We start from the raw sequence: 72,089 nt of genomic DNA on the forward strand, positions 1-72,089 counted from the left end.
AGAATCTCTTCCAGAATAACTAAGGAAAACGTGGATCGAACATCTATGACTTTGCCTGTCTTAGAAAACAAAGTATTCTGAGCATGAAAAATTATCCTGCTGTTTTTCCTTGTTGTTGTTAATCCTCACCTGGGGATAATTTTTCCACTTATTTTTAGAGACAGTGGAGGGTGGGGGGAGTTGGGTGAGAAAGAGAGAGAGAGAGAGAGAGAGAGAGAGACAGAGAGAGACATTGAGAGAGAGAAACACTGATGTGAAAAAGACAGGTCAATTGGATGCCTTCTGCACGCACCCAGATCAGGGCTAGGGCTTGAGCCTGCAACTAAGGTATGTGCTCTTGACCAGGAATCGAACCCACGACCCTTTGGTCCATAGGCTGATGCTCTCACCACTGAGGGGTTGGCAAAAGTAGGTTTACAGTTGTAATACAACTAAATAAAACAATAATTATAAGTAATAATACAAGAATAAACACTGTTTCACATGCTCACAACTGTAAACCTACATTTGCCCACCCCATATGATATATTTGAGATGAAGTGTTCTGCCTGGATGGCAAAAACTTGGAAAATGCTCTCCTGAATTAGTGCTTGTTATCTGTCAGCATCTGCTTTATTACAGGGGCTGAGTTTATGTGTGTCGGGCGGGGGATCAGGAGACTAAAAATGGCATCATATCTTGGCAAGGGTAATAGTCTGGTGCTTGATTCAAAAGCAAGTTTTTCCAAAGCTGTGTTCAACCTCTTCGTAAGATCTTGACACTGGGATGATGAGCACAACTGCTTTCCAGCCATTTCTTTCTCAGCTTTATTTGCTGGTGTCTCAGCTGCATGAAGTCTGTGGGTGGGATTTAAAGGAGGATTCTCTCTCACCGTTTCAAGAACTGAGGAAAAGAAACCCAAGTCATGGACCGAATGGTGGTGGCCACTGGTAGTGGAAGAAGGCAAAGAGAGCTGCTATGGTTTTCACTAAATGTTTGAGATAGAGAGAGAGAGAGATGTGGATCCAGTTGATGGAAGCAGTGGACCTGGGGATAAGCAAAGGAAGATGTATGTGTCTCTTTCCTTCACAGCATTTGGCCTTTTCTCAACAAGCAATTTTCATCCTTTTTTTACGGGAGATGTTGGGAGTTTTCTAGACCACACCCAGGCTCTGTGATCCCCTTGTTGATAGGAAAATTCATTAAGAAACCATGTGTTTGAAAGTCTTAAATGGGCTTTACAGTTTTATTAATGGCCCTTGCGTGACTAAAACTGCAAAAAGTACATGTAGGTATAAAGACATATTTATACCCATATATTTAAACATATGCTATACATACCCATTCATTAATATATTCATACACCACTATGCTTTAAAAACTCACTGTTTAAATAAAAAAAAAATGGCGGAAACCATAGCCCTTCCCAGTGGAAAGAAAGTAGACTGTACCTGTTGAAGAAAAAGTGGAAAAGGACCCAAGGAGTTCTCCATCATTGAGCAAGGAATTGGAGCCCATCTTCTCTTGGCACGCCTGAGAACTTTTTCTTTGGGGTGACTTTGCTTTAGTGCCTCATTTAGGAAAAAAAATAAAAATAAAGTCAGCGGCCATTTTATCCTCAAGCACTAGAACATCGATGCGTCTTTCTGCCCTCATGGGGATTAGCTGGGAGGTGTATGAACGGGTTGTGCTTGAAAATAAAGCTAAACACCAACACTGCAAAATGATAATGAAGGAACAACACAGCGATCCTCTTGCGAAAATAACTTGATGGGCATATGGAAGGAAGAGAGATGAAATTGTAAGCCGAGAAGCAAAACTGAAAAAAAAGTTGACTCTCATCACACTGCCATGCAAAAACATGGAAGGAGAGATACGCAAAGAGAATGAGTAGACCGTGCGTCCTTCTGAGTTGAGTGTAAGCATCTTCCACTCACCAACAACTGGGAGGAGTCGGGGAACCCACAGAGAGATCTGTCAGAACGAGGAGACAAACGTGAACCCTCCAACTGCTGCAGTGAGTAACGGCCAACGGCTGAACAGAAGGCACTGTGACCTTGGGTGCCACAACGTCCTAAGCATAGGTCGGGTCAAACCACAACCTAAGACAGCCATCTACTTTCTAACACTAAAAATCATGCTGTCTAAGGGACCGCAAGGCCTCCAGATACAGTTTCAAAACTTGTTTTTAAAAATTGATTCTACAGTAAAGATAAAAAGTGCTCCTTCGTGTCCAATCTCAAGCTCCTATGCTGTAGTTCATCTCAAGTTCTTTGATGTCCCAAATTACTACCTCTCATTAACCCATGTTGCACAATCCTTGTCCATTTGAATACTGATTCATTGCATCATGGTTTCCATCCTTCTTCAAGCTAAATTATCCCGTAACTTTTCTGACTGCACTTTTTCCTGGTAATGTTAGTTACCCTGAAGGAAATCCTTCATCTACTTCATTTTGTAGTTTGGTACCTTTGTTTGATGCTCTAAAAGGACATGCATTTCCTTTTCCTCGTGGTTCTCAGAGTTGGAAAGTGAGATGGTAAAATGTCTCTTCTTGGAGGAAAAAAGAACAGCGCTTGTTGTATAGACTGAACCATCTTCTAAAACTTGGAAATCAGCATCACTTGAATGAATTAGATTTGCGGACTTCAAACACTCCCTCAGGTTCACTGCAAAAAAGTATGCACAGCAACCATTTGTAAGGTCAAACATACCAATATATGGTTTTAGCAGTAATGTATGCCTGGGGGGAGGGAGAGGGCAAAAACTTAAAATTAGCTACACTGAAACTTGTAAATTTTTTGTTTTTTAAAAAAATATAAAACTCTGGTTAATTAAGTTGTGCTAAACACAGATTAGCACATGCATCACTTCTAACACATACACTATCCCCTTTTAAAAAGAGACATTTGTCTTGATATAAAAGCATCTAAACCCCATTGTTTGAATATTTAAACTAATACCCAAAAGTTTTTCTTTATTACAGGAAATTAGTACATTTGAAGTAAGTAGAATCTAGACCAGCCGTGGGCAAACTATGGCCCGCGAGCCGCATCCGGCCCGTTTGAAATGAATAAAACTAAAAAAAAAAAAGACCGCACCCTTTTATGTAATGATGTTTACTTTGAATTTATATTAGTTCACACAAACACTCCATCCATGCTTTTGTTCCGGCCCTCCGGTCCAGTTTAAGAACCCATTGTGGCCCTCGAGTCAAAAAGTTTGCCCACCCTGGGCTAGACAGTTAAAATTGGCAGTTATTGAATTAAGATATTATTGAACTCTTTATGTCTATTATTAAATAGTCATCATATTCTGTGTTCTCATTGGTCTGATATTTTTCTTATACAGTTGAGTTATGTAAAAAATTAATTACTGCAAAAACAGTATGTGAAAATCAATGTCAATAAGATGCCAAAATGTTTTAGGACAAAAATCCAAAAAACAATACCATTAAATTTAGGAAATAGTTTCAATACAATTTCTCAATTTCACAGAAACATGTTAAAACATATACCATATCCTTCAATTAATTCAAATATTAATAATTTTACTTACTCAAAGTAAACATTTTATCTATTTCATATAATCACGTTTTTAAATAAAAAAACAATATTCCTTTCATTGGAATGATACCATAAGCATTATAAATGATAATGTGCTATATTAGTTCTAACTCTTAGTTCCAATGCAGTTATTCCTCTGAAAGTTACACTCATTTTACAAGATTGTACAAATTAGGTTTTTACCTATTTTGGCAGTTTCTTACCTCTACCAACAAATTTCTCAGCATCCAGTTTGGAGGGAACATGTAGTGTCACTGTTTTGCAGGCATCACAGGCACATGTTAAAATCTAAAAATCAATTCAACATTATGAATTAAAAATACTTCTAATGTATACATATATATGTATGTGTGTATTTATATAAGTTATAAATTTGTACAATTATAAATCAGTTTATATAATTAACAAAATAAGATAATAATTATACTGGAGTAAAAAATCAGAAAAACTTTATCATGGGTAAGAAGAAAACAATAGACTGAGAGTCCTGGCTCGCTCCTTCACAGAGAATGTAAACTCAGAGAATCCCTCCCTCCTTGGGCTTTGTCTCCTATTCTATAAAATAAAGTCAGTAATAATTTCCCAAACTCAGTAGGTATATTGAGAAACCAAAGACAAAATATGCCAGAAAGCACCAAAACTATTAGGAAGGCAGCACAGGTGTGTAAATAGGAAAGAGAAACAAAAACAAATTTAATGATCCAGCAAAACGTTTCAATTAATTGCCAACTGCGTAAATGAGCTGTGGGGCCAAATCAATAGCAGCCTGAGTAAGACCCTGGTGCTTCTAGAGAGTAGCACTGACTCACTGCCCTGGGGTGATTCGGACCGTTTCCATGTAAAACACCCCACAGGAGAGAGCACTTAACTTTGAAATATAAACTTATTTTGAAGGCCCATCTTCTCATAAATGAGAGTTAAGGTCATTTTAGAAAATATTTTACTTAAATTTTTTTTATGAGTTAGTGATTTATGGTGAACCAGCCAATTCCAATACAATATATATCTGAACACACTGCAACTTAATGCCATTTTCTCTGAAATTTTACAATGGGTGCTTCTGAAAAATGCACAATTTTTCTTCTATAGTTTGACCAAATGCAAGATAAGTAAAAGTAACATTTACATCATTACTTACAAAGTCTATAAACATAAATTAAAGCCAGCAAAATTTGAATAAAATATTTTACTTCTGCCCAGCAGGCGTGTCTCAGTGGTTGAGCAATGACCTATGAACCAGGAGGTTACAGCTCAATTTCCGGACAGGGCACATGCCTGGGTGGAGGGCTCCATCCCCAGTAAGGGGCATGCAGGAGGCAGCCAATTAATGACTCTCTCTTATCCTCGATGTTTCTATCTCTCACTCCCTCTCCCTTCCTCTCTGAAATCAATAAAAATATATTTTTAAAAAATTAATTTTACTTCCAACACACATTGAAGAATCTTTATCTAATTTTAATTACATGTGAAGAATCAGGTAACACAGAATTATATTTCACTTGGAAACTAGGACAGACACAATGAAGAGAGTGTGGGAGCTGGAAATTAAAATATGGGAGGAACTGTCCAGGCTGCATAGTCCAGCGAGAACAGGAGTGGAGTCAGATGACTGAGGTGATTGCAAGCAAGCATCCACTTACTCATTCAACCAACATTCAGGGGCTGCTTACGAGCTGCTAGGCAGTGGTCAAAGGCTACAGCAATGAACAAAGCAAAGTCCTTGACCTCATGGAGATAACATCATAACGAGACTAAAAAAGTTAACACACAAATGCACAAAGGTCACATGACGCCAAGAGATACATGTTACAAGAAAAACAAGACACGGAGAGTGACAGAGGGAAGACCAGAAGCTTGAATGAAATGAGGAAGCGAACCAACCAGTTCACCAATGGAAGAGTCTTCTGGGGGACAAACCAGAACGAATGTCCTGGAAGGGAGCTTGTGTTTTATGGGAACAAAACGGAGGCCCTCGTAGCAGAGCACAGTGAGGGAAGAATGACAGGAGGTGATATTAAAGAGACAGTCAGGGGCATATCACACAGGGTCTACAAGGCCCCACGAAGGAGTGCAGACTTTACTCTGAGTGCAGAGAGGAGCAGCATCAGGTTCAGGAGCTGCAGAGGCATATTCTGGCAAGCATTTACATAAAATCATTCTTCATTTGCATGGACTCATTCCGGTGACTATGTGACAATAGGCTATAGAGAAGCAAAGATGGAAGCAAGGAGACCAGTTTGGAAGCTATAGTATAGCGGTTCTCAACCTGTGGGTCGTGACCCCTTTGGGGGTCGAACAACCCTTTCACAGGGGTTGCCTAAGACCATCGGAAAACACATATATAATTACATATTGTTTTTGTGATTAATCACTATGCTTTATGTTCAATTTGTAACAACGAAAATACATCCTGTATATCAGATATTTACATTATGATTCATAACAGTAGCAAAATTACAGTTATGAAGGAGCAACGAAAATAATTTTCTGGTTGGGGGTCACCACAACATGAGGAACTGTATTAAAGGGTCGCGGCATTAGGAAGGTTGAGAACCACTGCTATAGTAGGAATCTAAGAGAGGAAGGATGGTGGCCTGGACTGTGTAAAAACCGGGGAGAAGGAAAGAATGAAGACAATACTTTGGATACGTGTCCTATACATCCATTCATTCATGCATTCAACAAATGTTCATGACTGTCTCCTATGTGTCAGACACCGAGAAGTAAACACGATCCTCACAAAACACTCGGCTCAAGGGTGAAGCACATTTGCAATTTCAGCAAAGGAGGGTGAGTGCTGTAACAGGGAGCACAGGGTGCCATGGGATATGGGAGAGCAGGGAAACTAGGTCCCTGTAAGAGTCAGATGATGTCACCTGAAGAGCAGCTGCACTGCTCTCCATGTCAAGAAGGAGCAGAGTTTATATGTTCCAAGCAGAGGAATGGCATATGTAGAGGCTCAGAGACGACACAGACCTGAACATGAAAATCTGAAAGAGCTGATGCATATAGCACGAGAGGAACAGGAGTTTAAAATGTATTCAGACAAGTAGGTGTGGGCAGATTCTGAATAGCATTAACAAGGCACATGGATCTTATTTCCTACAGAGAATCAGACAAAGACTGGTTTTAAGCAGGTAAATTACATGAGAACCTTTCCATTTGAATAAGTAAGTCTGACCTGTGTGAAGAATGGATCTGGAAAACAATTTTCATTTTCAATAAAGGCAGCCAGGACCTTCAGACAAACCCCCATGCCAAAAATGAAAATGATGGGTACGTTGTTTTGTAGCATCCTAAAGCATCTAGCAAGGAATCGCTAGGCAAAAATAGGGCAAAGGAAAGACACAGAATAGTAACTAGAAATGACTTCTGATCTGAAAAGATTTGACTATTTTTTTAACTCCCTGGGAAAGAGTGAAATCAAAACATGGGTCCAACTTCGATCTAAGACAAGTGTCACCCACGTTAACCTGGGACCAAACCTAAAGCCTTCATCGTAGGGGTGAGCTGGAGGTTAATTGGCCCTCGCATGGGTCTGGGATACACATTCCTGTCACTTGTTTGGTCTAGGAACTCATGCCAGGAATTCACACAAAGGCCTGGCATGTGATCAACACTATGATGAAAGACAGTTGACCAAATTCAATAACTGCTCTTTGATTTTTTTTTTAAAGGCCCCAAATAGGAAGCAATAAAATAAAATCCCCAGGAGTAAACTTCTTCAGTATGATTTTTATATTATACTAGAGTCCCAGTGAACGAAAAATTCATGCACGGAGGGGTCCCTAGGTCTGGCTGGCGATCAGGGCCTATCAGGACCATCTCGCCCAGTGCCGATCGGGGCCAGGCTGGCCGGGGCCTGCCGGCTGCCGGAAGTGGCCTGCTGGACAGGGCCTGCTGAGTAGGGGGAGGAACCGTGAGAGTTTTGCTGGCCAGGGGGAGGGGCTGTGGGAGGTTGGCTATGGGAGCGCACTGACCACCAGGGGGTAGCTTCTGCATTGAGCGTCTGCCCCTTGGTGGTCAGTGTGTGTCATAGGGACTGGTTGTCCGGTTGTTCGGTCGTATGGTAGCTTAGGCTTTTATAATATAGAAGATTGTAATCACAACATCAATGGGAAAGCACAAATGGCAGCCACACTAAACTCAGAAGCAAGACAGACTTTCAAAGGCCATTGTTTACAGTTAATGTTACATCTATATATATAAAACCCTAATATGCAAATAGACTGAACAGCGGAACAACTGGACAACCAAACAACCAGTCACTATGCATGCACTGACCACCAGGGGGTGCGTGCAGAACATGGCAGGCGTTGGCAGCAGGCAGCAGAGCGTGGAACATGGCGGGCATCGGTTGCAGCAGGATGGTGGAGCAGGTGAGCAGGGGAACTAGACCGAGGTGGGGTGCCAGTTGCTGTCATCAGGGCGAGCATCTGGTGGTTACTGAATATTCTTTGCTCCCGTGCACCGTGGTCCTGCTGGGTGCTCACACTTGCTGCTGGCACCAGCTTGCACCCACTGCTGGCACTTGGTGGCGGTCCCAATCGCTCAGTGCCATCAGTGGGTGCGAGTGGCAGCTGCCGGCCCCAATCACCCCTGAGGGCTTCTCCACCTCCCTCTGCTCCTAAGGGTCAATCAGGGCAGCAGCCACCACTCACACCCACTGATGGCGCTGGCCCCGCTTGCACCCACTGCTGGTGCCAGCCACAATCGCTTAGCGCTGTCAGTGGGTGTGAGCTGGGCCAGCACCCTCAGCACATGGGAGCGGCGGTGGCAGGAGTGGGGCTGCTGGCAGACAGGGGACTGGGGACCACGGCGGGAGGGGCTGGGGGGGGCGTGGAGGATGGGCCAAGACTCACCCCTGTGCCCACCGCAGCCTCGCAGCCCACAGTTCCTTCCAAGGTGCACGAATTTGTGCACTGAGCCCCTAGTTAAAGTATATCAGGCAAGAGGAAGATAGAAGATGGCATATGAATTGGAAAGGAAGAAGTAAAAAAAAGTCTCTGTTTGCATTTGATACGACTATTTACTTTTACTATTTCCTGCAAAACCCCAGCAAACCAACCAATAAATTACTATAAACAATAAGAGAACTTCAGTAAAGGAGCAGCAATAACAATTAAAATATAGAAGTCATCAGTATTTATACACATAAATAAAACCAGTTAAGTAATATCATGGAAGAGAATAAATCATTTTCAACAGCAATAAAATAGAATCCTAGGTAGTAAATTTAACAAGAAACATGTAAAACCTACTTGAGAAAAATCTGAAAATATTTCTCAAGGGCACAGAAGTGGACTTGCAACAAAGACATATCTTTATTTTGAAAAGGAAAATAAACAACATAAATGTATCAATTTTAACTGTTATAAATTTTATAGTCCTAATAAAAATCCCAACAGTATTTTTACTGGAACTAGACAAGATGATTTTAAAAGGTCATAAGAAAATATCAATAATTAGGAATAGACACGAAAATTATGAAAAAGAAATGAAAAGAAAGGATATTAGCCTCAGCACATATTAAAAGATCCTATAGTCTTAAAAATAAAAATAATGAGATATTCGTATATGAAGAACTGAAAGATATTAGATGCATTCAATTTGGAAAGGGAGAAGTCAGTTCAATTTGCATGTGATGTACCTGTAACAGCCCATAAAGGTAGTAATTTTTGTTCCATTCACCAGCTGTCTATGAGACTTTCAATTTCTTCACCTTCTTGCCTACACAGCAAGCTGTCAAACTTTTGGATGTTTACCAAATAAGAAATGACTCAACATCGCCTTAAATTCATCTTTTCTTATTATGAATGAGGTTGAAATATTTTTATAGGCCATTTTTGTTACTTTATGGGAATTTTTCATGTCCATATTCTTGATTCAGAAGAGCACTTTATATATTAGATTAACCTTTAAAAATGTGATCTGAAAATTTTTGTTCCACTGTCAGTTGCCTTTGACTTTGGTATAGTTTGTTACCATGGACAAGTGTTTGCGTCTGTATGTTTTAATATTATTGATTTTCTCAATTTTAATAAATGGCTTTTGAAATCTGAGCCATAAATTTCTACTCCAAATTTAAGTAGAAATTCATCATGTTTCTTCCTCTCTGTAAAAAAAAATCAATAAAATATATTTTAAAATTAAAAAAAAAAAATTAGAACAGCTAGCAAGACTGTAGGGGCAGCAAGTGCAAGTTTACCATCTGCACGCTGTTTGCCCGAAGGTCAGCTGTTTGGAATTTTATTGGTGTTCTGCATGAGTTATGGATTCAACTTTATCCTTTGCCAAATGACTGCCTAGATTAAGTACTGCGGCCTCATGCCACACACACACAGTGTGGCATACTGCGTGTACATCTATCTCCTCAGCGATGTGATAGGCCCTCTATCCTGAAATAGCTTTCTAGCAAGTCATTTACAGCCTCTATGGAGGGGGAGGAGCTGGTGACACCTACGAGAAGTACAGTCATTTACACTGTTACCTGGCGATCCCATTTCCGGTAATCCATTCCCATATGTTTGATACACTTCCCATATACGAAATAACGTATATAAAGGTCTGTGCATGGTGGCATTATTTGCAATAGCAAAGAGGAGCAGCAGAGGTGATGGAGAGCAGTGAAGGCACCCAGGAGATATTTCCGAATGTGGATTTAAAGGGGCTGAAAGGTGGATCGAAGGAGGGGAACGGTGGGGAGAGAAACACACAGCGTCCAGACTTCCTTGAGGAACAAGGTGCATGGAGTGTCACTGAGATACAGGACACCAGGAGAAAGGCAACATTGTCTGGGAAGATAAATGTCCCGCCACACATCATCCTAGGGTAGAGGGATATAGAGGCCTCTTGTTCAATGGAGATATCCAAACTAGCAAAATAAATTGAGTATACTAGTACGTAGGCACCTGTATGACATTTTAGGGCCCAGACCTAGAAGGGGAGTCCGATTCTGAAGAAGAGAGGAGTGAATTTCAAGAATAAAGGCACGATCTCCCCGGTGGAGAGGTATAAGGGACTTAGCAATAACGACGCCTGATGATTTTAGAGAGAGACGCTTCATGGGTGTTCAGGCAGAAGCCAGAGGTGAAGTGGGGGGAAGTGGAATGGGGAAGGATTCCTTGGTGTATGCGGGCCATCAAATGTCAAGGGCGTCCTCCAAAGTCATGCTTATTTAATATCTTCTACTCAGACAGTCTCTACGCACCTACCCCGCTGGAGGCCCAGGACCACAGCAGCCACTGAGGCCGCCCAGCTCTGCAGAGAGAGGCCCAGGGCCGAGGATCCACTTAGGGCCTCACACCAGGCCTTCCCTCCCACCCAGAGCAGCAGAATGAGGGGGCACCCAGAGCCCCTGCTCTCTCCCCAGCCACCTCGCTCTATCCTGCTGTGAAGCTAAGCAAGACCGCGACGTATTTATTCACTCATCACCACTTTCTTCTAAAAGGATCTGAGATGAATGCAGGCAATGTTACTTACTGCCTGTGACTAACCACCCCTTTTCCTTAAAAAACAGAAAAAAGAAAAAAAAACCAAGGACCCAGGAATTCAGTGAAGGGTTTGGAGTCCATGGGGTTCTAAGGACCTTCCAATAGTAACAACTACAATTTCATTACCGAACAATTTGAGGAATTCGCTTTATTAGAAAGGTAAGAGCAAGAGCGGTAGCGAAGGGGGGCACTGTCCCACTATTTCAGCCCCTGCTCCAGCACCGACCGGGTCCCCCCCCCAGGAGTCTTCCCAGGTCCTTCTGTCTGGCCAGTCCCCGTCCATCGGGTTTGACTGCAGACCCAGCGCGAGTCTCCACGTCAGTTTGCCCCTTTTGAAATGTGACACAGGGGTTGGCAACAGCTGACCTTCGGGCAAATAGTGTGCAGCCCCAGACCAGACGGTAAACTTGCACTTGTTGCCCCTACTGTCTTGCTAGCTGTTCTAATTTTTTTTTAATAAATTTTTTTTTAAAAATTTTAAGTATATTTTATTGATTTTTTTTTTTTACAGAGAGGAAGGGAGAGGGACAGAGAGTCAGAAACATAAATGAGAGAGAAACATGGATTAGCTGCCTCCTGCACACCCCCTCTACTGGGGATGTGCCCACAACCAAGGTACATGCCCTTGGCCGGAATCGAACCTGGGACCCTACAGTCCGCAGGCCGACGCCCTATCCATTGAGCCAAAACGGTCAGGGCTGCTGCTCCCCGTTTTGATAGCTCCAGTTACCGCTTCTCCTTCCAGAAGCCCCGAAGGCCAGGCTGGGTCACCTCCGGCCCCACACCCTCCGGGCCGCTCCCAGCACGGGCTCTGCGCCTTCCGGTGCCCCAGGCGGGTCAGCCCCGGAGCCATCCCAGTCCCAACCGATGGGCCACCCCTTCCGCTCCCAGCCCGGGGGAGGGTCGGGGATGTGCGGGTGGGCGGAGGGCGGAGCGCAGACCAGATGCTTCCCTCCGGGGAGCGGGGACCTGGGTGGTTATTTCCTCAAAATCAAGGTGAAGGTGAGTGCCCAGGGTGGCCAAAAAGGAAAATGGAAACCACGGGGCTCACCGAGGGCTCGCGCATCTGCCACCTGCGGAGGGTAGGAGCCGGGGTCCAGGCCGGCCACACACGAGCGCACACGTGTGCGCGCGCACACACACACACACACACACACACTCACTCCCACAGTCGCCCGCGGGCCCTGCGTTTCTCGGGTCCGCCCGGAGGCCCCCCAGGTGGCCTGGACCCAGGTGGAGGCGCGGGCTCCCCAGGCGCCCGGAGGCCATGCTTTCCGCTGGGCTCAGGCCGCCCGCTGATCTGACCGTATCTGCGCTGCGGAGACGCCTCCGCCACCGGGGATCGGGATCGCGGCGCCGGTCACCAGCCTCCCGTTCCCTCCGCCCGCCCCGGCGAGCCCCCAGCTCCGTTTGCTCGCTGGTCCCGGGCTCGCCAGCGGCGCTGCCCACCGCCCTGCCCCCAGCACCCCGCGCCCGTCTGATCGGCGCAGGACCGGGCCGGGCACTCACCGCGAGGGTCAGCAGCAGCCGGCTCAGGCTCGGGGCTCCGCTCGGGTCGCGCGGGGCCGGGGCGGCCGCCATGGGCGCTCGCTGGGCGGACACGGCCGGGGTCGGGGCAGCAGCCGGTGGGCGCAGGCGGGCCGGGGGCGCAGATGGGGACCCAGAGGGGTCGGGCGCGCGGCGGCGGAGGAGCGGGCGCAGGATCCGCGTCTCTCCGGAGCCTCTGAAGCGCCGGCCTCCGACCGCAGGGGCTTTTCCTGGCCCGGGGTGGGGTGGGGTGGGGTGGGGCTCCAGCCGCGTCCAAAGCCTCGGGCCGGCCCCTCCTCCGCCTTTTCCTAAGCCCGCGTTTCTGGGAGATGCGCCGGTGGGCACTCCCTCGGCCGCCACCCGTTTCCCACCGCGCCGCCACCTATATGCCCATGGCCCCCGCCCGGTGCCGCCTGGGGATTAGCCGGGAGCCCTGCCCAGGGGAGCCCTGCCGGTGCGCCCAGTGCCAGCGCGGCCTCCAGGCGGGCGGGGCGCGGGGCCAAGCTCCGTGCGGCCCAGGCTCGGCCTCGGACCCGACCTGTCCCTGCCCCTGCCCCGGGTCAGCTCCAGACGGCACAGACCACCTCCGGCCAGTGGGTTGACCCCGGAAGACTAGTTTGCAGACTCTTTTGTTTAAGTAAATGTCCAGCAGCCCTCCCTGCCTCCCGCAGGCTTTACATTTGTAACTGTGCCATTTCAGCTGTGTGTGTGTGTGTGTGTGTGTGTGTGAAGAAATCTCATGGCCAATATGACAATGAGACAAGAAAAGGGAGCGTAAGTTAAAGACAACCATATATTATATACAGGGGTGGGCACAGGTCTGTTTACAAATGTGAGTAGTGAAGCACACAGCTCATATTTGCATTATTATCTATTAATGATTGTAATATTGTCCACAGGAACGACTGTAAACCTGCTCTCCCACCCGTCTGTTCGCCCAGGCTCCAAGAAGAGGAGACCCAGGCTGGGTTACTAGGGAAACGCATGGCTTGAGGTCCTAGAGGCTGGTTCCATGAGGAAAACTGGTTTTCACCAAAATCGCCCCTTATCACTATGAAAGCTTCACTAACCACTGGCCTTACCATTTATCGCCTAAATGGGACTCCCGGGCACCTGGTGGAAATGTATCCTTCCTTTCCTACCACCGAAACCAGAGTTGGTGGTGAGAGAAAAACAGAAAGAGAAAAAGAATGGGATCGAATGTGCGTTTTGACTTGAAGTGCCCTTAAACCAGGTGACTTACTGCAGCACTTTCCTGGGAAGCTTAAGGCACAAAAGCAGGGCTCTCAGCTCTTCAGAAAGCAATGACAGGGCAGCCTGACTCACCCTTCTGCACTGCTTTGCAATTACCATCTTAAACCAGGAAACCCGGCCTGGCCCTGCCCGGGAGAAACTTGTCTATTTCATTTCGTTTGTCCTCTCAAGGATGTTTGGCGAAACCTGTTTGAAACGCCAAGCATAACACTCACACCACTTCAGTCCTTGAAACCACGTACCATCCTAATAACACAAAACCAAAATGAGCACCGTACTGAGTACTGAGCACACTGCAACTCCTAAGGAATGTCACACAGTACAGGCCCTGCATCTGTGTGTGTCCCCGTGCTCTATCTTATTAGTGCATAAGCACGTAATGAGCTGTTTGGTTGATTTCATATCCATAACATTTATCACTGAATCTTTGCTAATAGCAGAAGCCTGGGTCATGAGCACCAGACTAGAGTTGACATCCTCTTTCTATAGTTTTTAACCCTCATGTTTCTCCAGCAATGATTTCATCGAAACACATCATCCTACGGGTGACATCATCATCTCTAAACTGCAGCTTTCCCAAAAATAGAGACGCAAACGAGCTTTTTTCCGGTTCTAGAAATTTACTCAGGCTAGCGTCACAGCCTTTGACAACAGGACGGTTCCAAACACTTGCCTCCCCTTGACTTCTGCTGCCTGTAAGGGTGGCTCATGTTTGCCCCATTCCAAAAAAGGGTGGGGGAGCCGTTATTCATCTTAGATATTTACTTTCATCTGTCACACTAGGTAAGTGACTGAGGCTAGTAGAATGGTGATTTTTGTTGTTGCTTCATTATGAAACTTTTCAATGAAATACACACTATTTACTCTATAAATATGTGGCCCAATTTATGTAAGGTGTTTCCATTCGGCTGTACGGTCATTGGATTTCTCCACAATCCAATTTTGAAAAAATAGGTACAAATTTGAAGAAACAATGACGTGTGGGTGGGGGACTTTTCTAGAAGAACGGCTGCTGGCTGGGAAGGTGATCCTGCTGACTTGCAGCGGCTTCCCATTGGGCTCTCGAACACGGTGCATCAGACCCAAAGCCAGGAGCAACATCCTCTATGTCTTGAGCTACTCAGACATCGCTCAGGCCTCAGCATTGCCATTTGTTGAGTAAGGTGACGAAAGTGATACCGGATGCCGCCTGTGGTCCCTTCCGCGCCTAAAATTAAGCTAGTGAGTCTTCTTGTGATTGATTTTTTTGGTCAAATGGACAGGGGTGTTCATTTCTGAAAGAAAGCCAGAACCAGAGTTGCCCTTAAAGAGATGAGCAAATGGCCACCTGAGGCCCGTGGGCCACATCTCCGCAGCCGAGCTTCACAATTTCCTAATTTCGGAAACTAGAAACTAAACATATTAATGGCAATAAAAACTCCCACTTCCTCACTGATGTGTACATAGACAGCTCTCCCTGTGCTCCCGTTACTGGACCTGGGGGGTGGGAGTGGGCGGGGGAAGGAGGATCCTCACAGACACTGGATCTTTAGGGCAAATCTGTCTCAGCGTGGTGGTATATGGCAACGAATGGAGCCCAAAAGCAAGTGAAACAAACCTCAGGGAGGAAAACACGATGAAAGGACATTGTCTGGTTACCTTTAGGTAATAGAAAGGAGACAGGGAAATGTCTGATGACCACAATAAAGTGAGCACGGAGCATTGGCTTCTCAGCGTTGTTGCGAGATTAAATGATGTGATGCATGGAAGACATGCAGAATAAAGCCTGGCATACATTCAGTGCTCCCCAAATTTTGACCCCATCTCTCTACAACCCACTCACGTTCCCCATCACCTCATCCCTATGACAGCTCCCTTGTCTTGATCCTCCAGTACCTCTCTTCAGGTCCTGGCCCAGGGCTGACCTCCAGTGTCAATTCACTGATCACTCCCAAACCCTTCATTCCTCTCCCCCTCAACCCCAGACCTTGTCTGACGTAAATACATGAACTGTAAACTAAGATGAGATGCCACAATTTGAGCTAAAACGTACACCAATATTTTTAAAAGAATCATTTTATAATGGGAGGGGGGAAAAGCCTTGATCGAGCAATAAAGTATTTATTTTTAATGCTGTCTATATTTCTTTGAAGTTCTTTTTGCAAAGTTGGCCTGGATAAAACATAGTATACTAATCAAAATCAATTTCCATTACTTTTCAAAGTATATTTTTGAACCACGTAAGGGATAAAATGTGAAATAAACTATAAATCAATTCTTATTAGAGTATATATTTTTTTACTTAAACCCTCATTAGAAACACGCCAATGAATGGATATTAGAAGGTTGTGCAGAACATGCCCAGAGATGGTTCATGGGGTCACGTCTGCCTTAATAGAGGTCACTATCCCCCAGGAGTGCTATGAATGAATATATCCTTCAAGCTACAAATTTTTTACTTTTGCTTTACTAATTAACTAATTTGACATGTATTTAATGAGCACCTACTGTGTCTCGGGCCTTGTTTTTGACATTGGGTGACACGAAGGGGTGTATTTTCTCAGGCCTTCATGCTACCGAGGCTCCCCCTCCCCTAGGTGCTCTCTACATGCTCTCTACTTTGGGTGACAAGACACGCAGGGCCCTTGCTCAAGGGCAGCGCCTGAGGAAGTATTAAAAGGTTGGGTAGGACAAGTACTCACCACCTGAGATTCACATCTCCTGCCTCCTCTCTGAAAGAACAGAGAAGATTCACCTCAAGTTCAGTGCAAAGTGAAGTTTAAGCGCATTCTGTAAAGGATGAAAACTACCAATGCAAAAATCATGTGTTAAGATCTGCCCATAGATTATGAAATGCCGCCTTCTTAACTGGGCCTTGGGGCAAGACACTCACTTTTTTGTGTGAGACAGCCTGGCCTAGGATATATGGCTTCCCGGCTTCTTCTTCTTATTTTTTAAATATATTTATTGATTTTTTACAGAGAGGAAGGGAGGGGGATAGAGAGTCAAAAACATCCATGAGAGAGAGACATCAATCAGCTGCCTCCTGCACACGCCCTACACAACCAAGATACATGCCCTTGAGGGGAACCAAACCCCGAACCCCTCAGTCCGCAGGTGGATGCTCTATTTACTGAGCCAAACCGGCTAGGTGTTCCCGGCTTCTTTGAAAGCACCCGTCCCCTGCTTTCTCCTCCCCTGGCTGGCTTCTCACGTTGCCACACTTAAACCTGTATTTTCTCAGGCCTCCCCGAGGTGCTCTCTACATGCTCTTTGACCCGCCTGGAATTGTCTTCCTCCAACAAATACCAACTTTCATTTTCTCCCTAGCAGGTCAGATCCTCTCTAATCAGGTCAAATCGTCCTCTTTAAATTGTCGCCTTTTCTTTAGAGTTCTGGTCACAATTATAAGGCTCAATGGGTGTGAGTAGTTACTTGATCAATGCTTGTTTCTCAGCAAGGACTGGCCGTGGTCAGGAATGCAGCGGCCTGTCCTTTAGGGCCCACCCCTGGGTCCCCACACTGTCCATCCTGAATGCTGACACACAGTCGGCACCGCATCAGCATTTGTTGGAGGAGTGAGCCAATGAATACGGGAATGAACAACTTCTGAGAAGGTGGGGGGCAAGTAAGTCTTTGCTTTTCTTTTTCTGTTGTTCAGGTTATTTTTAATGACTAATAAAATGATGTCTCAGGTCAAACATGGCCAGTGCGAGTTCCTCACCTGCTCCCCAGCAGGATGGGCATGTGCTGCTGTGTGTTCAAATGGGTTTACCAAGAATTTCCAGTGCAGATTTTGCACAAAAATGGACACATAAGCTCATGGATTTTAACTTAGAACCCAGAGAGAGACCACTGAATACACGGGAACTTACTGCCTGATAAAACTGGTGGTGGCACACACCCCCGGGGAAGAGACCAGTTAGTGGCGGCAGTGGGACAACCGACTCATCATTAGAGAAGAAGTAAAACTGGTCCCCTACTTAACGCCACAGACACAGTGGTTTCCAGATGGGTTAACCTTTCAGGTGAAGAAAAAGACAAAGTCAATGGAAGACAAGATAGAAGAACATCCATGTGACCTAGAGGTAGACTGAGGTTTCTGAAATAAAACTCAAAAAGCATTTACCATAAAAGGGATAAAAAGATCCATTTAGTTACATTAAAGTCCAGGCTTTCTATCCAACAAAGAAACCATGAATAAAGCTAAGAGATGACAGATTAGAAGAATAGTTTAGTTATGACTAAACTGGGATGGGAATAATATCTGTAATATACAGGAACTCCTACACATCAGTAAGAACATGACAGGAACCTCAAAAAAAAAAAAAAAAAAAAAAAAAAAAAAAAAAAAAGGCTACAGAGTGTGACCAGGCATTCTACATAGAGGAATTTCAAAGCCTACAAACTATATTTTAAGAAATCAGAGAAGTGCATACTAAAATCATAAAATATCCCTTTGTACCTGTTGGACTGACAAAAAGTAGAAAGCTTTATCTCTCTCATCAAAGTCTTTCCCTGATTAAACCTAACTCTCCACCTTCCCAGCTGCCACACATTTAGAATTGAATGTGGTAGAGATAAACTCATGCCCAAGATCAGAAGTTTCACTTAAAAGCCATGATCAACATCTTAAGCAGATCTTAATGCTGCCCTGCAGTCATACTGTTTGCCAAATCCACTCACTTCCCCATTCTCCTTGGCAATGTCTTCATACCTCCTTCTCTCTGCGCAGACCTCCTGTGCATCCTCCTCTGTACTCACTTGCCGTTACTGACTTAGCTTTCTATTTCACAGAGAAAACAGAAATTACCAAGAACTCCTACAAGCTTCCCCACATCTACCCACCTGCACGCATCTGTACCGCATACATGGCCTTTGCTTCCATACTGTGGAAGAACTGCCTCTGTCTGTGGCTAAGGGCATTCATTCCCTCTCCTCCCACCTACTCAAGGACCTTGCTCTCACATTCTGCTCCTTTCCTACGTCATCATTTGATCCATGTCAATCTCCCCCAATCGTATATAAACACAACTAAACTTAAAGAGAAAACACCAGAAATCGCTCCCTCTCTCTGTCCTATTTCTCTCTCCAGCTATGACACCCCATTTCTCTGTTGTCCTTTGCAGAAAAATATTCTGGGGAAAGCTCTTCTGTATGTACTGTCTTCAGTCTCTTTCCTCTTTAGCTCCGGAACACTTTTCAGTCAGGTTCTCTCTCCTACCACTTCATGGAAAGCAGGCTCAGAAAGTTGGCAGACATGTTCATATTGCTGAGTCTGACGGCCATTTTTCACCATCTTGCCTTAACTGCAGAGAGCTGGTGCACCCGCCCTTGAAATACATTCTTCATTGGTTTCTGGTTTTCCTCCTCTGCCTCATTGATGGATTCCTCCCCCTGTCCTTTGTCTCTTGCTAGTGGACTGGCCCAGGACTCAGTAGTTGAGCCTCAACTCTGGTTCCATCTACTCCTCGCTCCCTTGTTGATCTCATCCGGGCTTCAGTCTGCCGATGACCGGCAATTCTAAAGCTCTACCCCAGATCTCTCCCTTGACCTCCAGGCTCCTACCGTCCACCTTATGTGTCCAGCAGGCATGGCAACGTTAGTCTTTCCAGTTCTGAGCTCCTGGTCTTCTCCATTAACAATGCCCACCCCACAGCCCTTTCCCTTTCAATTAATGGCAACTCCATCCTTCCAGTCATTTAGGCCAAAATATCTGTAGACTTCCTTGGCTGTTCTTGAAATCCAATCTGTCAGTGAATCCTATAAGCGTCACCTTTAAAATATACTTGGAATCCACTCCGTTGGCACCATCTTCATCCAGTCCAACCCACGGTCATCTCTCACTGAGTTATTAAAAACAAACAAACAAACTCCACATTGCTCTTTCAACTGCCAACACTGCGCACTTCAGTCAATTTTCAACCCAGAAGCCAGACTGTCTCTAGTAATAAATAAGCTGGAGCATGACATTTCTCTACCCAAACTCCTAAATTATTCCAAAAATATAAGACTTTACAATATGCCCTGCAGATGCCTCTCATCTCATTTAGACCAAACCCAGAGTATTTCCAGGGGTCCCAGAGCCTTACTCACCTGCATCTCGCTGACCCGTTTTATCACCCTCCATCATACACTGGGCCACGGTGCATCAGCCCTTTGCTCTTCCTTGAACTTGCTGAGCTCGCTCCTCAGACCCCTGCTCCCACAGGGAACCCTCTCTCCTCAGGTAGCCGGTGGGCTCCTCACCTCCTGCAGGTCTGACTCCTGTGGCTCCTTCTCAGGGAGGCCCTTCCCCAGCGCCCTGATTAAAATGTCAAACACCTGACTTCCTCTCCAAGGACCTGCACTAAGAGCCTGGGGGGGTTGGGGGAGAGCGGGTGCCGAGGCTCTTCCTGGCCAGGCCTTGGCTTCCTGCACCACCGGGCTGCAGGAGGCCTTCCTGCTGATCAGCGGGGTCTGCCTTTCTTTGTTACTCCTGCCCCACGAAGGTGTTGGGTTCAAGAAATGTCTTGGAGGGACACTCCCAGGCTCCGAGGTTGCCTCTCCAGCCCCGCACGGTTGCTGGAAGGTCCACTGCTGTCTCTCTTTCCAAGAGGAGGCCTCCGAGTGGCCCTCCTGGATTCCGGCCTGTGCCCCGTGTCTTCACATGCTCCCTGGGAACAGTGGGGGTTCTCCCACAGCAGATAAGCGCACCTTCCCCGGTGCCCTCCTCTCTGCAACATCAGCCTCTACTTCTTGTGGATTCTGCAACGTCCTGGTAGCTCGAAAGAGATTTTGTGTTTTATCCAGGTCTTCTCGTTGGTGTTGGTGAGCGCATTGGCAAAGCGCTCCATCCTACCATCTCTCTCTCAGTTTTTACTTATTTTTCTTTCTTAATCTGTCTCTCGGTATTACAATGTAATTCTCATGAGGTTTTACATTGGTCTCTACTTTTAGTGCCTACAGCCATGCCTGTCGCAACGTGGAGCCTCAGTAAATGTTTGCTGAGTATAATCAGAGGCTAATTATTAACAAGTTAGGGGGTTACTTTAAGATTTCCATATGTAAAACTTTGTCTGGAAGCAAAACAGAAATTTACTCCAGGGCCTCTGAGAAGCAGCCTGGTAATAGAGGCTGCTACCCTCAGGACAACTGAACGTGAAGCATGAGAGTGCTATGTAATTTCCAGTTTAAGGAAGCCTGTGAAAGTCATTAATAAACAGTGGTCAATGAATGTGAGGCTCAAGCTGAAAATAAGTCCTGTAATTTAACTAGGGTGAATTTTTTTCACCTAATCCGTTTTGGAGAAGCAAACTCATATATACATGAAAGAAAGAGAGAGAGAGGGAGAGAGGAAGCTATAGATATAGATAGGTATCCTAATGAAAATTAAAATGTGGTTACCAGGGCTGGGGTGGTGCAGGCAGATGGAGAAATGCTAGTCAAAGGGTACAAGCCTTCAGTTATAAGGTGAATAAGCTCTAGGGATCTAATGTGCAGCATGGTGATTATAGTTAACTAGAGGCCCAGTGCATGAAATTCGTGCACTGGTAGGGTCCCTAGAGGTTGCCGGCTGCCAGCCAGGACCTCCCTCCCTTCCCCCAGCTGGCCCCACCCCCTGGGGGACAATTTGCATACTACACTTTTATTATATAGGATAATATGTTGCCCTGACCAGGTGGTTCAGGTGGTTGGAGTGTTGTCCCATAAGCCAGGAGGTTGCCCCTTTGATTCCTGGTCAGGGCATAGACCTAGGTTATGGGTTAGATCCCTGGTCCAGGCACATATGGGAGGCAACTGATATTTCTCTTACCTCTCTCTCTCTTTTCCTCTCTCTCTTCCCCCTCTTCCTTTCTCTTTAAATATCAATGAAAACATACCCTCAGGTGAGGATTAAAACTGCTACTACAACTACTACTACTACTACTACTAATAATAATAATAATATACTGTGTTGTGTACAGCCTCTAATGTGGAAGAGCAGAATTCGCACTCAGCCCATTAGCATGTGAATCACCACTCGTCACACAGAAGAAAGCATTAAACTTCCATTTGTCATGGGCTGCAACCTCTACAATTTCCTGTGTCTGTTCAGCTTACCTTTACTCAATTTGAGTTGGCATAAGAACAGTTTTAGATTGTGATGGAAATTTATTGGATTAATAAGATAATAAATTGTATTTATTTTATTTCTCTAGATATTAATTAACTGAAAAAATTAGAAGACGCCTCAGGCTATTAGAATGCAACCAAAATATGGAATCTCTCAGACTTAAGGGAACACAGTTTATTCACACAATTCTTAGGAGCAGAGGATCAAGTGGTGAAACTAGGACAGTAAATTTTAAAACTGTGTCTTTAGGGAAGATGATTTCATTTAAATTTTTAATGTAATGCTTTGATTAAGTGTTAAATGCCATGTATATATACTAAAACAAACCAAAAGCAAGGTGTAAGGAAGACTACAATGGTGAATAAAACATCATTCTACATTGAAAAACATCACAGTTTGGCTGACAAAACCAGCAAATAAAATTCTTTCAACAGTTGAAGGGATTAAAGTAAATGAGATTCAATGACTTGTTAAAGATCATGCTGTAGGTGAACATAAGCATCCAGGTCTCCTTACTTCCTACAAAGCCAGGCGCCTAACTTCGGAGAGAATACAAGAGAGTATTTTCAAGTGACACAGGAAAGGCATACCTTTTTAATTTCCATGAAATAATCAATCTTTCATTTTGCCTCGACACTGTTTAGAGAACATTCAGATATCTTCAAGACTTATCGTTTTTAAAATCTTAGCCAAAAGAAAAGGAGTTCCCAAGGCAGGTTAAGGGTATTGAATCATGATTTATATAAATCAATTATTTCTCTCCCTGTATCAGATTAAGTTCAATACATTTAACAGAAAACCTAAAATTTCATTGCTTTAGCACACCAAGGCCCAGAGCAGGTTGGGGTCATCAGGGATCCAGGGTCCTTCCAACTTTATGCTCATGATTCTCAACAATTGGCTCCTGGCTTCTAATCCAAGTATCCCAGGTGGCTGCTCGAGTACCAGGCATCACATCCTTGTTGTGGATATCAAGAAATACAATTGGGGGAAGCAAACAAAAAAAAAGACCCCCAAAAATCTGTCGGCTGAATTAGCTCCTTTAAGACACTTTCTCAGAAACTATACACAGCATTGCACTTGCTTCTCACTGACCAGAATTTTGGACATGTTGCACTTAGTTCAAGGGGTGGGGAAATAATGGAAAATAATTCTGCATGAGTAAAATCATAGCTCTGACTCTAAGAAAGAACTAGGTTAGGGGATAGTTGGTAGATAACCCGTGGTCTCTGCCACCGTCCCACAAAATACCAAAGAACACGTGTTTGTCAGTGACAAGTGTCCTCTTCATGTTTAACTTCAATATTAAAACATCAATATCAAATTAATATGTAATATTAATAATCAATACTTTTCATAGTAATTATTTATGTGTTTGTATATTATATTACAATCAAAGCAACTCAAACTTTTTCTTAATTTTCTTCCCAGTCTGAAACAAAAATAATCATGATAGACTATGATTACTTACTATGACAAATTTGGTTCTGACAGGTTCTTAGCCACACCTATGATACTCAATGTCAGCTACACCCAGAAAAATTAAAAGCTAAAAACATACATGGTGACAAACTGGCTCATTATGAAAAGAATACACCACGACACCTATTCGCCAAAATGGCCTCAGGATGCTGTGTGTTGCTTACACTATCAGGGCTTTTATTCAGACAGATTGGTTTGTAAACATAATTTGGTAAATTTGGGGGATAGGCCTGACCAAAAACAATTAATGTCAACATGTAATTTTTTTTCTTAATTATGGATTAGCAGAATAAATTTACTAAGTGACAATGAACATGCCTTTTACTTAAATTTGGTTGCCTTCTGTGTCATTGTATACCCTCCAATGTATGGCATGCTTAGGTACAAAGTTCAGAGTCAATATCCGGCTACATAAGAAAACAGAGTGGGGATTCTGCTTTGTGGGTGTGAGAGGCAAGATGGTCTTAAATTTGGGTCACAAGGGACAAATTTCCTTAGGACACAATGGCCATAGACCTGCGGCCTGAGGCCACCTGTTTCTAACTCTAATTGGCTAATTGTGTTGTTTACCTGTTAGTCTTTGCAGGTTCCTCTCAGGGAATCCTCTCTGTTCCATGTGCAGTCTTGTCCAAATGCAGGTTCTGATTCTCTAGGTCTGAGGTAGGGCCTGAACTCCCTTTCCTCACAAGCTCTCAGGTGCTGTTGACAACACTGAGTGGCCAAGAGCTGGTGGTACAGAGGTGAAAGTGATAGGACCTCACGAACAGTTTCCTGTTTCGTGGATCTGGGGGTGGAACCCAAGAATTAGCATGTCTAACAAGTTCCCAGGTGATGCTGTGGCTACTGATCCAGGAATCACACTTCAAGAACTTCAGTGTGGATCTCAAATAGCTAAGAAATATCTCAAATAGGTAAGTGATCCCTCTTATAGAAGGCCTACTATGGACAAAACATCTTTGTGAATTTGGGTTTTAAGTTTTATGTAAATGAACTATGTAAATGTCATCCACCCTTAATTCCAAAATTTTCTACATATTTTATAGCAGAGGCAAAGCCACAGCAAGGAAATGCTTTCATTCCACTTTGCGTTAGAGAGTTCCTTTTCTTTTTTCTTGAACTATAGCTGGCAGAAAATAATTCTGCATGAATTCTTAGTGTGAAATCAAGGTAAAACCTTGAGTATCTTAAAGGAAACCTTGAAGTTCTTTTGGAAACTAATAATGCCATGTTATTGTATTTAAAGGTCCCTAAACATGGGCAAATAAAAACAGACTGCAAATAGGTAACTGTTGAACAATAACGACTAGATTTTAACAAGTTTAAAATCCTGTACATTCTCAGGCCAAATACAGAGGAAAGCCATATGTCTTCATTTTTTTCCTCTAAAGTTACGAAATAAACAACATTAAACTCTACGGATTGGTTTTGTTTAGGATATTTTATTCCTATCAGTCAAAAAACTTACTGTAAAAAGTAGAGATTTTTAAATAATTTGATCTATATTTACAAATTGTATATTATAAATTACTTTACACGTTTGTTTTTATGTTTCTTATATACTGTACTTAGTCTATGTATTTGAAAATGTTATTATTTTATTGTTGGTAAGAATTTGAGGTCAAGGTGTTTTTTCAATGCAACACTATGCTTTCAAAGCGTTTTTAAAAAAATTATGTTTGCTCAATTTTATTGGGCCCTCCATAATATAGAAGAGTCTATCCATTCTTAGTAATGCTTTCTCCTGCTGTAGTTTCATTTTCTTTCCCCTACATAATTAGAAAGGCAAATGTAATGTCTGGCCAAATGCAAAGTTCCTTTAGATTGATTAGAAAAGCACATAAAAGAGACCAGAGACATGAAGTGATATACATTGTTTGCTTGATTGCCTAACCTAATGATTTTTAACTAGTACAGGACATTTACAACTAACACACCATAAAAAGGGAGTTAGCTTTTCCTTTCTATGATAATAAAAATCCTCAACTCTAAAATATCTATTGTGTACATTTTCCAAATAACATAGCACATTCCATTTTTAAAAAGTAGATATATGCCTAGATATCAAGTGTTATAAAATATTTTAATAAACTCAGGAGGAATTAAGTCAGTATTTAACGAAGCTCATGTATAATGATTATATTAATCTTTATCTATTTTTATGTTTCCATGGACTTTTTTACATGAATCAAGAAAAAGAAAATTTAATTTTACCTAATTATAGATTTATTTACAGAAAAATAATTGATAATGATTCAATTACTGACAATTAATTTATATGAAATAATCCATAAAATACAATGCTTTATTAATAAACTAAATTTGTAAACAGTCCAGTGGAGTTTCAAAATGTTCATCAATCATATAATTAACATTTCCTTTTGAGTGTAAACAGAAAATGACTATGAATTTCCTACATAAATCAAAAACCAGTCACAGTTTCTCTGTGAGATAAATTTCATTGATATTTGAAAACACTTTAAGTAGCCAAAGCTTCTTAGTACAAATTCATTTCCCTCACTTTCTAATAATCCTGGCAAAACTGTCAGTGTCTATTCTTGCTGGCCAAGCAATCTTTCTTTGGCCTTTAACTGTACTTTATGTTCAGATATAAGTTTTCTCTTCCATATTGAAGCAAAGTTAAGAAATAAGAAGACATAAACAAACACATGTAAGTTAGTGTTTGGTTAGCAAATTTTAACCGTTCAGAAAACATTCTGCACCTACATTAAAGAGTATTACTTATCGTGGTATTTGATATATGTCCAAAATGTTAATATTACATTTTAGAATTTCAAAACTGGTAACATTGTCAGAGTAACATGTATGTCAGACTACAGAAATTGTATTTCCCTCCAAAATTATTTTCCTCACAATGACTATAAAATCATAGAATGTGGACAGCTTATAAAATAAAATCTTACTTATTAAAACTACTTTTTTATTCTGCTCTAATATCCAATTTCATGCCAAGAAACACCTTTAATTAGGAACTGCTGAGAGTAAGGAGTCTAATCACAAAAATTTTAAAAAAGTAACCACTTAATTTTTTAATAGTTAACTAGTTCATAGTTTTATGAAAAACCAGTTTTTATTGACTAAGAAATTTCTGTGTGATGTATGCTGTTATTGTTTATAAATATATTGTATAGTTTGGCACAGAAAACTCTTAAAATATTACTTAAATATATGGTTCCTTTCTAAATTAATAAGATGTAGTATCCTATTAAAATATTAGGCATCTAAAATAATTTATTAGCTTAGATGTTCATTCATCTATCGTTCAACACGTGTTTGGTAGGTGTTGCTCTAACAGGTTTCAGTTTTTAGCATACACACACCAGACTCGCTTTATTTCTGATTTTTCACTTTCTTATGGCCATTGCCCATGTAGGCGGAGTATTGCCAGTATGAGTGAGTGGCCACTCCGTCTACAGCATGTGCAGAGGTCTAAGCACTGCAGTCCGAGCTGCAAGCCTAATGCCTGCAGGGCTTGTCCCACAAGTGCCGGCAGAGGGTGGGCCTGTGGCAGAGGAGGGAGTGCGTGTTCTTGCCAAGGTATTTATGTTTTTAAAAAGTAACTATACATCCTGACGAGCAAGCAAAACAGATTTGTGGGTCTAAGTCAACCCCTGGACATCAAGGTTGCAAGTCTTTCATGGAAATCCTCTCGTGTGATCCCTATCAACTCTCTGTGGTTCGAATTGCTGTAAACTTGTCCTGCTCCAAGTCCTTCCCTAATCCCAGAAGCTGTGGGAGCCTGACAGGCATTCACAGGGGCAGAGATCCAAGGACAGGCTCCCAGGGCCCTGAAACTACACGGCGCCAGGAGCGACTGTCCCCAAGGGAAGACTGACCGAAGGACACCCACAAACCCTCCACCACCAGCCACTGGGGCAAGGAGCCATGCTCTGGCACCAAAGACAAAATCCCTAAAAGCATGAGTCTCCCCGAGGTTTGGAAGAAAGTGTTTGTCATCTAAAACAAAAATTCATTTTTATTAGACTCCGCAATACCCAGCTCTCTCTCTTCCACAGGATACAAGTAACAAAAGATGCTGAAAGGGGCGATATGTACAGGCTCGCAGAAGAAAATGGACCCATGAAACTTATTTCTAGAGAACACGAAGCTATGTCAGACTCGGGAATGGAGGGAGCTTGACATGTGTAGTGACTTATCCACACCACTCGGAGTTTGTCTCCGATCCATTAGCAGACGCGGGGTCACGTTTAGGTTCAGTGAACGCCTCCATCTGCAGCCGCAGGTGGCACTCTCTGAACAGGCCCCTCACTTCCTTATACACGTCTTGGCCAGCGTCCTAAATTTGGGTTCCAGATGATCGAGAAACTCCAGCCCTTCCTCCTCCTGCCGGTCACTGCAGCAGCCCACAGAGCCGGCCATCGACCCCTTGCCCTCATAGTTGTAGGAACGGACGTAGTCCTCGGAATGTTTGTGCTCCTCGTCTTGTCCACACAGATACACTTTCTGTAGCAAAAAGAGCACATTTTATTATTTTTTAAAAACACCTAAACATTTTAGCATAAAAAGAATGTCTTTGATTTACCTTTGACTGTTTAATTTTTAATCAGAGTGTGTCCTCTAATGGATTCCTACATATAAAAAATGCACATGATTGGTCTGTATTATAGTCATTCTTAAAATATAGCAAATATATCAATGCTGCCAGTGAAAACATTTAGGACGAACTAAAGCTGCACATAAATCACACAACCGACTGACTAGTTCCCATCTGAACTTCAGATTTGTGTCGTTGAAATGGGCCTCTGTAACTTCACATATTTGGGGAAACCAATGTCGGCTACGATTCTTATTGTTGATACACTATTAAATAGCTATCATAATGTATTCTATTAAACTGGCTAATATTAACCTATGTTGATTAACCTGGACATAAGACAAGAAACTGAAAACCCCAGATAAAACTTTAAGAGTTTATCTGTATGGTGTTGACAGCCAGGATTTTATAACCACGCGAAGGAGTCAACACACGAAGAAATGTTTATCATTTAGGATGTGGGCATTACTCTCTAACAAGTGTTTCACTTGGGGGACTTTCCTTGTAACTTTTAGGGAAGAAGCTATCAGTCTTTGTATACTTCCTAAACGTGTCTACATCTGCCGCTCCTAGGTAAAGTTCTGTAAACCTCATTTTAAAAAGCGAACTTCACAAAATCATTTTTCCCTTAGGGATTGGATTTGACATCCATGTCTCTAATAATTCAACATCTAAAAGATGAGGAATTCAGGGTGTAGGACGAGTAACACTTTGGGGACATCCTGATTGGCAAACAGTGTTAACTTCCATGTAATATGAACCAAAGACACAGGCACTCACTTCGCCAAGCCGGGGCTGGGTAAAGCTGTGCCAGTCGGTGTACGTGTATCTGCCAGCCTCCATCACGCCCTGCCCTGCCCCCTTGACAGAGTCCAAGGTCTGGTGTCCGCCTCCGCCTTTGACCATCTCAAAGCTCTGCTGTGTTTTGACGCCCTGGCCCCCGAGAGTGCCCACAGACATGCTTGTGTCGCAGACGTTGGAGGTCTGTGTGGGGAGCCTAATGTTTGCCTCCTAAAAACAGAGTGAGAGTTAGAACATGAGTGACTCGAATGGAAGCTAACAGCTTGCTTTCATGTCTTTCCCGCCACAGTCAAACCACTTCCTTGCTGAGCCTCTCAGTTCCCCAAACACCAAGCCAAGACAATCACGGTCCCCCTAGCGTAGGGGTTAGGGTTGAGCAGTGGCCCCCCAAAATGTTTATGTTGAAGCCCTAACTCTTTGTGCCTCAGAACAGAATTCTAGCTGAAGGTAGGGCTACTCAGTTGTTATTAGTTAGAGCAGTGGTTCTCAACCTTCTGGCCCTTTAAATACAGTTCCTCATGCTGTGACCCAACCATAAAATTATTTTCGTGGCTACTTCATAACTGTAATGTTGCTACTGTTATGAATTGTAATGTAAATATCTGATATGCAGGATGGTCTTAGGCGACCCCTGTGAAAGGGTCGTTCGGCCGCCAAAGGGGTCGCGGCCCACAGGTTGAGAACCGCTGAGTTAAAGGAAGATGAGGCCATCCTCCATGAGGGCAGGGCCCTCCTCCAAAAGGTGAAACCGGGACATGGGCACGCCCACAAGGAGAATGGCCTTGGGAGGTCGGAGTGATGCTGCAGGAGCCCGAGACAGGGATTCCCAGCTCCTTCAGAGGGAGCATGTCCCTGCCAGCACCCTGGTCTCCAATTGCTCCTCAGAACTGTGAGACCATAAATTCCTAATGTGTAAGTCACTCAGGTGTGGTACTGGTTACGGCAGCCCCAGGGAATGAAGGCAGTAGAACTATGGAGTTTAAATGACTTAATACATGCAGGGCACGTGGAGCTCTGCTTAGCATAGTAAGTGCTCAATAAGCAATAGTTGTCTTATTATTGCTATTATTATGTAATCAACTGTCATCATTGCATCACCATACAAGTAAAAAAAAACCTGAAATATGATTTACCATTACTTCTTCTCCAGGCCCTTCAGTATTTGATACAATTAAGTTTTGCTGGGCTACATCATCTGGAATACATTTCTTTACTGTTCTCTTAGTAACAACACAGAAACATGTAAACAGAGCACCTAAAAAATAAAAATATTTAGGTAAATAATACTATTTTTCAGGGTGACATATTAAATCATTTGAATCATACAATTGTTCAAAATTCTCTTTCCAGAATTTAAGAAAAAAACACTACCAGGGTTTTTATTTCATAAACTGAGATACCCCTGGGTCATAAAATTAAAACAGAATATTAACAAATGCAGGTAGGTTGTGTGTAGTTAAATAGACTGTTAATAAAAAAGGAAAGGAGGGAGGCAGGAGGTGGAAGAGAGGGCGGGAAGTGTGGGCAGGGATTGCCATTGCGTTTGCATCTCTAAAAAACAGTTGGCAGAATGCAAAATCTGGGCATCCTTTGCATGTATTACCCTTCCTCAGTGGCTCACCATATGGCCATTTCCACTCATTCCACTCACTGGCGTCTTCTGCAAATGTATGCTATATCGCTTCACTAATAACACTGATAATTCGCTACTCTTTTCACGAATTTTTTTGTGCACTCACTACCACGTAAACTTGGTTGGCTAAAAGACCAATATTTTGTATGAGAAGGAATCTTAACATTAATTGTATCCAACCTCTCATTTTACTTCTGGGAAGAAGAGCTCAAAGAAGAGGAAATGGTTTACCCGGTGTCTCACAGATAGTATCAGAAGAACTAGGGCTATACCTCTGAAAAGTATTCTCATCTGCTTTTATTGACACATTTTTTTCTTCCATGACTCAGGACGCTAAGTTATCGAGTACAGGCAAGATTATACAAAGGGTACATTTAGCAAAGACTATACATGTCATCGATATAAAGAATTGCATGGGTTTTTTAAATAGTAGAAAAAATTCAGCTAACACATTCTAGGTGAGTGTACTCACATAACAACAGTGCGGAACCCAACACCATGGCAAGAATCGCCCATTTCCCGAGGATGACATTCGGGAGCTTGACATCTCTGTCCCGTACTTGACTGCTCATTCTACAGTCGGACGGCGTTGTACAGTCACATACTCTGACTGACAATACGTGCTTGGCAGCAAGACCATGTCTATCTTTTATGGTGATGGGCACATTATAGTAGTTATAATCCATATGTTGTTTTGCACGAAGAATGGCAGTTTTACCTTCGGGGGAAGAAGACAGAGAATATCTGTTAATATGACCACAATAGTCTCCTGACTGGGAATTCTTACGGTGGGGAAGAGGACTAGGGGGCACAGAATTTAGCTTAGGAGAAAAATTCTAGTGATCCCTTTTTCTTTCTTAAAAATGATTTGAATTCTTGAAAAAAAGGAAAACTGATGTTATTTATGCTTATATTAGACTAATCTATACTTAACATGTTATCCAACTATTATATTAAGATAAATGTATGTTTTCTTAAAATATATCCAAAACAAGAGCCTAAACTTTATATATCACTTATTGCTTTAAAGAAAGCAAGGTATTATTCTTTGGGGGATCAATAAAAAATTTCCTAAAATGAATATTTATTTATTATCATGATGTTAGGTAAAAGTTAAGACCATCTGCCATCTTAAGTTTCTGTTAATGACAAGATTTAGCATCATTACACACCATCCTTTGATCCCAAGGTCCAATGTTTGCTGGCAGAATTATCCAGAAGGAACTGAAAAGGTGGGCCATTCTCAGGCCCGTCCGCATCCATCGGGGAGAGAACAGCAAAGTCCTGAGCGTGCTGGCAAATGGTCACGTCCTTGTCCACCTGTGGTGGGTGGTCATTGTTATCTTCCAGAAGAACCACTAACGTTCCAGTGCAAGATCTGCCACCTGAGGAGATTCAAAACAAGGCATGCCTCCACTTAAAAACGGTTTCCCGCCATCTCTGGGACACACACGTGGCTGCTTTCTGCTAACTGTCTCAACTTGGGGAATGGCAGCCACGTTCCCCTCTCATTTCTCACTGGCTTGTCACCGACTCACAAACTGCGAGCATCGTTCATCCTCAGAGCTCAGTCACATTCCCCGTGACAGCCCGGTGAAATGCCTCGTGTGTCTTGGCTAACGTGTAACTTACTACGAACACACTGAACAGAATGCACTTAAAATGTTTATACTTCTTCTTGAGCACACCCAGGTTATCCATGAGGCTGGGACATAGATTTCTACATCTTAGATTTGGCATGTCATTTTTTGTGTTAGCACTTATAGACAAAATTACTATCTTATATCTCTGTTCTCCATGTTTTCCAACTCTCCAAAGAGTACCTCATTCACCAGGCTTCTGTATTTGTGTGAAATCTACCTTTATCTTTTAATCTGGGCAGCTCTTAACTGATTTACACTTCTTATGATATTCATACTTTCTTTTATACCATGGAACCTGCTATGAGAATATAATCATCTTTTAATTGATATCATGTGAATTTTTTAAAAAAACTTCACCCAAGGACATGCTTAGAGAGAGGAAGGGGTGGGGAGGGAGAGAGAGAAACATTGATGTGAGGAGAAGAGAAAGACACATCCACCAGGTGCCTTCTGTATGTGCCCCACCCCAGGGATCAAACCCAAAACCTAGCTATGTGCCCTGACGGGGAATCACAGAGTCACCCATGCACTCAACATGCTGAGCCACTCCAGCCGGGCAATATCATGTGAGAGTTTGACCTTGACTTATGAATTCTAGTTTCCATCATAACTTGTCTAGACAATCAACGTTTGTGGAATGAATTAGTAGATATAAATTCTTGTTTGACAGCATAGTTGTGGCTTTGAACCAGTCAGATTTCACTTTGACTTATACAGGAGCAGCAGTTCACCCAAGATTAGGGAATAATGGCAACATTAATTCTGTCTCTCAATTAGTGGTTTCCCCATTCTTTGGTAGTTGTTTGTTTGTTTGTTTGTTTGTTCTGTTTTCCTATGTTGAAAGAACTACATTAAAGGCAGGTGAGCCAGTCTCAGCCTCTGCCTGACCAATGTTACGGCTGACCAGCCACCATGGTTCTCATTATGAGTGCAAAATGCCCTCAGGAAACTCGGAAAAAGAAACAAGTGTTTTACTAGTTTTTACAAAACAAGAAATTACATGGCTCACAGGGTGCAGTGGGGTGGGGTGGGTGGGGTTAGGTGGAGGGAAGGGAAGCCTGAGATCAGGCTGAGGGGAATCCTAGGGGCTCACAGCTCATTCTTTATCAGTAAATTTAAAACATAAACACAGGAATGTAAAGAGCGAGGAGTGGGGAGAGCATGTTTATTCAAGACAGACAGCCATCTTTGAAGCAAACCTCGAGTCCGGCACTGCATTACGAAAAGAAAAGCCAATGGCCAGTAAAGACACAAACCACACAACACTGTTCCATGTTCAGAATGGCTTCCATCTGCAGGATACGCTCACAGGATTTGAGAGGCTACTTTCTGACATTTGAAAAACATTTCTTCACAAGACAGGCTCTAGAACTAACCTTGGCAAAGGATTGCAAGCTACAGCAAAAGACTTGTTCGAGAGTCATTGCTTGATCATTTCTTTAGGAAATAGGACAAAAGTTTTATTCCTCATGAAAAAAACAAACCTGCCCTGAACCCAACTGTTTTAGGTGGTTTGAACCTTTTCAGCCTGATCGAGACATAGTAATCTAGCCTGGACGTGGTGGCTCACTGGTTGAGAGTCAACCTAGGAACCAGGAGGCCACGGTTCGATTCCCGGTCAGGGCCCAGGCCCAGGTTGTGGGCTCCATCCCTGATTGTGCAGGAGGCAGCCCATCAATGATTCTCTCCCATCATTGATGTTTCTATCTCTCCCTCTCCCTTCCTCTCTGAAATCAATAAAAACATATATATGTTTAAAAAGACATAGTAATCCCAATCTATATTCCTGGAAAAAAAGTGGCAGTCCTGAGGAAGCCCCATGTCCAAGGCAGAGGTCAGTAATATGGAACTTGAACTTTGGACTCCCACCTCCGGCTTTGCGTTATCACTGGACTGGGGCCTAAATTGGGTGGTCTCCAAAAAGCAATGCAATCATAATGCAAACATTTTTTGCAATAAATTTTGATCTGGAAATAAGCAAGTTTCCCCCCACGATTTTCTTTAAACCATATCCTATGTTTATATTTTATTTCTAGAAAATTGCACCTACCTGCATCGGTTGCAACCACGGAAACATTGTATTGGTCGTTTTTTACAAATTTTGATTCTCTATCTAGCACTTTTACAGTTTTCAAGTCACCAGTGTTTTCGTTAATTTCAAACCAGTTATCTTCATCTCCTAACTTCTTATACCTAATTTTAAGAAATCAAATGTAAATGCTCAAACCAAAAACGGACATCATCTCAAAACCTGTCATTTTGAAAAATATATAGAAGTTTCCTAAATTTGAAATCAACTGACATCACAATTAAAAATAAGGAGCTTTTTGAAAATGCATTACCTTAAGCCTTCGCTGCTGCGTGTTTCTGGATCCATGGCTTTGTATCCAAGGAGTTCTTGGCCGGCGGGGAGGCCATCTTTACTCTGAATGACTTTTACTGGTGGTTGGCATTCAGGGCCCTCATCGCTGTCTTTAACTTTAACAGTGACAGTTGTCGTGCACATAGAAGGAGGTTGTGAGTTTGGTGCTTTGGAGAACTGTGCTTCATTAACTACACCAATTTGCAAAGTAACTTGGCGAATGGCTTCATAGTTCAATGGCTGTTAAATAAGCATACTTTAATTAGTCAATATATAACACTATAGATAGAAGACTTACAATCATGATTCCAACTTTTCACACAAAAAGGAATATCATTTTTTGTACACAATGTTACCAAAAGAAGGTGCTAATGTAGTTGAAGACTAATAATTAGCTTCATATCATGACAAACACTGTCAAATGCAAAAATTCTGTTTTTAAATTGTACTAATTTTTCTTCACACTTTTTTGAGGGAAGGTCCTGCCTTCATTTTTCTTTTCATTTTTTTTTTTCATTTTAAGTTTAAATATTAATAGGAATACAGAGTAAATGTTTGACTAAATTCAAATAGATTACCATTTATTTCATTACTTATCAGATGGCATAACAGTGATAACCAAAACAGCAAAAGTCCCTCCAAGCTAAGTATATAAAATAGATAGACTGCTAGCATATGAGATTTGGCTATAATGGTGCAGTTATCTGAGTACATGAGTTAAAAGACATAATTATATTATTTAGCAGCAACTTTCAAAGCACATTATATTTGGTTTGCTTAGTTCCTAAACAAAATGCTTGGTCCTGAACTGAATCATTAGAAAGAATCCAAAACAATAGTCAAATAATTAGAGACTGAAATCTATCAAGATAACAGAAAAAGAAAACAACAGATAGAAATCTAGAAGTTCTCCTCCACCCTCCAAAAAAAGACAAGGAATAGGCGATATAATCATTAAAGGACCTTTTCTAAAAATCTTATGAGGGAATCACAATTTGTACATAAAGCTTCTAACACAATAGAGTCTCTAAGAAATTAATGAGGGAAGTATGTACCAGGTTAGTGAGGGCTATAGGCAGAAGGACTTAGAATAGAACCAGGTTTGGTTTGAGTAATTATTGTAGATGCCAGTAATTATAATTAAATCTTTAAAATCCTAAAGCACTGGCTATCACAAATATAGGGGATTAATGGGAATAGCTGCTTTATATTCAGTAAACTGTCTTATGAAACGCACTACAGAGAGCCAAAAAAATAATATGAGCATGAAGGGGATTGAAAAGTCAAGAGGTTTGATTTCAAAGAGTAATTCTCCCATTCTCTCTGTCTATTGTTCTATAAAATGAGGGTTTGGACAAATAGGTGTCAAAGAATGCTTCTAAAGCTCGTATCTGATTACTAAGGCAATATCTCGCTGCCTTGGCTCGCTCATCTGTGGAACAGTGAGTTCTGAGCCCGCCATGCCTTTCCTCTGAGAGAGAAAATGAGGGTGAAATAATAATAATAATAATAATAATAATAACAATAATTGTTTAAACCACTGTAATCATTTCAGCATTGCATTGTCATTCTCTAGTCATGTGCACACAGAAATGTATACACATATATATATATATATATATATATATATATATATGCATGCCTATACATCAATTAAGTTAGAATTGTATATATCTATTGATAGATACCGATTAAAGTATTGCTAGATTATTATTTTTTGTTTGTTTACCTTGACAACACACAAGACCCCTTCATTTGTATTTGGGTCTGTGCTGATTTTGAAGTTTCCGTTCTCATTTCCCTGTAGGATTGTGTACACAGCCTTTGAGTGAGCAGTATTTGGCAGATCCAGGTCATGAACCTTCATTCGTAAAATCTCAACGTCAATTCTGTTTTCTTCTACTTCTGCAAAATACTAAACAAGTTGCCTGCTGTTATTATAAATGTATTGCTTTAACAATATGATTTTCTCCTCTAAAACTTATATTTAAAGTAAAAGAAAGCAAAGTAATATGGAAATGTGCAATCACATATTGGGAAGAATATAGTTTACTTCTTTCTCACTATTTTTTCAAATCTTATTTACCTTTGAAAGACTAACTTATACCTTAACTTTCCTACTTCTCTGAGGCAATTTTCCTACTCATATTTGTCTCTATTCTGAATCTATAACATTTACAGTGTATCACCCCCTTTCAGATATAGCAAGCACTTAATAAATGCTTTATAGTTATATATTTAGCCTTCAATATTTATAGATTATTATAACCTACATTGATTTCTTATTTTTACTAGGTGATCTGTTTATTATGCCAATTATTTAAAAATTTACTTTTGATTCACTGGCAAACACTTTAAGAAAATAGTTTTTCTTTTTTTTTTAGAAATTAAATCAGAGTTTCTTCCCACCTCCAAAAAAAAAGTAAGGTTATGGAAGCATCTGAGACTAAAATAGCAGTAAATCAGAATCGTCTAGAGATGTAGGTGAACTCAGAGAAGGAGGTCAGCCCAGAGCTTTAGAACAAAACAGATCTTGAGTCTAACGCCAGTTTTCCTCTTGCAGGCGTAAGTAATTTGTGTTTTTGCCTCCCTGAGAAAACTTATGTAAAGTTATTCAAAAATTAATAGCAAAAATTTAATTAATGTCATTTACTTTTATAACCAAGGACAAGTTGGAAAAAAAATAAACCTTATTTCAGATTGATTTAAATTGGCTAGTTAAAATAAATGAATATTCATAAAAACTTTGTTGTACTGGGCAGGAAACTGTTCCTGAAGCATTAGCTAATTTTTTACAAATGGTTTATCTCATAGTTCAAAAACTGCTTAACATGCAATGAATCCAAAGTAGTCATATTTCTGTGCATAAAATTAAAATAAAAAATTATCAAGACTACATTGCAAAATTTCCAAAAGCCTCTTAATATTATTTAAATTAAAAAGGAAGGGGGATAGTGGAATAATCCCCTGTGAGTAAATTACATCAAGAAAACTTTTTACTTTTAAAATTAATTTTCACTTGTAATGCTGAAGACAAGACAGCCATGAAAACACACATGGTGTCAAAATAAGCCAAAGGAAAATGGTTTGGGTACAATGAAAAGAAAGGATCCCAAGTCTAATTTATGATAAAGATTTCCTTATTAATCTTTGGTCGAGAATATGTTTGTATATTTCCAGAAAATCTCTCCAAGCCCTTGTGGATTCCTGCAACTATGAATCTGAGAGAGGAACTGACAACACATGAAGACAAAAGGAGAGACAGTCCAGAGATGGAGATGGTGAAGACGCCTTGCCATACTAGCAGTCAGCAGCTGTGCGTCGCTGCAGGTTGCCCAGGACCAAACCAGAGAAGGTCGGACCTGCATTGCCATCATTTGCCCACCATCCAGAACTAGCATATCATTGCTGGCATGGACACATGAACTGTTGGGCATTGAAATTGGGACTCAAAGAACTGTTGGCTCAGAAAGAAACTTACTACAGACTGATTCATTTGCCTCTCAGCATAACCACTATTGCTTGTCTCATTTTTGTTCTCATATGCTTATTTCTAGTCTGCAGATGCGGAATAAAGAGTCTTAAAAGGACTCGAACCCTTCAGGCAGCAGTCACCTTTCAAGAATTATTAAGGAAAAGTGATGGGGGAGATGCAGGAGGCCGCCCATTGTCTTCACTAGCAGAGAAGTGCAAACAAGGATCCCTGAAGGCTGGTGACCCTTGAACCCACGGCAAGGCCTGAGTTATGCACCAATTGTCTAGTCCTGACAATGGGGGCTCAAGCTATTTCCTGACCAAATAGCCTCAGAGTAAATCCTTCTAATATTTACTGACCTTTATGATAGCCTGTCTATTACTGCAATTACCTGCCTGACTAAGGGTTTTATGTTTAACCAAAGTTGAATAAAAGGTTGGCGAGGCCTGCGCACCAGCAGAAGTCCTTCCCCTTGAGTTGGAATGCCCGCCTGGCGCCCCAATATTTCCAAATTATCTCTTGTCTCTTCTCTTTCATTTGTGTGTGGCCCCTCTTCCAGATCCTGAACCCTGAACCACGCGGGACGTGGAGGAACACACATACGACATCCTCTCACTTGGTTTATATGAATGAGATCAGAAGCAAGTCACTTAACTGGCCTTCCATTCTCTCATAAGAAATGTGGAATAAGTCCTATCCTTACAAGTTACAGCAATTAATGTAAGAAAATTGTATGGATGGCTCATCACTGCGGGCATTCCCTTCTTTGATTTGTACTCTGATATTCATTAATGAAAAAATGAAGATCACTTTCTAAAAGGACCAGAAAGAAGAAGTATTTCCTGGCATGTTCCTCCTATCTATGCTTCCTGTTTTGTGTAGTCCTGAGGGGAAAGTTCGCTCCATACTTGACGTGTAAGGGGCCTGCCCAGAGACTACTGACTCCCCAGCAGAGCAAAGGGAGTGCAGTGAGTCTTTCTTTATCCCTAAGATGTTGAAATATAAGTGACACAGAGAGAGGAACTGACAACACATGAAGACAAGAAGAGAGACAGTCCAGAGATGGAGATGGTGAAGACGTCTTCACCATCCTATGAGAGGTATTTAAATCCAAAGGAATCTGATGCCACAGCACGGCATCCAAGAAAACACTACATACATGAATGGCTTCAGGGGCCAAGCAGCTTTCATGTGGCCAAGGAAATAGTCATTTCCCTCCATCCAGAAAAACTGGCACTTCAGTGATTTTTAAAGAAATCCTATTATGTCTGCGTATTTATTTTTAAGTGGTAGCTATTAAAACCAAAATGTGTACTCTCACAGAGCTACCACATTCTAGATTTGTTTTTTGAAGAGGTGAATGAACTTAGATAAGTGAATACAGGGATATACTCACAGAATTTTCTGTAAAATATGGTGAATTATCGTTTTCATCTTCGAGTGAAATAGTGATTGTTCCTGTATTAAACAAACCAAAATGTTGGCCTCCCATGTCTCGAACCTCCATTATTAATTGGTATGTATCACATTTCTGAAAAAAGGGAAAAGGAACATTGATGAACATCCCCTCCCCCTAAAAATATGAGCAAAACTAAAAATAGAGCGAGAGATTGGCCAGTCAGAACAATGGGAGGCTGATAACCTTTCAAAACTTAGAAGCCATTTTTTTTCTATGTCAGCATCCAGTCAAGCCAGTAACCTCAGGTGAGACCCCATCTCACACCCTGTCCCTCCCCAAATCCTCTGCACAGACGGAGGAAGCGAGCAGAGGAGCCCTACCCACAGCCTGTCGGGAGGCATGCTTGGAGAGCGGCCCCGGGGCCTATGTAATTCCTCCAGGGGGACATTATCAGCTCGAATATAGGCTAGTGACTGGGAAAGTAATCAACTCATTACTTCTCTGTCCAGTAAGAGTGAAGTTGTGGTGATGACGCCCGTGTCTGGGTGGATGGAGAAATGCTTGGGGTGGTCCGGGATTTGCTGTAAGATTTTATATTTCAGACGAGTGTGTAGGGTGTCAGGTTCGTCGAGGTCGATGGCAGTCACTTTCCCCACAGAAGTTCCTGTTTAAAGAAGTCCGATATTGTCAATAACTTAAAATAGCAGCATTACAAACAACAGTAAAAGCAAGGCATTGCTATAGCATGTTCTCCCCAAAACCACAAGTATATCTTTTATCGGTAAGTGGAAGAGTGTAAATGCTCTCCAAAACTCTGAGCTTTTCTGCCCTGACCGGTTTGGCTCAGTGGATAGAGCATTGGCCTGCGGACTGAAGGGTCCCGGGTTTGATTCCGGTCAAGGGCATGTACCTTGGTTGCGGGCACATCCCCAGTAGGGGGTGTGCAGGAAGCAGCTGATCGATGTTTCTCTCTCATCGACGTTTCTAACTCTCTATCCTTCTCCCTTCCTCTCTGTAAAAATTCAATAAAATATATATATTTTTTAAAAAACAACAACTCTGAGCTTCCCTGATTTTGAACATTGAGCTAAGTGATTGCAATGAATAACATGATTTGTGGGCTAGATCTAGGAGAACATTCACCCCACCCTTGGTAACAGTGGTTCTCCAACCCACGCCCCCAGTTCACAGGCCACTTTTGGATGGCACCATCTCTGTATATCTTGTTTCCTTTATAGTTCAACCTGATGATGTTAATTAGAGGAATAGTACAGCTTTGCATATGATAAAGATGTTATGCTTTTATATTTTAATAAATATGCTGAATTATTAATATATGCAAGTAATTATTAATAAATGTTAGACACAGACATCTTGCCTTGGGCTGAGCTTTATGGCCCAGAAACCAGTGTACTGAATATGGCTTTAACAAACCACTTATTTTAGGAGAATAATATTAAATATACACATGTAATGGCAACAGACTAGAGAAGCTAAGAACAACATTTCTTGCAGGTTTTTTAAAAACTAGGCAGTCTTGTCAGGCCCCTGGGTGTACCCAGATCACAATTTGGGCAGCCTAGAGCACCAAACAAGTTTAGGTTATTCTTTTCATTTTGTCTGAAAAATATGCCCAGTAAAGCAATGTATATTGTTATAAGTCAGATTCGCCGTTCCATGCCATAATATATTTCTAGGCCCTTAAAAATGTAGCGAGACTTTATAAATATTCAAATGATTCTGCTTTATAAATACACCTGTGACAGATATGTACAAGGTCAAATTAGAAAATATAAACAGCATTTGTCACACATTCATATTCATTGTGGATTAATCTAACAAAGTTAGTGACTTTATGCATTAGCTGCCTCCTATATGTGCATAGCAAAATGAGCACCAACAGGTTTGCATTGGAAGAGGATATGATCTCATCAGACTACAAAGTTTTATGTGGAATATCCTTGAAAGGCAAGCATTGAAACATGTTTAGCATAAACTGCTTAAAACAGTAATGAGCAACTCACTTGGAGCAAAAAATCTAGTGTTCTCCTAAACTGTGAACTTACCAGTTCTGCAATTTTCCGGCACAGTGAAGATAGTCACTTTGTTTTCAAAATACGGGGCATTATCGTTATCATCTTCAACCTTGAACAGTAAGGGGAGTGGGTACTCTGGCGCGTACCCATCGGCGGTGGTGGCATAGGCATACAGCTGGAAGGCAGACAGACACCAACAGCTCACTCTTACATAACACATATGCACAGAATTAAGCCTGGCCGCTGGGGAAAGACAACATGTCTAGAAGGTGTATGTAACTAAGAACTTAGGCCACGGAGAGACAGCACACCAGCACGGTCTAGGCTGGCCGTATGGCTTCAATCTTCCCTCAACACTCATTCTTCTCCCAGTGCCATGCACGCCAGCTGAGTGAGGCGGTCCATTCCCTGAGCTAACTGCATGCTGTTCTTCTCATTAGAATGCATGTAGACTTCCCCCAGTTATGCTAATAACAAGTTTTTTTTTAAGTTTATAAAAAAATAATTCTATTTACTTGCAGTTGATGTATCAACTATCTCTGGGTGACTCAATTATTTTTTTTCTCTATTTACTTGAATTTTCTCATTTTTTCTACAAAAAACATGCATTTCTTATGTAATAAAAATGCCAATAAACACATACACAACTCAAAATGATATATCTTGGCAGAAAATGCCAGCATTTAATGTCCTTTCCCTTTAAACACCATCAAATTATTTCTGTACTTTTATGTGGTTTGTGCATGGTTAAGTGGTCAATGAATGGTTCTTGAGTTCAACAGGTTTTCTTCACTGACAGAGCCAACTAAACCTGCCCAAAATGAAATCTATGTTAACTCAGTCCTTCTCCATGCAACTAGCTCTCCCTGATTTCCCTACTGTAACCATCTTCTAAAATGAACCAGAATTAAAATTCCAGGAACGTAACTCCTCCCTTTCTTTCATTAGCCTTTTTAGTCAGTTGCCAAGTTCTAGCATTTATGGCATTTCTGTGTCTCTATCATCTATCTTCTCTGTGACTGGGCCCCATCTCAGAACGATTAAATCAGAATTTCTGGGGATAGACCAGAGAAGCATAATTTTTTTAAGTTCTCATGTCATTTATAAAGTACAGGCAGGGTTGAGAATAATTCAACTATGTTATTGTAGGGAACTTTGAACTCAATAAAATTAACTGCTGTTGTCCTCGGATTCCCTAGATCGAAACCTGTCCTTTAAAATTCTGTCATATTTTCTATAGTTCTCCCCCCACTTTTCTGTCCTTTTCTACCCAGTATGTCCCATGATTTTTAAATTCTTATTCATATTCTGAATGTACAAAGCCATAAACTCTATAGGGAAGAATACATATCTACTGTCTTTCTTCATCAATGGCATCAATAGAAACTTGAAGTTTATATTACACATTATCTATATAAAACATGAAATCAAATTATTGATTCTTCCAATACATAAACAATGCTGAAAATATTAAAGCCGTCATAAACAACATAATTCTTAAGGACACATATGTAATAACTTAATCAATAAAAAGTTAAAACAAAACAAAACAAAATAATTATGAAAAAAATATATAAATAACAACCTCAAAAAAAAAAAAGTAATCTAATAATCTTACCGGGAACTCTTGATATTGTTCACGATCTATGCTTCGTGTACAAAAGATATCCCCAGTGTCTTTATTTATGAAGAACAAATTGAAGGGCTCTTTGTCCACTCCTGGGCCACTTATTGAGTAAAAGATGGTGTAGTTCTGTGCGGCATCAGATTGGACCTACAGCAACGAGTGACAATTTAGGATAAAAAATATCTTCAACCTAAAATCTTGCCATGGTTGATTTTTTTATCACCTGCTTTCTTTCCTACTAATCTATTCTTTCTTTCCTCCGTTTATCTACCCAGTGTGCCCCACATTTTTAAAATTCTTGTTCATATTCTGAATGTACAAAGCCACAAACTCTATCACTAACTTTATCCCAAATTCTTTTGTGTTATCTGCATACTTAAGGAAAATTCATCGAGTTAAATATACTTTTATAATTCTTATCCACTTGTCCCTATTCCTATATAAATGACAGTAATAGTTTTGGTAATTTTGAAAAACTTTGTGATTAAATAAAGGAAAAATACTACAAGTTTCTTCCCACAATTAATTCTTCAATAGTTTCAAAGCTGGCCTATGTTTACACACCAGCTATGTGGCAGTGACGCTACCTTTGTGGTAAACAGAAATATTGGACTCTTTTTTGGTAAGCTTACATGAGAAATGGAAAGTTAAATTATGCAAAATGGGTAAGCATGCCCTCTGCATGTGAGTGCTAGGATGGTAGGGTATTTAGGAAAATCTGGGTACAGGCCTAAGAGCCCCAGAATCTCAAAATACGAAATGTTCTAAGTGCTAACTACAGTTTCTGGAGGAAAGCAACAAATTACACTGACTCACTTCCACAGGCCCTTATTCTGGTAAATAGATGATCCTTATTAGTACCAATAAGTTCAAGCCCTGCTTCAGATACTGCGCAATTCAAACGGGAAGTGTAAAAGCAAACAAAACCCTCCGTGTCAAATCAAACAATATGCAAGGTACCTGCTGGACGTGCTGTGGGAATGGGCCTAACGAGTTCTCCATCAGGGAGCATGGAATCGGGGCCCAGCGCCTCTTGCTGCGCTTGAGGGCTGCGTTTTTGGTGTGTCTCTTTCTCAGAACCTGCGTTTGGTGAGAGAGAGAGAAATGTAGCACCGCTTGTCATTCTGGGAACTGTGATTCTAACATTTATATCAGCAGGAAAATAGTAAGGGTGGTCATAACACTATCATGGATAACCAACTCCCAAACTATTTCTGTTTTTTATTATTTTACTAGAGGCCTGTTGCATGAAAAGATTTGTGCAATAGGCCTTCCCTTCCCCTGGCTGCCGGCACCAGTTTTCCTTTGGTACCGGGTACCCAGGCCTTCGCTCCAGCCAGAGCCGCCTTCAAGCCTTTGCTGCTCTGGCCAGAGCTGCCTTCAGTCTTCACTCCGCCGCTTCACGCCTATGTATGCAAATTAACCGGCATCTTTCTTGGCAGTTAATTTGCATATCTCACTGATTAGCCAATGGGAGGCATAGCAAAGGTATGGTCAATTACTGTTTGTCTATTATTAGATAGGATTGATAAGACACACACACACACACACAAGTAAGAACCAGTTTCACCAAATTCCTGATTTAATCAGTTAAGTAACCAGAACTTTATAAGGCATTGGTAAAAGAGGTCATCTTGAGAAGTATAGACTCCCTAAAAATAGCTAATTTATTAACAAATATTTAAGAATTGATTTTATTCCACTAGAAATGGTACAACCAATGTTTTTAAAAATTCTAGCTGCATTTTATATCATTTGTATACCTATATCAAGATATAGGTCAGCATTCATACAAGTATGTTTTATTTTACATGATATGGAGATTCCTTACAATTTTGACATAAAGCAATGTTTTAAAAACTTTGAGCATGTTCTAAATTTGATGAAGAGGAGTTCTTGTGATCAAAAGTAATGTAGATGGAAAAGTCTCATATTGAAGCACTTATTAATAACTGATTTTATAAGACCAAATTCATGTGTAGAGTTGGCTTAAAGTGAGATTTGTGTGAATACCAGTAACCTTCTCCTTTCTTTCGCCTAGATCATCTCCAATCACTGTAAGAAAGTGAGTCTAGAGTCAGAACATTCAAACCAACCCTGTGGACTGGCCATGATGCCATTTCTTGAAGAGAAGGAGCCCAGGGGGTTTTGGTTAAGTTGGAAGTAAGCTTGAGACAATCTCTTCTCCTCTTTAAAGAGACTCACCCTCGCAGTCAGTAGGGAGAGAGCCATTCAGGGTGGAGCGCCACACCTGCAGCCTGAATCAGTTTCTCTGTTTCAGACCCACCCCTGTCTCGTTCTACAGGTTGGTTGTTCTTACTGCCACACCTCAGGGCACTGTCTGGAACCTTTGATATTCTGACTTTGCTCCCTGGCTACAGAGATGTTCGTTTTTTATACCATTTTGCAAATAGCTCTACCACTCCTTAAACTAGTCTAGTATTTGCACATGTTAATTACCAGTGGAACAGATAAATACGTGAGCGTTCAAAACAATGATTTTAACAGGCAAGGAAGTCACATAAGCAGATCAATATGGTCAAACCTTTGCCTAATATACCTTCTTTCCTCTCGCTTCCAGCACAATTTCCATCTCTCTCTGCTCCTGCTGCTGACTGTCTGACAGGAAAATGGAAAAACTCTTCCCTGGAGGAGACAAGACGAGGTCGTGTGTTGTGTACACTGAGCCATCTTCCAGAACTCTGAAGTCGGGATCACTTGACCGGATTAGGCTGGCCGACCGGAGACACTCCTTCACACTCACTGCAGGGACGAAATATCACAGTCATTTGTAAGATGAACCAGCAATAGAACGAGTTCTACAGGAATAGCAACTGCAAGTTAGTGCATGAGAAGCAGAAAGTTACACTTGGAATTTGTTGAGTGCCGGCTGTTCTGAGGCTGAGAGGCCATGAACAGTAAATAATTAAATTAATGAAGTCACAGTTTCCACTGCTTTAATCATAAGTTAATTTATGAACAGACAGAAAACATTTTATTAGTGTCACCAGATTTATTGTTTCCACTTTACATTTTATTCATGGACCTGTGCACACATATAAAATTTGTTGGTTTATATTGTATTAGTAAACTATGACATCAGTAGATTTTGATCATGTTTGCAGTAATCTTTGATAGTTAAATCTTGCTCACACAAAAGTACACAGAACTGGTCTGTACTTATATAATACTTTTCAGTAATATTGCAAATAATCATTTCATAATGTCTTTTGAAGGTTTGATAAATGCAATACTTTGAATGTATTGTGCTTGTCATCAAAATATTTCTTTTACAGATTTATGTTTAATACATTTAGCATATTTATTGTGTGTCTTTAGAGTACAGACTGCATATCATTGAAATGTTCTAAAAAAATAAAGAATTAATTTAAAGCCCTGGTCTAAGCAATCTCTATCTTGCAAAGAGCACCACCTGTGTATTCAAAGTGTATTTTTCTAAGGTAACCTTAAGCCAATGAAAAACCTGATGGGAGGAATGTTATCTTTGGACTCAGAACAACCAACCTATGCTTCCGATGTGGCTGTAATGGTAAGACCAGCTACAATTTTACTTGACTTTCACAAGATATTCTCTGAAACAGATCACATAAATTCTTGCGGGGTTTTGGTTCATTGTAATCAACCTCAAGCACAACTTTGCTTCTGCGGCCTTTCAGTTTTGAGACCTCTGTTTTACACATTATCAGTGAAAAAATCTTGGCTTTGGAATTTGGGCAGCAGGTTAGTCAACATGAACTAAAATATGCTTCTGGTTTTGGTGTCTTGCTTTGTTTGAACTAAAGGAAGATAATTTAGCCCTCTGATGTTCACTAATTTTTCTGGCATGAAAAGTATACAACCAACTTGGCACCTTAGTTGTTTCTAACCACTTTCAAAAAACAACTAGACCATCTTTCATTTATGTCAAATTTTAATGCCAAGCATCTACTGTATGGCTTTTATCCCAAACTTGACAAGAGCAGCCTGAAGCTACCTGTACAGTCAAAACTGGAATTCGTAATGCTGTTTCTCACCTTTGCCTACAAGTGTTTCAGCCTGAAGATGAGAAGGAACTTGAAGAGAAATTTTCTGACAAGCATCGCAAAACAATATTAAAACCTCAAAAGAAAGAAAAATCAGGAATTACATTTCATTATAAATTTTCACATTACAGTTTTGTCTTACTGGCAAAAATATTGTCAATTTCAGCAACAAAGAAATGTTCTAATCCTTCATTTTTTTCATCTTTATTTTTAAAAGGAAATAGCAAAGAAAGTGGCTTGAGGGGCACCACAGTCATTTAGTATTGATGAAATAATTAAAGTGAACAGTAGTTCTTGGCACCTAAATCACATTAAAAATTTTAAGAAAATGTGTTACCAACCATTGATTTTATATAGAAGTTACCATCTTTAAGGTCATTCATAAGTGTCATTCTGATTTTTTAGCATAAAGCAAGTACTTAATCCTGGAATATAATAATGACATTGTTATACACAAACCATCATTTTCACAGACACCCCCCCCCCCCAATTTGAGGTTATAGTTGATTAGGTCTAGAAAATATCTGAAAATTATTTAACCTCTTAAAGAACAATACCCAAAATATTCGCTGATATAAAATCATCCCTTGGATTGGCTTGGCACAAACATCAAAGTCTAAATTATACATACATATATAAATATATATGGCATAGCCTTCAACGGGGTAAATATTTCTAATTAAATTTAAGACACAACTATTGTCTTAAAAAGCTATCAATTCAAGGAAAGTAGGTTTATTTGCACCAGCATCAGTACAGAAATGTGAGTAATATGCTGTCCGCAATGTTAGGGCAGCTACAATGTCACAGGTAATAGGAATTTTTCAGTTCCATTAAGATCTTATGGGACCACTGTTATATATGTGCAATTACAAAATATTTGTCTTCAGTTTTAATTTAAATAACCACTTTTTAGAACATGAGATGTTTTAATTTATTTGACATTTTAATATTTTTATTCCTAATGCCAAGGAATGAACTAAATTATATCTAAAGACCTTTCTGAGCATAAAGAATTCTATTATTAATCATCTAAATATATAATGTGGAAAAGTGCATTTTGTGATTAGAAATATGTATCCATATACAAATAGATACATACACATACATACATATGCATACACACACATATTTACACATTATTTTCACAGGATATACCCATATTCCCCTTCCTACACCCATCTTCCCTCCTTCCTGCCCAGGACCCCCGATTGTTGGTTCTGCCCTTGCCAGCAGAGCTAGTGGAAGTCTCCAGAACTCCCATTCCAAGTCCTCAGGCTAAGTTAGCAGCTTAGCAATTTAGAGGGAGGTGGTGTGAGACACCCTTTTGGTCATCATGAGGATAAGGGATGAACCAGAGGATGCTGGACAGAACAGAGACGAAAAGCAAAAGAAACCTGGGTGAACCCTTGGACCTAACTAGTGCCAACTCAAGTAGGTCTCCGAGTTTCATTACCCTCCAGGCAGTTACAGCATGAGTACAAAAAACCATCAATCCCACATCATGTATTATTAATATGGAGAAAATATTTATCTCCATTCAATAAAATATTTACATTCTGAGAATATAACTTGAAGTTCAAATATTTTGCCGAAATGAAAAGAGTTTCAAGAAAATTCAGTGCTCAGAAATGCCAGATATGTGGGATAACTCACCTCTACTCTCTCCCACCAAAATCAAAATTGGCACCTGCGTACATAGTTATAACGTTATTAAAAACCTAAGTGGGCCCTGGCCAGTGTGGCTCAATTGTTTGAGCATCATCCCATGTGCCAAAAGGTTGCCGGTTTGATTCGTGGTCAGGGCATGTGCCTAGGTTGCAGGCTTGATATCCCCAGTAGGGGGCGTGCAGGAGGCAGCAGGTGGATATTTCTCTCTCATTGATTCTCTCTCATCAATGTTTCTCTCTCTCCCACCCTCCCTCTCTCTCTAAAATCAATAAAAACATTAACACACACACACACACACACACACACACACACACACACACACACACAAAGGGGAGGTCAAGTTAATGTTATTTTTTCAATGACTATTACATTATTCTTATTTTTTCTCAAGTAAAACCCTTTGCTTTAAGAGCTCCACCCTTCTCTTAACTCTTCCCGAGTTCAGAAAGTCTTGAAAAATTCCCATCTTTACCCAGAATCCTTTTCACCTTCTCCCTGCTTAACAGAACCAAGCATGTTAAATAACTGCGGCTTATTTAATGACGAGTAGCAAAAGCAAACCTCAGAACCTCTGGGCCAAATGCCTGAGGAGTGAATCCGTCCCACTGCTCCTCAGGGAACCACCAGAGCAAGACCGAACAGGGGATTCCCTCAGACACCAACAGCCTGGCCTGGGCTCTTGGAGAGTCAGCGAAACACCTGCCTTCCCGGGTCCCAAGTCTTCCCACTCTTCCTTGGGTTTTTCTCAGATCTGCTTTGTTTTGTCCCCCCCCCCCCCCCCCCAGTTTATCTCTGCCTTCCACCATGTCCCCTTCTCTTTCAGGCCCAGCAGGAAGAGGGAGGATGGAGGAGGGAGCTAGCGCAGGGTAGCCTGCCTGAATCCCTTAATCCCTGGCTCTTACTCACCAGGAGAGAGAAAAGGAGCTGCCTGCAGAAGAGGCCCCCCGGGGCAGCGGAGGCCGCAGCCATCAGAGCGGTCCCAGTGGCAGGGACGTGGCCGGGTGACAGGGCAGCTGGGGATGCACCAGGCGCCGAGCAGATTCCCAGAGGCTGGCACTGAGCAGGGTACTCTGCTGCTCCCCTGGCCCCGAGCAGCTCGATTTGGAGGAGAGTCAAGAGTCCCGCTGAGTGACAAGAGGAGGAGCAGCTGAGAACTGCTTCCCTCCGCTGCCTGGGTCAGCCTTTCTCCATCCAATTCAATTCCCTCGGAATGTGAGAGGTTTGCCTACCAGTGGGGCGGGTGGGGTGCAATACAACCCCAAACCCAGTCACTGGCTCCTCCTCACTGCAGCTTTCAAAACTTCCCCCGCCACTTGACACATCAGCAGAAGCAGGAGGGAACTCCCTGGCCCTCCTCCCCTTCCCCCCAGGTGGATGCTCTGAAGTCCTCCCCAGTCATTACCCACTCCCACGGCCTCCCCTCCCCCTTGGCCTTATTAACCTATCTTGCCCCGGGGTGCAGTTGTGCACAACTCCACGCAAGGAAGTGACACCTACTCAGCTGCCATTGACAAATCAGGGGACACAGGCACATGCAATCGCATCATCAGAAGCTATCTCCCCATCTGAGCATCTGGGTGGAGGCTGGCTCACTCAGCGCTGCAGCTCTGAGAGCGGGCACTCCTCAGGAGCTCACACAGGCATCTTGTCTACTCCCTGTGCTGTCTGCCCTCGGGGGCTTGGTCCTCCAGATGCCCCAAGGAATTTAGCAGAATGTATATAATCCTCAGAAAAGTAAGAGAGTAACGAAATGGCCGAGATATGATTTTCTTGTTGCATACTTTTTATTGTGCATGAAGCAATATTTTTTTCTTGAGTATCTTTATTCAAAAGCAACAACTGTCTGAGACCAACTGTCTTTAAAATCACTCCATTCATCCTAATTACTTGTACATTGCATGCAGGATATCCTAGCATAAAAGTATGAAATGTCATCACGTTTATTCTTTTAAGCACGAATGATCCTTGCAATGAAGACTTTAGCACCAGTTCTTCTGCCACAACTTAGTGAGTTCAATATCAATTGCACAGGACACCCGTGATGGCATCTGGGGAAGGAGGGGAAATATTTTCAAGTGGTAACTGCTTAATTCGGGGAAGAGGTAGGGAAGTAAAAGTAACCATGACGGGCATTTCAGTGAGTCCTCCCGAGTACTCCAGTGAGGACTCCTTCTAAAGGATGAGACCGTGAGAAAGTAAGCAAGCACCCTCGGCCCATGACCCCACAGACGATGGGAAGTACACGTCTGAACCGGGTCTCACTGCCACCGAGGTGCAGTCGCTTTGAAAAGGAGCAGAAAGTATTGATCGGGTTCATGAGCAATCTGTCTGGCTGGACAAGAAGCCAGTGTGAGACTAATAAACGGTATTCAGGAACACTTAAAATCCACTCCTATTCCTGACAGCCCATCGTTCCAGAATCCGCCCACCGGGGCTCTTGCGTGAGAGTGATCCTACAGGGAAGTAAAACGGCTGGTAAACTACTGACTTTGTAAGTTTTTATACCAGAAATGACTCTTGCTGCTCCTGCTACTCACATTTCCTTCCATCTCATGCTTAACTGAGGAGTAAAGGGCCAGCCCAATCCCCAGGCGCAGAGGAAAGGAGGGAACGCTTTCTTTTGCTGATTTGACACGAAGGACAATCTGTCTTGTATGAGAGGTGAACATAATAACATTACTGCTTCTTTGCAGTTATGGGCAAAGAGAGATTTGGGAAATAAAAACTCTGGAACAAGAACTAAATTTAGCCCTGGCTGATTTGGCTCAGTGGATGGAGCATCGGCCGGGGGACTGAAGGGTCCCAGGTTCGATTCTGGTCAAGGGCGTGTGCCTTGGTTGCTGGCATATCCCCAGTGGGTGTGCAGGAGGCAGCTGATGGATGTTTCTCTCATCGATGTTTCTAACTCTCTATCCCTCTTCCTTCCATTCTGTAAAAAAGCAATAAAATATATATTTTTTAAAAAGAACTAAAAGATATCTTTGTAGTATTTTATTGCCAAAGATATAGCCACCAATAAGTATATTTTATGCCTGCATTGAAATTTGATTTCTCAATAAGAAAACAAAAACACTTTAATTGACTATTTTTATATCCAATATTTTTGGGAAAAGGATGGAAATATAGAAATAAGAATAATTACCTAAGTGGGTGCATGTAGACCCAAGTGTAACTCTGTGTGTGCATGTTTAAGCATTTAATTATCTAAGTGTATATCTAAATGTATATGTCTGTAGCTTAAAGATTCAAGGTCTCCAGTCCTGGAAAGTGGAAATACATTTTCCTCCTAATGAAGTCCTTGTTACATCTTCCTATATTATGGAAATGGCAAAGAATGCATTACAAAAATTAGACTGGCGATACTGAAAAGTTAGCATGCATTGCCTTTTGGAGAGATGTGTGGATTGCTAAGTTCAAGTGAGTCCAGTATAGTCTCCACGGTTCTGCAAAATTGGTTATTTTGATCCTACTTCTTTTAGGCTGCATTACGTTTCTTCTCCCATTATCTACCTCAAAAGTAATTTAAAAAAAAAACTTGTACTTACTATAAAGATGAAAAAGAAAAGGTAAAAATGAAAAGGAAAGAAAAAAAAGAATCTTGATAACAACAACAAATTTGTACAAAAGCTGATTCCAAGTCATTGGTTTGGTCACATCAAAAATATTTCTCCCAGATTTTCTACTTATACACAAAGATTTCCTTATCTAACTACTTTATAAGAAAACTGTAATAAAATTGATTACCTTAAAATCAAGTTAAATAAAAACAAGATTGATCTCTTCCAATTTCCTGCCATCAGGCTCTCAGAGAGAGCCCTATGTTATTTTTGTGTGTCTGCTTGCTGTATTTGTTTGTTCTAATCCATGTCGAACAACATAACTGAATAACTGATCATGCAGGGCAGTGGCTAAGAGCTTAGATTCTGCAGCTAGACTCCCTGTGCTCAGCAATCAGCTAATTACTTACTAGCAATACACCAGTACAGCAGTTCCTTGACCCCTCATGCCTCGGTCTCTTCATCTATAAAGTGGGAGTAATACTAGCTGTTAATTCCTAGCTTATTATGAGGATAAATGTGACACTACATAGAAAGCACTTTGGACAGTGTCTGGCTCATAACAAGCACTAATTTTTATAGCATGTAATTGCCTACATGCGCAATAAAAAGTTAAAGAGACTGGACTTAAAATGAAGCAAAATTATTGCAAACCCAAGGTCTCTTGGGTAATAGCTATCCAAAGATATGCAAGCAGATTTATTCATTGAACAAATATTTAAGGTCCTGCTAGGCAATGAGTACCATATACAGAATAAAGAAGACAGAAATCATATTATTTTTTTAAAAGGCACACGTTGTAAAGAAGAACACAAATGTAGTTCTCCTTCCAGTTCAACGTGTGGGGTAAAAGAGGCACTGTAGCAAATATTAAGTATCTCAGCATTTTTTAGAGAGAAATTAAGAATAGACGATGATCACATTCATAGTGCAGGGCCTCCTATAGAAGAGAATTTATTTTAAATACGTAAATGTTGCACGATATCTTTCCCACCACAGATTTATGGTTGTACAGAGAAAGATTTAAATCTAAAAACCCATATGACCTTTACAGTTCCTTAGTTTTTACCTTAAGGCGTGTCAAGAAAATACACTGTCCTATGAAGTTTCAAGTATGTGTCTTATGGAAATACAGCGACAAAGTTTATGTTTATGCACAACCAACTTGCAGAAAGTGCTGGGTATAAATAAATTCCAGGCCTCAAAATAGCTGCTTACTGATAGAATTATTACCTCTGACCAGCGAACCAATTTGTTCTATAAGATGCTGGACTGTAGGAATGCTGGACATTAAGGAAGCCACAACAAGCTCTTTGTGTTAAAGAGACACTACAGGGGTAAACAGGATGTGTGATCTTAATATGGGAGAGTAGAAGTGTTTGAGCAAAGAAATAAGAAGTCTTGGCAACAGAGGGCCTCTTAGTCCTGTGAGTTCAACCTTCTGCAGTGGAAACCCCCTTTTATTCCACTGGACTCATAGACTCTTATCTGGGCAAAAGGTTATTAAAAATTAGAAGTAACACATAGGTACTAATAATTACTGGCAATGATTTATTAAGGCGGTTTGCATAGAATACTGATTAATTTTACATTAAATGACCACTTCCTATTAGCTCTTATCAACCCTGCTGGCAGACCCATGAAAAAAGAAATGTTAGCATACATCTCCATATAATTTAGAGCTCTCTCTATTCAGCACACACACCTAATTCAAACTGGCTTAAGAGAAACAAAATAAAATTGTTAAGGGTAAGGGATTTCTTTAGATCATGTAATTGAGAAGTCCAGGGATATTCTAAGTTCAGGCATAGCTCGAGTCAAGTGATCAAATGACGTCACCAAGGCGTTGTCTTTCTCCATTTCCTAGTTTTGTCTTTCTTTGTGTTGGCTTTGTTATTCTTCAGTTTTCTCAGTGAGGAGGCAAAGATGCCACCAGAAGCTCCAAATCACATCCTCTTGGCTTAGTAAACCCTAGTTGAAGAAGCAGGGTTTGTTTCCAATAGTTTGAGCAAAACACAATCTCACTGGCCATCTCTTGCCATGAGTAGCCTAAAGTCAAGGGGTGAGCCAGATACATGAGCAAAACGTGGTGAAAGAGGTCGTTGCCCAAAGACAGCTGAGGTCTATTAACAGAAAAAAGAGGAATAGTGGCTAGACAGGCAAATCAAAATATGTCCCCCAAACTCACCTTTTGAAAATTTTCATTTAAAACAATACCAGCTAACTATCCATCAATCATTTATTAACGCCTTCTATACTCTAAGCATTACTGCTGACCGAATGCTGAAGAAGACATGATCCCTGGCCTCATGGGGCTTACAATGTACTATACGTTTGAATATGAGTGAAAGTATTTCATATGATGTGGTCGAGCTTAAAATCCTGGTGCAGGGAACATAATGATCACATTTCCTGGCATTTCCTCCAGTTGTTATTTTCTTGGTGGCCTTCAAAGTGAAACGTATGAAGTATTGTTGTTGTTTTTAATGATAGATGAAATCCTACTGTCACTTATTTACCTTACATATTAAACATCATATTACTAAATGTTAATTTTAAATATAAGTATATATATTCAGTACCTAAACTTTGTTAAGATAAAAAAAAAATAGGAGGGAAACTTTGCTCATGACCTAAGGGTAATTTTCCAGTCTAGTTTATGCATGTAGAAATTTTCACATTGTTACACTGTGCTGCATATGCAAATTTATAGCATGTATTTCCCTCTTAATAATAGAAAACAAACATTTGTCCTGTCATGACAATTCCTGTCATGACAAGTGACTTTAATTCCTTCAAATAAATGCATTATAATTGATTTAACCACTCCCTAATATTGGGTATTTAAGTTGTTCCCAATTATTTATTATTATAAAAATCACCTTGATAGATAAACCTTTTCTGGATATAGGATCACCTAGAAGTTCTAGGAGAAATGGCACGTAATGGCTCTTGGTATGTAACCAGCTTGCCTCACAAAAGCTGAGTGCCAATGTACATTCTTACTGACAGTGAATGTAATAATAAACATCTTAGCCAAGACTGAATAGTATTTCATTAAAGATCCCGCTATTTTGATAAGACATTATCATTTTAATCTGAATTATCTGCCTGGTCATAAAGTTGAGCCCTTCTCACAGCTGCCAAGCCACTGAATTTTTTTAATGTCGTGTATGCTCTTCCAATATATTGGCATATATTTGAAACTATATGGGAATTGGCACATTTGAACTAAACCTAACAAGTTAATAATTAAAACTCTTCAATGGAGCTTTTTTGAGATAAGGAGGTTGTTACATTTTTAGACTTTTATATCTTTGTGATTGAACCTGATGATATCTGACAATAGTGGGGTGAAGACCCGAAGAGGGGGCAGAAGTGGAGAGGAGGGAGTCAATGGGGAAAAAAGGAGACATCTGTAATACTTTCAAAAATAAAGATAAATTTTTAAAAATGTATTTTTGCCTTATAAATCCATTGGAATGTTAATCTTCCCTGAGAAACAATTGGTATTTTCTGAAGTAACAACCACGAAATTCACCCAGAGCTTTACCAATTAGTTTGTTGGTTAAATAGAAATATGTGTTATCATTTCTATATAGCAAATGTGGTACATACTCAAAGGAACCATTTCTAACTTGTCTGCTATTGAACTAAATATAGAACCCACTCCCTAAGGTTCCTGTAGCTTGTTTCCGACATAACAAAAATAAATGTCTGCCCTCGGGTTCTGTACCGCGTTTCATGAAATGCCCTATGAATTTGTTCTTACCTCAGGGAATTAAAAATATCCTCTCATTTCAATGGTCTTGCTGCCACTTTTCAGGCCTAAGGGTGAAGATGAGGACTGGACTGCTGGTCTTGACAATGGCTGCTGTGATCGTGACTATGCCTCATGCACTGGAAGATGAAAAAGATGATAATGGGAAGCAGAAACTGCTCTGCATGGTCAAACAACACACTCCCTCCTGTGTGGACAGAGAAGCACTTGGTAAACTGGGTGTCTTATGGCAGAAGTTTCCCCATGTGAACCTGAACTAGAATGTTCCTGAGAATGTTTGCCTGCACTCTGAGATGTGCGTGGGTGTCCACATTGCGTTTCTCCTAAGACAGACCAGGTCTCTGGCCCAGACAAAAAGCTCAGCTTTCCCTCACCTTAGCTTTGACTGTTAGGCTGACTCTTGATATTTTACCAGAGTTCTAAAAACGAAGCACATTATTGCATGTTTTGCCGAGGCCCTGATAGTGTTCTCTTAAACCGAACAACCTGACTTCTGTGGAGCGCACTGTTTCACCACTGTGCCCTGTGGGCTGCTCTGGTGGGGCCGGAGGACGGAGGCTGAGCTTCACGAAGAGCAAGGACATGGGGATTCACACCATGAACACCTGAGACCGGATACGGGCCAGGCTAGGAAGTAGAATCAATGAGTAACTTCCAGTGACTTTTCTCCTTTTTGTCTTCTGCTTGGACTTGAGAGGAATATGTATACGTTGAATAGTTTTAATTTTTCCTAAAGGTGTGAGATTTCATATATATTATATATTTATAATTTTAGGTATATAAGTTTGAATTTATATATCACATATTACATATGGGGAAAGAGAGAAAGGAAAAAACAACAACCCAAGGCTGGGAAGAGAATCGTAGGAGAACAGGCCACAGACAAAAAGCAGGCCGCAATTCCCGTTGGCTTATGGGTAGTCTGCAAACACCTTGTTTATCCAATATGCTAGAAAATGGATACTAGAAAATGAATACAAGCTTGAGAGTGTCGTTTAGTTGTACTGTTTTGAAAATGAAATATGAAGTATTCTATAATTATAGTCTTTGTTAACTAAAATACTTGCAAACATTTCAATGTATCAGAACAAAACCACAATATTTGTGATTTTTAAGTTCTACAGCACAAAATTAGACAACAGTGAAAGCAAAAAGTTACTAGAAAATACCCAAGTTTATAAATGTTAAAATACTATCCTTGACAAAAATATTAAAGATGAATAAGTGATAAAAAGACTAGAGGAAAGAAAAAGAGAGAAGACATGAGCAAAGATAGAAGAGGATAGAAGATTGATGGATTCAGCTACTTTTATTGAATGCTTATTATGTCCCATGACATGAGCAGTATCTATTCAAACAAGTGAAAAGTTATCTGACTACAATAAGCTCACTCTGATGAGAGCACAAAGGAGTGGTAATTAACCAACTCAGAGCAGAAGAGGCAGGGAGATCTTTCCAGAAACATGACATTTGGAATGAGTCTTGAGGAAGGTAGAGGAGTTTATCAGTAAAGGAAGAGAGGAAGGTTTCTGATGTGGATAGCAGAATAAATAAAGGCACAAAGAAGAGAGTAAAAGAGTTACAGCTCTATCAGAGCAGCTCTGATAGAGGAAGCACAATCAAGCATGTGCTTGACCAAAGGAAGCACAATCAAGCATGTTTATTTTATAAAGAAAACTAGAGGCCTGGTGCAAAAAAATTCGTGCACTGGGGGTGGGGGTGGGCGCTCAGCCTGGCCTATACCCTCTCACAATCTGGGACCTCTCCGGTAGGGTCCCTAGGACTGGCCTGAGATCAGGGCCTATTGGGGCTTTTCTTCCCCTGGCTGCAGGCAGCTGGCCCCCCACCCCCATCCCCACCCCCACCGCTGCCACTGCTTGCCATCTGTGCAGCACTGCCACCCTCCCCTGCCACCAGTGGCCTCCCTCTGAAGGAGATAGGCATGGGGTGTGATGGCTTAGCTGGCCTGGGCCTGCCTCCCTCTGCAGAGCAATCGCTGGCCGGCTGCACACCTGCTACAGAGTCACCGCTGGTGGCCTGGGCCTCCTTCTTTCTTTGCTGGGGGGCGGGGCCAGCCCTGCGAGGGGCTCTCTGCTTAACTGATCACCCCTAACTACTGGTCTGCCTGCCTGACCGCCCCTAACCACTCTGCCTGCCTGCCTGATTGCCCCTAACCACTTGCCTGCCTACCTAATTACCCCTAACTGCTTGCTGGGGGGCAGGGCCAGCCCTGCGAGGGGCGATCTGCCTACCTGATTACCCCTAACCACTTGCCTGCCTACCTGATCACCCCTAACCACTTGCTTGGGGGCAAGGCCAGCCCAGTGAGGGGCCATGGTGGTTCTGGTCTCTGGTCATTCCTGTCATTACGCTTATGGTGGCTGGCCTTTTATCATATAGGATTACCATAAATCCCCTTGGAATAATGCCATTGTGCTGTGCACCTGACATGCAACCCGACCGAAGTGGGAAAGTCTGAATGAACGTAAAATTGCTTTCGCCAAAGAGGACTGGATATTTTGTTCAATTGATCTAAGGTCCCTTGAACAATGGAGCTCCTAAGGTTATTCATTACTCAGGCTTTCCTTTTTTTCTTCAAATTTTAAAATGTAGAATGAGTACCTTCTTAAAAGTATTAAAATGTTATAGTATTACAGTTTATAGCACGCATTCATGTACATTCTCACCTTTAATGCTCCATTTCCAAATGAGAAAACTCTGGGAGAACAATTATATGTGCAAGATTCCTCCATTAATCTTAGTTAGAGCCAGATTTAGGTCTTTCTAGAAGTCCATAGATCTGGTTTACTGATTTGAATAGTAAATTAGTAAAAATACAATAAATAAATCAAAGTTGTAAATTAGTTTTTCATAATTATAATTTCTAGAACTAGATGTTAGGTGCTTATGATTGTAATATATTATTCAGACTTCTAAATTCTGCAAACCGCATAGTGAATTTCAGTTCAAAGAAATGGCAAGCCTGGCCAGTGTTGCTCAGTGGTTGACTGTCAATCTAAGAACCAGAAGGTCATAGTTCGATTCCCGGTCAGGGCCCATGCCTGTGTTTTGGGCTCAATCCCCAGTGTGGGGCCCATACAGGAGGCAGCCAATCAATGATTCTCTCTCAGCATTGATGTTTCTGTCTGTCTCTCCCTCTCCCTTCCTCTCTGAAATCAACAAAAAACATATTTTTTAAAAAAGAAAGGGCAAATATTGGGGAAATCTCATGTTATCTGTTGTATTATACAAAAAGTAGACAAAACATTTAATGGAAAGAAATATTTTCTTAGACATCTATATTTCTATCTTTATTAGTAAAGTATGTAAGAACTTTTAACTTTCAAATATGATGTATAAAATAGATACAGGATGGAAATAGGGAAGATAGTAACCCATAAATATTTTTCAACTAAACTACTTTAAAAATATACTTTACGTTTGTGTTACCTGTGGTTTTCTTTATGTAATTGAATTAAGAGTTATTAACATTGAACAAAAGAAACTACACCCTTTAAACACACTCCCTTTATGAAATCGCCTCAATTAGCCACTGGGCTAAACGATCATTGCATTATAGGGCTTTTGCAATCAAGTATCTATAGACAATTCTCCTGCGATGGGATGATTGAGGGAAAGTGAGTGTAGAAATGCTGAGTTTAGGGACTTCCAGATTCCATTCTCTGAATCTGGGTTCAATTGAAAAAAGCCCAGTATTTCGCCAGGGCCTCTGATAGGGACAATCACACATGTTCAAAATCAGAATTGTTTTTAGTTTTTATTTTTTTTCTGGTGAGTTGATCATTAAATAACCAGCAAGTATCACATACCAATGTTTTGTTTTTAGACCTGGACAGTCTTATTCTATTTTCAATTGTGAGTAACAAAGAAAAAAAAAAGAACAAGAAAATATATCAGTACATTTTACTTCCTAGTAAATTAAAATTAAATAAACAGTGAGACTAAGTAAAAAAAAAAAAAAAATCTAGTTATAGAGGGTTTGAAGATCTAAGCGAAAAATATCCACAGGCAAAAAAGAATAATGAAGAAGGGAAATAAAGAAAGAAAACTTAATTTGTTATTTTATCAAATACCTGATTTTGTTATTGATGATAATACTGTTTATTTGCTCAATGTGGAAATACTACTGTCTCTGGAGCTGCAACTTCATACTTCCTGAATATAAGTTACAGAAAGCTCTTTCCAGATGACAGGTATGTTTCTCGAACCCTATGTCCACTTGAGAGGTACAAACGTGCAGAACAGATACTGTACTTGGGATATTGCACATCATATTTAAATTATGAAAATATAGGAGTTTTTCACCCCCACCCCACCCACCTGGACAGGCTGGTTGTAATCTGATCCCTGGTTGGAAGTTACTGCCTAAGAAGAAGCAGTTCTGGAGAGTCTCATGGGGCAGAGCCCCTTGACTAGGCTGGTTGGGTGGGCAGAATGGCACTCCCTTCCCACCCCAGTGAGTGCTGTTACCTCCCAAATGAAGGAGAGGGAGAGGTGTGCCTGCAGGGAAGACCTGGAGGGAACTGCAGGAAATGTGCTGGTATATATGCACATTCTAGGCCCAATGCTGTCAGACCCTCAGAATGTCAATTAACGATACCAAATTTGGCTAGAGCGTGGTGATTCAGAATTGGCGAGGAAAGTAGTATCTGATTGTAAAGAAATCAATGCTCCCCAAAGAAAACTATCATTTTAGAGTGTTTTTGCATGTGTGTGTTTAGAGCAGCCATGGGCAAACTATGGACCGCGGGCCGGATGTGGCCCGTTTGAAATGAATAAAACTAAAAAAAAAAAGACCGTACCCTTTTATGTAATGATGTTTACTTTGAATTTATATTAGTTCACACAAACACTCCATCCATGCTTTTGTTCCGGCCCTCCGGTCCAGTTTAAGAACCCATTGTGGCCCTCGAGTCAAAAAGTTTGCCCACCCCTGGTTTAGAGTGATTTGTACAAATATTTTACCACTATGCATATGTTTGTATTAAATAATATTGCAAATTGGTTCTTGAATACTCTACATGGACTGGTGGATAGCTAAGTCAAATACACAAACTCACACACGGAAAAAATATGAAAAGTAAAAAAAAAATTTTTCAATGAGAGGCAGTAAAATTAGTTTGAGGAAATTCTGTCGTAAAGCAAAAAGCAGACCCGTCTAGCTTGTTTTGTATTTTTAATGGATGTCCTCAGTGTTTCTCAAACTTGGCTAATTATCAGAAGCACCCAGGGTGGCTGTACAAGTACTAGGTTCCCTTAGTCCACTCAGAATCATGGGATCAGAGTCTGGAGGGTGTGGCCTATGAATCTACATTAGCGAGTGCCCCAGGTGATTTTGATGAGCAGCCAGGGATGAGAAACACGGCCTTAGATCAGGGCTCTCAACTTTGGCAACACGCGTCCATCAGTTGTAAAGTTAAAAAAAAAATACTGATATCTGAGCCTCACCCTGGAGGTGAATCTCTGGAATTGGAGCACACGCACATTCATTAAACACACACACACACACACACACACACACACACACACACACACACACCCCTTCCAGGTGATTGTATGTGCTGCCAAGAGTGAGAAGCACTGAGCACTGGCCGCTGGCCCACTTACAGAGTAAGCTGACAGAGTACTACTCTCAGACAGGAATCCATGAAGTCATGAGAAAAGGCCTATTGGCCAATCTGTGGATATCTACAGACGTTTAGAAGAAAAAGGAACAGTTTGGGGGCATTTCTCAGTGTTGTGATGACGACAAAGAGGTGAATCTACTCCTTCCTCTGTAATTTCGTGTGTTCATTTTTGAACAGACAGAGAAGTGGAAGGGAGGAGATAAAGTGAAGAATTCCCAGGCATATTCTGAGTATTTACAATCTCTAAGGGCATCTCATTCATTCCCCTAAATATTTCAACTTGAGCCTGTCCTATGTTTACAAACGTCTACTTGTTATTTAAGCATAACCTTTTTACTTTCATTATCTAATCGTGTGGAGAAAACACCTTTTTTAATTTTAATAAATTCCAATAAACATTTAGATAAAAGAATGGAATCCAGACCCCAATGAGGTGGCTCCTCTCTTCAGAATTTGCAAGTCCAGGAAGGTGCGGCACACTTGCGGTTAAAACATGCCTGGGACCGCTACTGTTGGAGAAAACCTTCTCTCTAAACAAAGTATGTTCTCACATTTCCAGTATAAATTGATTATGAACACCTTTCTTACTTATGCAAAAAAATAGAGAATTAATATAGTTATCAGGTACTACTTACAAATCTGGCATATTTACCTGTAAAGATTTTCTTTGAACAGACAGGAGATATACTCTTTGTCACATACTTTGTGATATGTTTTAATTTACAGGCTCTATGAGCAAGGTGGGGCATTTTTAATAGGCTTTGTTTTTTAGAGCAGTGTTAGGTTCACAGCAATGTTGAGAGGAAAGTAGAGATTTTTCTTATACCCTCTACCCCCACACATCAGATTCCCCACTATCAATATCCCCCATAAGAGTGCTTCACTTGTTATAATTAATAACATACTGACACATCATTTCATCCAAAGCCATCTATAATAATAAAAGGGTAATATGCTAAGTAGACCAGATGTCTTCTGGACATCCTTCCTGACCAAGCCAGGGCCAGAGGGAAGCCAGCCCCAGTACCCGGGTGCCAGAGGGAAGCCGGTGCTGGCAGCTGGGGGAAGGAAGGCCTACTCTTGCACGAATTTTCGTGCATCAGGCCTCTAGTAGTTTAATAAAAGTTTACTCTTGGTGGTGTACATTGTGTGTTTGGACAAATGTATGGACGTGAGTCCCTCATTATGCTCTCAGACAGAGCAGTTAACTGCTCTAAACATGCTCTATGCTCTGCCTAAACACCCTGTTCTTCCTCCTCACCTCTTCCTCGCTCCAGCTTTGCCTCTTCCAGAATGCTGTATAGTTGGAACTCGTTTTCTAGGGCTACTGTAACCAAATACCACAGAGAGGGGGTTGCTGCACAGTTTACAAGCTGTCAGCAGGCTGATGCCTTCGAGGGAGGATCTGCTCCAGACTCTTTTTTCCTTGCCTTGCCTTTTCCCTCTGCCTCTTCACACCGTCTTCCCTCTGTACGTCTCTGTTTCTAAATGTCCCCTTTTTATTTGATACCAGTCACATGGGATTAGGTCCCATTTCAGTGACCTCATCTTAACTAATGACATCTACAATGTCCCTGTTTCTAAATAAGGTCACATTCTGAAGTACTGGGGGTTAGGACTTCACCATCTGAATTTCCAAAGAAGACAATTCAACCCATAGCTACTAGTATGTTCAGGCTGTTTATTTAACTCTTTGAATCCAATGAAAAGAGACAATTCCACCCGTGCTTTCACGCACTGCTACATGTAAGTCCCATTCATGTCCAGGGCTCTGCTTAGACATCACCTGGGTAGGCGACCTTTCCTGCTTCTGTTCCCGGCCCCACACTGGTGTTAGGCGCCCATCTTGGGTAGAGCCTCCTCACTCTGCTTCGTCACCTCCAGTCGACCTGCAGGTTTTCCTTCCTGGAAGATGAACTGTGTGTTCAGAGACTGTGTGTTACCTCTGGCTGGACTCATCCCTCCCACGTAGAGGAAACAAATAAGTAGTTGTTGAATGGGAAACAAACAAACAAACAGGGTTAAGTGTTGAGAAGTTAATTTGTCCAGAGGAGACCACACACGTCAGTAGTCATTTTTCCTCTTGCTTATGCCTCTGCCTGTCCCTCTGTCTAGAATGCCTACCCACCAGCTAGCACATGGCACACTCATTCTCATCTGCCATGAATCAGCTTCAATCATCTTCTCAGAGTTCCACCTGAGCACCCAACTCACAGTAGGTCCCAGGGTTCCCATTATTTTCTCTTATTTGTTTCATTCTTAGCAGTTATTACAACCTAATATTGTGTTTTACTTAGTTCATTTCTTTTTTAATCTCTTTGTCTGTATTTCCCATTAGAATACATCCTTGAGTTAGAATAACTTGAAAAATGAAATAATTTTTTTTTAAATATATTTTATTGATTTTTTACAGAGAGGAAGGGAGAGAGATAGAGAGTTAGAAACATCGATGAGAGAGAAACATCGATCAGCTGCCTCCTGCACATCTCCCACTGGGGATGTGCCCGCAACCCAGGCACATGCCCTTGACCGGAATCGAACCTGGGACCCTTCAGTCCGCAGGCCGACGCTCTATCCACTGAGTCAAACCGGTTTCGGCGAAAAATGAAATAATTACATATTACTGGACAACAGCCCCAAATTAAAATAAACATTCCAAGCCCATACTGATATAAATGACCAATAAACAAATGGAAGTAAATAGACAATTTTCCTTTACAGATGGACTCCAATTAATAGATGTGCACAGAAAGAAGGAAGTAGAAAGTCACCTTTAGAATACTATAACAGTAACTGCCACAGGTAAGACCCACCCACCCCTGGTTGTGCAAACTTGCGGATTTAAGCATAAATAGCATACTTGCATAGCCTCAAAGTATCTCTACAAAAATATTAATTATAAAAAAATTGTGACTTTATAATAGAATCCTGTCACATTAATTACACAATAAAGCTTAATATCATCAATAGCAACTCCATGTACTTTCTGATACAATGAACTGAGAAGGCCATATCACCTGTGTGGTACCTTTAAAAATGCAGAACTTCAATCTAATCATGAGAAAATATCATACAATCCTAAACTGAGGGATATTCTACTATATAATTGATCAGTATTCCTCAAGAGAGGAGGGTGGTAGTCCATGTCAGGATTTCAATTTTCACTCAAAAGTAAAGAACATCATTATAGGACAGAAATGAGATTAGGACAGAAGTCAGCTAGGGACCTGGGAGAGATATAAGCCCCCTAAATCCTCTTTTTATTCTTTTTTTTTTTTAAAAAAAATATATTTTATTGATTTTTTTTTTACAGAGAGGAAGGGAGAGAGATAGAGCGTTAGAAACATCGATAAGAGAGAAACATCGATCAGCTGCCTCCTGCACATCTCCCACTGGGGATGTGCCCGCAACCCAGGTACATGCCCTTGACCGGAATCGAACCCGGGACCCTTCAGTCCGCAGGCCGACGCTCTATCCACCGAGCCAAACCAGTTTCGGCCCTCTTTTTATTCTTGATAATTATGTACAACTCTGCTCCAGCAGTCCAGGTGAGATGAATGGACTATAGATTTAGGGTTACAGTTTCTTGGTCAGGACCAGAAGAAACCCAAGAGTAAAAAAGGTAAGAAAGCAACTGAGTGATGAACTACGGTAACTCAGCCGGACAAATATCATTATTATAATCACCGTCACAATCATAATAACTATTATTTAGTGTCTGGTATCTATGTAGCAGACACTGTTAAATGTTTCACATGCATTATCTCGAATCATGCTCATAACAACTCTAAAAAGTTGGTGCTATTATTATCTCATTTTGTAGACAAGAATACTGAGGCCTAGGAGAGCTCAAGTAACTTCCCCAAGGTCTGAGAGCCAGAAAGTGATGGAGACAGAATTTGAACCTACTTGAAATCAGCAGGGCACTGTGAATGGGACAATGTGTAGGAATCAAAGTTTAGGAGTTAGAAAGCAGGTAAAATGAAAGTAATAAAGTGAGAGGATTGAATTACAGGAGATTTCATTATGGTTAGAGAATAGAATGTTTGAGCTGATTATTTTACCTCTCAAGTAGTTCTGCGTGACAAGTTTCAAGGTCCATTATGGAAGTAGTGAGTCCATATGCTGCTCATGTGGGCACAATATGGAGCACAAGCTTGAACAATGGAGGGTGCAGGGTGATGGGTAGGTTCCAAGCCCGTTCTAGGAGCCATTTCATAAGGCTCCTGTGCATCACTCACCTGTGCTGGTGACAGACTCAGTAATGCACCTGCCTACTGGCTCTTTCTCTTCCCGTGTTTCTCCCCCAGACTTTCACTCCTGTCCCCTGTGATTGCTTCCCAAATAAGCAGCCTGACCCCAGGCTCTACCTCACCTCAGGCTCAGCTCCTGGGAGAATCTAAGCAAAGACAACAGGAAATAGCCCTAGAAGATAAGCTCTCCAGATGAGTGCTCCTGGCCGGAAGTGAGAGTCCTCTTCCAACGTCTACCTGCCTCTTCTCATTCTCTTCAGGCCTATAATTAAACTTAGGTTTTGTGTTTAGTTCTGCAGAAAAGTAATAGAACCAAAATATGTCCAATAGGGTGTGTGTGTGTGTGTGTGTGTGTGTGTGTGTGTGTGTGTGTGTCTGTGAAGAGAGAGCGAGAAAGAGATTCATTTGAAGGATTTGGCTCATGTGAAATTCAGGGAAGAGTTGATGTCTTGAGTCTAAATTCCACAGAGCAGCAATCTAGAAACTCAGGCAGGGTTTGCATCGTCAGGAGAATTCCTTCTACTTCAGGGAAATTCTGACCTTGTTCTTAAGGCCTTCAATGGACTGGCTGAGGCCCACCCACATTTTAGAGGGTGATCTGTTTTACTTAGTCTACTGACGAATCGAATCTAAAAAAATACCTTCATAATAACATCTAGACTAGTGTTACACCAGGCTGTCTGATCAAAGTCCTCAAAGAAGTAAGATTAGAAGACTGGGAAAATTTGGGATGAAGGGTGGTGGTGACAGTGATAGTACCAGTAAAAATAAACAATAATATATAGTCTGATCTGCTAATATTAGTTCCATCTTATGAACAGGATTTGTCCATTTGTAATAAATGCTCAGTCTTTCAGCTTTCTTACCCTGTTCCTTATTGCCCATAAGTTATCTCCATTTGGGAGTGAGTGTTGTTGATATAAAATGGGAGAGTTGAAGAGGACATATATTTCTGTGGGGTTGTGCTGTGGTCAATAAATGTGTTTTCTGATCTAAGAAACACCTTGTGGATCCCCCAGGCTTCTGCTGCAGAACAGTATTTTCCAAACACAGGCGTTTCCAAAGTCTGTCAATATTTGCATGGCTAGTTGATGTCTTTAAAATCTTTAATTTTTTAATTTAGGTATAAGCTATGACTCTTAGCTTATTATTATATATTTATCAGTAAATTTTTGCAATTTTCTTCCTATAGATTATTCACATAGGTTATTCCGGTCAATCCTAATGGTACATAACTTATTGTAGTGGTTTTTGTTGTTACTAATAAATTCTCTTTCCAAAAATCTACTTTATATGTCTATTGGGGCTGCACCCTGAGTAAGTGCCCCTGGAAGGGTGAGCGGAGGTGAAGCTCAGCCCCAGTCCTCTCGCATCAGCGGGGCCTGGCATGAGCTGTGTCCATCAGAAGGAGAGCTCCTTTCTATTTCACTCGCAGGTTTCTTCTGGGCCCCATGTTGTGTGTTCGTGTGTTTTGAGGAGGGGAGGTTAATCGGGTAATATTTATATCTTAAAATATGAAATTTTTATAGATTTCTTTTCCTTTTAATCCACTTTCACAAACAACATGTTTAGTTTTTAAACTATTCTTTCCCACTGAAACCTAGTGCACTTGCTGAGAACAAAGGGCCAGTGGGACAGAAGTACTAGCTGGTGCTGCTCAGTTTCTGGGCATCAAAGTCAAGTCAACAATACTTTAAGGATTAAACTTAAAACCTTATAAAAAGGCAAAGGCATTTATAAGAATGACCAAACCTACGTTTCCTAATCCGAACTGTAGTCAGCTTACTGTAAATATTTCTATAAAATGAACGATAAAGCTGTGTTTCACAAAGGTTCCTGTGAATAACCGTCTATTAGTTGTCTACTAATCTCACACCCGGTGATGTGAGATTGAAATTAAAATGTTATGTGCAAACAGCAATTTTCGTGTACTTTTCTAATCTTTTCCAATTTTGTGTCTCTTTGTTGTTGATGTTGTTGATGTAGGTCTTATTAAACTTAGAATAATGTTAGAATAGTGAGATGAAGATTTTTCTTTTCATTTCTGAATTTGGAGCAGCCATGTTTTCCCATTAAAGATGTCTACTCTTTCATGCTGTAAACGGAGCAGGCCTTCAAACGCATCATGCCACAGTGAGCTACAAAAATCCCAGCGAGGACAGGCGCTCTGTGTCTGGAACTCCCAGACTGTTGCTTGGCTGTACACAATCATCATGAGCTCTAAGCACCGGGCTCAGCCTTCCTGTTCATCCCACTCTCAGGTCATCCTATTGAACTTTTGACTTTGCTGGTCTCATACATAACCCGCCCGCTCTCATCCTTTCATCTCCAAAGTCAACCAAGGCATCACCATGTGTGGTGAAGACCATACTGTGCTCTGGACCTGGCAGCCTTTTGTACATCCTGGTTCCACCAGTCACTGGCTGTGGGATCTCGGACAAGTGAATTAGCCTGTCTACGCCTCAGTTTTCTTGTTTATATAAAAAGCATCATAGTCCCTACTTAATCAGCTCTTAGGAGTCTTAAGCTATAACACATGTGTGCATAGTGCATAATTAGTGCATAGCATGCAGCATATGCTCAATAAATGTACATGTTATTGACTAAGTGGGGAAGGGAGAAGGCGGTCCTGCCCACGCCCCAGTCAGGGCAACTCCTCAGCTGCTTTTCCACCACCCCAGTTTTGCCATCGCCTGTCATTCGCTTTCCTGCAGCTCACCCGGTGGAATCCCTTGACCACTTTTTCTCCCTCTGTCAGCGTCCAATCAGCCACATTTCCTTTATAGTCGCAGCCGTTATCCTCAATGCCACCCCACAGAAATACATGTGCATATCAGGCTTCACTGGAGCTGAGAGAGAGGAGAGAGTGGTTGTTAGAAACTAGGAAAAAAACAATAAAGCAAAGCAAAACAATGTTATAACATTAGACATGCTTTTTCTTAAAATATAAAGATCTTCCTAACCACGGGAGAGGAATTGCTTAGTGGCTTCTGCTTGAATCCCCTGCCTTTCTTCCCCCTGTGCTCCGCTCTCCCCTCATCTCTCCTCTAAAGTCATGCTCATTTCTAATGTAAAGTGGTTTATCCATTTCATTTCCTATCTCCTTGGAGTCCTTGCTTCCAGTCCTTTATGTCACCAACAAGTTTATCAAAGTATTTCCCTGAACAATGACATTTCTCTTCTCAAGTGAAGCCCTCAACCATCAGCCACCTGATCTCATTCCAGACCAGAGCAGTCTGTCCTGAGATGGGGAAGGGACTGAGGAAAACGCATGTTTAGCAAAATTCCCGGGTTGTATTTCTTCACCCTAAAGTTTGGAAACTGCTGAATTACAACTTTCTGCATATACATTTTTTGCATTGGTATTGAAATGGCTGCAAAGTAATTCTCTTTTTTTATAGTCTACAGTCCTGGGACCAGACACCAACACACATAATGAGCTCGTTTATCTTACAGCTCGTTTATCTTACAGCTTGATTTTTTCCTTGGCTATAGCACAGATTGGAAAACACACCTCCTTTTTTTCCTGTGAAAGAAAGCCAAAATTATACCTCAAAAAATTGGTATAACCAACCTAACCCTAATAAATGTATAGGCAGAGAACTGTACAAAAGCGAAAGTCTATTTGTCTGTTTTTGTAATATCTTCTGCTGGTATTTTAGGTGCTCTAAAGTATCTTTCTTCATTTAGGTAAAAAATGTTTAAATAAATATCTCACTGTACATCCTCACAATCAAGTATTCTGTTTGGGAAGTAGGCTTTATGGTTTAAGATACATTTTTAAATGCCAAGCTATAAAAATGTTGCTAAATTCAGTAATGTACAGGGGTGGGCAAAACTAGGTTTACAGTTGTGAGTACATAAAACAGAGAATTTAATCTTAAATTATTATTTACTATTGTATCATTTATTTGTATTACAACTGCCAAACCCTGAGTAATGACTCTTACACACCATTAGGACACATCCGATCATCCAAAATCTAACTGAGCCAAGAGAATATGTCTCGATTCTGTCAGCTGAGGAGAATTAAGAAACAGAGATAAATGAAAATCATTTTTCCACATTGAATTTTATAATCTTATATATTTAATTGCATAGTAATACATTTATTTAATAGAATATAGTTAGCATCAATTTCCGTGTTCTTTAGTCTAACATAAAATGACAGCGTTCTTTTTAAAACTTGTAAGTTTTAAGATGGCAGAGTAAAGATTCTATTAATTTGGCTTTCTCCAAACTCGAGTCATTGCGGATAATGCTGACAAATGCAGTCTTTTGTCTGGCCGTTGACTCTCCCAAGGCAATTTGAACAAGTTTCCGCCTGTGTTTTCAGTGCTTATCCCAACTCAAAACCTGAGTCAGTCTATTTGTTCATGTAGAACAAGTTTGAGTTTCTCATTAAGTAACAATCACACAGAGCGTTTCTCACTGTGGACTGACTAAACATTGGCTGATCCAAATGAATGAAAGTCGTTGGGAGATTCTACCAAGTGCATCTTTGAAGTTCATCTCTTCAATGATGCTCACCCTGGGAGAGTATCCCAGGGTCTGTTTATTTTAATATCTTATACTATCAAACCATCTTTCATTCTGGATCTTAAAAGGATTCTACAAACATTAATTTCACCTTTTCCTGAGGTATGTAGGGATGGCAATTGCACAGGACTAAGCAAAGCGATGGAGAACAGCTCCAACCTGTTCACCCCTTGAGAAACCGAGTGGATGCGAAGCCAAAGGTGAGCTGTCTGACCAGTAGTTGGCACCACGCCATGCAAGACTGAACTTTACCTCAACAATTGCCCTGGAGGAGATAACAAAGTCCGTCTGGTTTGGAACTTTTCCAGGAACTCAGGTGAATTTAGACAAAAATATACCCTCCACAGAAACAAGAAAACAACTTCTTGATTAAATGCTGATATAAGAAGATGAGCTATTCTTTCTCATACTATACATAGAGACAAGGACATGCGAGTCAGAAACAAAAGACGCAATTGCTGCGATCAAGTCCTTACGCTACAGTGCTCCTAGCTAAGACCTCTGGTGGTGTAGGACTGACCTTATTTAAGTCATGGTAACTAGAGGCCCAGGTTTGCCCAGGCAGTCCCTGTTTATACCTTTTACTGGGGCATAATTGTAATGCCAATCCCCAAAGTCTTCTGGACCGAGTGAGATATGTAATCACTAAATTCACCGTCACTTAGGTGCATGGTCTTAGACTTAAAGATCTTTTCGTTAAAAGAAAGCAAATTGAAAGCCACAGTGGGTGAAGGGAAAATGCTCAACCTTAATGCTTATCCTCCCAAACATTAAGTTCCTCATAAGGAAAACAGATAATGACGTCTATTTCACAATGTCGTTATGAGGATAAAATGCAGTCATATAAGTAAAGTACTCCCCCAACACACCCCCCTTTGAAGGCCTGGAATATAATAAGCTCTCAGAAGTTCAAGTCTCAGTCCATTGATTTCCCTTTTCCCTTTATCACAACAAAAAAAACCAGTAAGTCTATGATGGATTCCATTGTCCCTAAGACATGGAAGAGAGTTGAAGTATCTTCTTCACTATATTGACTGTTCAGTGGAACAGGATTCCTCATACAAGGTCCCTTCAAAGTCCCTACGTCTCCTTGTTTGGAGGAATGTAAAATGAGAAGACAGGCTCAGGCCCTCCTGAGGTGTCAGATTGTGTGATGAGCCTGCAGATGGTAGGGGCCCAACTCTAAGACGGTGCCAAACTTTCAGTCCAGATGAATCTCTAACCTAAGAAAAAACTTCCAATTATGGTCTCCCTACCAGGCAAGTTCCTTGCCACTAATGAGGACATATCTGGGTGGGGGTTAATCAGATGACCAGGATATTATACAGGAGGATTCTGCTCACAAGGGGTGGTCAGCTAAGTACTGGGACTATCTTCCCTGTGTTCTGTCTGTACATGTCACTCATTTGAGTACTATATAGTTCCTATATTTTCCAAGAAAACAGATTTGGCCCATATTTTCCCTTTTTTTGAACTTCTAATGAAAAGTATAATGTAATCCTACTGTTTTCCCATGTTTCTTGTGTACATTGATTCAAAAAGCACCCCACATGCATTTTGACTTACGATCCCTCTCAAATGCTGAGCATATAGGGGCTGCTCAAGGAGAAGTGCAGACACATTCCTGCCGAGATGTTCCCATCCCTGACACAGACACCATTCACACCGTGTCA

At 41.2% G+C, this 72,089-nt stretch overlaps 2 protein-coding genes across 10 annotated transcripts in view; both read right to left on the reverse strand.

Moving 5' to 3' along the window:
- The window catches only part of LOC118663303 (desmocollin-2-like), a 26,937-nt gene extending 13,868 nt beyond the window's left edge, over nt 1-13,069 (reverse strand). For 2 of the 4 annotated variants that reach the window (XM_036322752.1, XM_036322754.1), the window contains exons 1-4: nt 6,727-6,816; nt 3,749-3,833; nt 2,449-2,648; nt 1,431-1,550 (exon numbers count right to left, since the gene is read on the reverse strand). In XM_036322752.1, coding sequence (XP_036178645.1) covers nt 1,431-1,550; nt 2,449-2,648; nt 3,749-3,833; nt 6,727-6,801 — 480 coding nt within the window. In that variant the 5' untranslated portion in view covers nt 6,802-6,816. Of the gene's footprint in view, nt 1-1,430; nt 1,551-2,448; nt 2,649-3,748; nt 3,834-6,726; nt 6,817-12,547 lie in introns of those variants that run through there. The other 2 variants (XM_036322753.1, XM_036322755.1) reach the window with 2 other exon arrangements.
- A 14,277-nt stretch (nt 13,070-27,346) lies between these two features.
- On the reverse strand, nt 27,347-49,922 carry DSC1 (desmocollin 1). 6 transcript variants are annotated; one of them, XM_036322568.1, is made up of 17 exons: nt 49,545-49,920; nt 46,959-47,043; nt 45,485-45,687; nt 43,885-44,004; nt 42,916-43,071; nt 41,328-41,472; nt 39,759-39,925; nt 39,259-39,393; nt 36,117-36,302; nt 34,368-34,627; nt 34,076-34,218; nt 31,555-31,767; nt 30,855-31,100; nt 29,883-30,004; nt 28,729-28,959; nt 27,937-27,982; nt 27,713-27,857 (listed from the first exon to the last, which is right to left on the reverse strand). In XM_036322568.1, the coding sequence occupies exons 1-16, from the start codon at nt 49,605-49,607 to the stop codon at nt 27,947-27,949; spliced, it is 2,511 nt and encodes an 836-aa protein (XP_036178461.1). In that variant the 5' UTR covers nt 49,608-49,920; the 3' UTR covers nt 27,713-27,857; nt 27,937-27,946. The 6 variants fall into 6 exon arrangements, with proteins under 6 accessions (XP_036178459.1, XP_036178462.1, XP_036178460.1 ...); XM_036322566.1 differs by lacking the exon at nt 27,937-27,982 and having other exon boundaries at nt 27,347-27,857; nt 49,545-49,607; XM_036322567.1 differs by lacking the exons at nt 27,937-27,982; nt 49,545-49,920 and adding an exon at nt 47,309-47,374 and having other exon boundaries at nt 27,660-27,857.
- Between the last annotated feature and the right edge of the window lie 22,167 nt (nt 49,923-72,089).

This window comes from Myotis myotis, unplaced genomic scaffold (assembly GCF_014108235.1).
Source record: "Myotis myotis isolate mMyoMyo1 unplaced genomic scaffold, mMyoMyo1.p scaffold_m19_p_9, whole genome shotgun sequence".
Classification (NCBI taxonomy): Eukaryota; Metazoa; Chordata; class Mammalia; order Chiroptera; family Vespertilionidae; genus Myotis; species Myotis myotis.

What these genes read in the sequence shown, in the direction of transcription:
- DSC1 (XM_036322566.1), bottom strand. Translation starts at nt 49,607, where the DNA reads ATGGCTGCGGCCTCCGCTGCCCCGGGGGGCCTCTTCTGCAGGCAGCTC. An exon ending in CGTGGTTGCAACCGATGCAG is followed by an intron (nt 31,768 to 34,075) that starts GTAGGTGCAATT and finishes GAATCTCCTCAG; the next exon opens with GTGGCAGATCTTGCACTGGA. An exon ending in GGCCTGGAGAAGAAGTAATG is followed by an intron (nt 28,960 to 29,882) that starts GTAAATCATATT and finishes CTCTGTTTTTAG; the next exon opens with GAGGCAAACATTAGGCTCCC.